Source organism: Maylandia zebra, linkage group LG20, assembly GCF_041146795.1.
Source record: "Maylandia zebra isolate NMK-2024a linkage group LG20, Mzebra_GT3a, whole genome shotgun sequence".
Lineage (NCBI taxonomy): Eukaryota > Metazoa > Chordata > Actinopteri > Cichliformes > Cichlidae > Maylandia > Maylandia zebra.
This window is the reverse complement of record NC_135186.1, coordinates 33277178-33328068: the sequence shown is the minus strand read 5'-3', so window position 1 is coordinate 33328068 and position 50891 is coordinate 33277178. Positions and strand designations below refer to the sequence as shown.

Sequence of the window (50891 nt, the reverse complement as noted above, 5' to 3'; positions counted from 1 at the left end):
GGGTGTATCCTTCGTGGCCCAACCTATCCCAGGATTCATAGCGCAGCGGTGGCTGTGGATAATTTTTTTTAATGGCAGATGGCTTAAGCGGGCTGGCTTAACAGTAAACTTTTAAAAGTACTGACTTTTATGTCACGTATTTATGCGGCGGTAGACGCCGTTCAATTGTTGACCTTAATCTTAAGCGAATGTGATGATTTTGTGGATAATTAACTCAGTAATAAATACACAAACCGAACAAGCTCATAGTCTGTGAAGGCTGCCGTGTTTAGTCCCAAATATCACGGCACAAGCAGGATTCACTGCACTGTTAATGTTGCTATTTTGCTGCCTCTGTTCAGTGGTTAAAGCCAAACAGACTTTGACGTTTGATTTAACAGTTCACTTGTTAAGCTAAACAAAATGTGCTTTATTCATAGGAGTCAAACATGTGGCCACTGTACCATCTGGGAACTCTTCTTATTTAGTACTCGTAATAACACAAACAGAAAATACTCCTTCTCTTTCGCTGTTTTGTGTAGTAGTGTGTACCAGCGGTCCCCAACCTTTTGATGTCCGGAGTGGTTTAATGTCAGACAATATTTTCACAGACCGGCCTTTAAGGTGTCGCGGATAAATACAACAAAATAAAATGATACGACCAAGACAAAAACCGGTATTTTGTAAGTATAATAATAAATGCAAATTCACAGTGTAATCGTGTAACTTTATTCGCAGCGTCCTCCTGAAATGCGGCAATAACATTGAGAGTAGCATCCTCTGCCCCTTAATGGTCTCTGGTCGCTATGGTAATGCATAAATATTTCTTTCAAAATAAGATACACAACTACAACACAGGAAAAGACCCAGGGAGACCGAGTTAACGATAAAATCCCTGAAAACCATAAATTGCACACCCAAGGCCATCTGAGACCATCACCTTTTTGTCTGTCCTGCACTCTCTCTCTTTTTCTTTCTCTCTGATTGTTAAATAAAAGTATAAACATGTATTTATAAGTTAAACTTGTGTTTGAATCCTGTAGGTTATCACACATTTGATCTCCATGTGTGAGAACTGCAAGTGTCCAGAGTGAGGACAGACTGAGGGACCCACTGCTGCACATCATCTGTGAGACTTTGCGTGTGTGGGGAAGAGGAGGAAGAGGAGGAGGAAGAGCCAGCACCAGCTGACAGATGGAGAAAATAGAACTTTGTGAACGACTGCTAGAAACGTTTAAAAGCAGCGATGTGGTTGGGGATGAGGAGTAGGTCTCTAGCCCTCCACCATCACCGGCCTCCTCCATCATCCCTGCTCCCTCTTCAAAGAGGAAGTGGCATCCACGCCGCGACGCTCCTCACCACAGCCGCTTTCCGGGACTTCTGAACAACCGGCTGTGGTGAGTAACACAGGTATTTTCTAGTCACCTACTAAAAAATTGACTGGTTGCTCTGGGACAGTGTATTGTGTGGGGAGCAACGAAGCCCGTTTTTCTTGTGCTTCTTCTGAGCCAAGGATTATTACCATGGGCACTGTCCATTTCGAGGACTTGCATATTAATCCTGTGAATAAGTAGATTTCCCCCTCTGTTTCTCTAGTCAGCCCTGAGTCTGTCAACTCAGTGACTGTTCATTCCGAGGAAATCTGCTCCGAATTAATGGATTTTAAGAAGTGTTCCCTCCGGAAGATTTAAAGACTGTTTCTCCTGAGAGCTCAACTGAGCTGCCATGTTTCTGTTCCACCAAAGGTTTTCGCACCATCTGGTTCAGTTTCTGTTCCCGCTGGGGGCTCAGGAGAGCCACTCCAGCCATCCACGGCTTCCACGCCACCCTCTGTTTCTGCTGGGGGCTCTGAGGAGTCTATCTGGAGAGTTCGTCCAGTTGTCCAATCCTTCCATGCTGCTCTGCCTGTTCTTGCTGGTGGCTCAGGAGAGTCCATCTAGCTGCCAGCACAACTGTCTGCGGCTGTCACGCCGTCACCTGTGCCTCCACCACGCATGGCGTCCATGCCACTGCCTACTCAACTGCTAGCTCAACCACCAGCTCAACCATCCACAGCTGCCACCAGCTGAACCACTTGCAACCGCCATGCTGCCATCTAGTCCAGATCCGTATCCGCCAGAGGTTAGTGCGCTGTCTGGTCCTGCCTCGCCTGGTCCTGCTACGTCTGATCCTGCCTCGTCCTGCCTGCCATGTGAATGGCCATCATTGAACAGAGAGGGTGATTGATGACACCACCTACTAAGCAGTTTTGAGATGCCTTGCTTCAGGTGACCTCAGTGGGTCATATGATATATCACAGTGTCTTCACCCTAAATGTTTTTTCACAGCTTGGCTCATGTGATGAGGCACATGATCAATAGTGGGCCAATGACCACTAGGATTCAAACACCTGGGATTTTCCACTTCTTGGTTTTTAGAACTGAAGAAGACTCCTGAATGAAGCATCTTCAAAACACTGCTGAGCTTCAAAAGAACTCCAGTTGCTTTCTTTTTCAGTATCCTTTGTTAGAAGAAGTTGAGTCGAAATACTTCCAGTGCAGAAGTTAAGGAAATGTGTGTATTTTAATATTTGTATATTTTTATTTATATTTTATAAAAAAAATAAAAACCATACACTGTTAAAACTGCCAATGTTCATGTTTATTTTCATTAAAAATGAGTAGATTACTGCATCTCTTCACTTTTTGTCTTCCTTATATCACATGTCCTTAAAAGATAGCAGTCTGTTTCCTGGTTTCAATGAATCTATCCTATAAAAACCATAATATCAACATTTTTTGTATCTGTTGAGCTAAATTATAAGCAGCTGTAATGAACTTTAACCTGAGGCCATATAACTGTGCAGTTAAGCTATAAATATGTCAAAAGTAAATAAAGATAAACTAACTTTAGTATCATTTATACTGAGCTGTTGCCCGCTGAGATAGTTGAGGTTTCAACTATTTTCTACACCCTGCCTGATGCCGAGGCTGGCTGGTGATCGGGGGACTGGTTGACTGCGTCCCGGGATCACTGCTGGCTATGGGAAGGCACCTGTCCATCCACACTTCAGAGTGTGGGGATGGCTGTGTGTGTCCGGGGCTAGCTTGGGCCTCTTCGTCATGCGGTGGGGGCTCCGCTGGGTGTTGGGCAGTTATTGAGTCTCGCCTTTGGCTTGTGCTGGGGTGGCCAGCGAGGTCAGTTGCCTGCTGGCTATAGGAACTCCGTCCGGGGCCTCTGTCTTCCCTCGGCTAGGATACAATGCATGGTTGTTGGGATTCAGATCTTCAGATCTCTTGGGAGCTATAGATAGCTGGGGTCTCCTGGGTCTTTCCCGGCCTTCACCCTCATTTTTCAAGTATTTTTAAGTACGTTTCATGACAAACAATCATGCACACTCCCATCTTCTCTCTCTCTCTCTCTCTCTCACACACACACGATGTGCTTTGTCTTTCAGGTGTTGCCTATTGTTTGTATACTTTGTCACAGCTGTAGCAGTTGGAGACCCAGCATGTCTGTTTGTTTCATCCTCAAAATTTCCCCCACCCCCATATTTTTCTCTTGTTTTTCTCTCATTTTTCTTCTTCTATTCCTCTAAATTTCTTCACCTATCTTTTGCCAATCCAACCTTCACACCCTGTCCGCTCCAACATAATATCCACACACAGAATAATATGAATAATAAAATTAAATAAATAGATAAAACAAAAACATAAAAAGAGGAGCCTACAGAGAGTCTACAGTGCCCCTCTTGGGAAAGCAAATATGTTTGGCACAACAAAGCATTCAGACCATTACGCTTGTTACAGCTGCTGGACAGGACAGGTTTAAAAATAGTACTAATATATTCATAGTGAGGAAACAGAGTACACAGGAGGTGAAGCATCTTTGGTGTGGATGGCAGTACTCAGGTCCACCTGAGGCATTGAGTAGACAACATCAGTTGCTTCACCACAGGGGGCGCTGTTGGTGGCAGGAATGTGGGGAAGATGCACTTCAGCGTAGCAGAGGTTATCTGCCTTAATGAGATAAAGAGGTGAGATCAAACATTAGACATAAGACTGTTAAAATTAAATAATGTTGAATATTTAAATTGAAAAACCCACATCTGAAAAAAACAAAAATCAAAAATACATTTTTGTCATAATCATCATAAAGCCTCTGAAGTCACCTTTCAAAATACCTTTGTAACAAAATCTGAACATGACAACGTTCACAAACGAAGGATTTACTAGACTGCTTTGTTTTTTCTTTACTGGACAGTGTTTTACAGTTGTGTTAAATACAGATTAATTAACCTTAACGTTTGATAGACTTGTTTTCCACCAGAAAGGTGTTTTTTTTTTAAATCCCACTGAGTATGAAGCTGATATTTATTCAAAAATACACATTTCAGTATAGAAAGGATTCTTTTGAATCTTTTTCTCAATTTAAAAGATTTTATCTGCTCCAAACATAGAGGAAGAACTTTTATTTCTTCAGTCTTCAGTGGAACATGGCTCTTTGTGTCTGAGAACAGATGAATTACTTCACTACACAAACAGTTACCTGGTTTATGACCTCAGCTTAGAATCAGACCACAGTTTTACTCACGTTGTTCTGAGGAGAGGTGACGAGGCTGTAGAGGTCTATATTTTCAACTCCATCTGAACTGGGGTCTTTGGCGGTGGCATAAACTGAAGACACTTCTACAGGAGGTGACCTGCTCGGTATGTCACACTTTCCAATATCTTCATACAACCTGTCGGCCTGCAGCAGGAGAACAAACCAGCTGACAGATACAAAGCAAACAATAATGAAGCTGATGTGTGTCACAGGTCCTAAAACCCACCTGCGTGTCAGCATACTCTGTTTCCACAGGAGGTCCTGAAAAACATGCAGGTCAGAAAATAAACGTCTGTCTTTAAGACACATAACAGGAAGAAGAACCTGAGGAACTAAACTCAGGAACGATATGAAGAACTTCATATGAACTACAGTTAGATAAGACACATGACTGATAAAGAATCAAAATCATATCAATCAAATCTGCTACAATTAGTTTCTGTTGTGAGTCATAAATGAACATCCGGTGCTCTTTTTACAAACAGACTGAACTTCAAAAGTGAAAACAGCGTGACAGAAACGTCACACCTGACTTAATTCATGCAAACTGGGACATTCTGAGCTGAGCATGTTTAGCCTTTTCTGTTTTCCTAGCCTCACCTCTGGGTTTAGTGGTCCTCCTCTTCATGCAGCAAATCAGCAGAGCTGCTGATAAGACGACGATCATAACGAGCAGAATCAGACCCACATAAATCAGCACATCTGCAGGAGTTTAACAGAGAAGATTTCTTTTACTCACAGTGTAAACATGTGGCCTGCAGGTCTGTTCATCTAGCAGTAAAGTTGTGCACATACAGAATAACGTATCTTTGGACTGAAAACAGTTCATCAAACACTATCTGACAAACTGTTTATCAAGAATGACAGAACAATTTATTGCTTCTAATTTATTCACTAAAATATCAGAGCGCTCCTTCCACAGCTTTTAATGTGTCATTCTTGTGTAGTTCTCTGATAACAACACATGAATGAACCCAAAGCCCTTTTCTACTCGAGCACTCGTACGACCTGCCTTATTCATCTTTTTAGACAAACACTTTTTTCCTACACCTTGTGCTTTCTATCCAACAGTTACACTCTGATAAACACACTGGAATATGGGATCAGACGAATGGCCTTCCAATTAGAAGATGACTTGCTCTACCTGCTAAGCGACAGCCACCCAATATACCTGATCTTGCATGTTTGGTTTCAGTGAAGGCTGATGAAGATGTGGAGCTTAAACTCTGTGTTGTTTCCATTTTTTGTGGCGTGGAGGCTGATGAAGGTGTGGAGCTTCCTGAAGTTGAGCTTAAACTCTGTGCTGTTGGTGGTGTGGAGGCTGATGAGAGAAACACTGAAGCTGAAAAAGGTCTCAGAGTCCCGTTTGGTGTTGAAGTGGTTGAAGCTGTGAACAATGAAAGCATCAGAGTCATAATAAGACCACTTGAAGCAGTTTATATATCTGCATGTGACTGACGTGGTTATGGGCTGTTTGACAGCAGAACTGATGAAACTTGATGTTTCAGATAAATATAACATCTGTAGGTGATTTGAAGGAAAAGTAGCTGCTTTTGAGACGTGAAGCTTCTGTCACACCTTCAAAGACAAACATGACTGTTAGCAGAAACTCACCTTCTGTGACAATCAGCTCAAAATCATCGTTTCCATCTGTCCACCAGCGTTTGTCCAAAGAGCACCTGTACCGTCCTGAGTCAGACTGTTTCAGCTGTGTGATGCTCACATACATAGTATATGACAGAGTGTCTGTTTTTACACATTTAATGCTGTATCTGCCGTTCTGAGCTGCATCATCAGATGTTTCAACAAGAATGTTTCCATCTTCACATTTTTCCTTACAGAAGAGTTTCCTGCTTCCAGACAAATAAAAGTTGCACGCAACTGTGATGTTTCCTCCTTCCTCTGCTCTGTGAGGGAGAGTTTGTGCTTTGACCAAACCAGTGTTTCCATCCTGAAGTGCTGCTGAAAGGATGAACAATCATTAGTTACAATCTTAATATAGATTAAATGTGACAGATGATTATTAATTTGAACTGATGACAGAAGTTCAGTTAACTTCATTTTTCTGGTTTTATTTGCAAACAGCAAACTTCCTGTTTTATACACGAACACAAAACATCTGATGTGGAAGATTCAGAGTTTAAGGTTGTGAAAAAGATAAATAAAAGTCAAAATTCATTTTTGTATCTTTGATGACATCATCATCATCATCATCATCATCATCATCATCATCGGCAGCAGCTAATTCTCTATTTGTATGTGAAATGAACATTTTAGACGCGCTGCTAAACATCCAGTTCTCACTTTGTCACCGCTGACTTTGTTGCTCTTCAGCTCATTAAGAGAAGAAATGAAACAGAGTGTTTGTTTCATCAGCTCTACTATTATAAGTTTGTCTCTCATAGAAGAGTAGACGGAAAGTATTTGATTACAGATTCAGTGTCCAATAAAAAGTCGAAGATTTCTGGGGATCAAACTGGTTTAAAACTAAAAATAATTTGCAAATTACAAAAAAGTTTGTGGAAACATTTAAATTCCACACAGATTTATATATTTCAAACTGGATATATTTCCCAGATTTTCTTATGCTTTTAATAACCTGCATGTTTAACCACAACAACCACTAACTGTGAGGGAGAACAAGGAAATGAAGAAGGAAGTTGAAAATTTAAAAATAAAATGGAGGCAAATAAAAGTTAGAACAGAGAAAGTGACAGAAATAAGAAGAGAATTTACTCACTGAGGAAGATGAAGCAGAGCAAAGTGTGTTTCATCTCAGAGCTCTGATGGTTTAATGCTGCTTCTCTTCTTTCTCGCTGCAACCCAGGAACTTCTTACTTCTCTTAATGAGGAGGTCACGCCTTCAGAACTCACACACACCCACACAAAGACTTTTTTTAAAACTGCAATAATGTTTCTTTATTTAAGTTTCCTGTTTCCTCACATAACTTAAATGTTTTTGATTTTCAGAGTATCATTCACGCTCTAAAGAAACCGACTGCGTGAGGTTTACTAAACTATAATTATAGGATATAAACTAGACTATTTTATAACTAGACTAGTTGACTAATGTTGGCTGTCCTCCATTTTCATCACACCAAACAGAATAATCTTTAGTATTTCATTTATCAGACGATGCAGAAATAAAATGTCTATTTATTTCCGACTTCTATTTTAAGTTTTGTGTCACAAACTGAATCTTTTAATGTTCAGAAGTTCATCCAGTCTCTATCCAAACTTAAACACAGCAATGCTTTTAAAGGAAATATTTACCAGGTGTTTATTTTTTTATTTATTCTTTTTAGATTATTTGAATTTAATTTATTTTTGATATTGTGTTGTTTCTGAAAAAACTCTGACCAAACAGAATAACCTTATATATGTTATATTTTTATTTTACACGTTTATAAGCAATTCTACCCCCAGGTCAAAAACATACAAAAGAAATAGACAAGTAGCCCCCAACCCCCGGGTCATGGAGCGGTACTGCGCCGTGAGAGTTGATGCTTGTTTTTATCCTTAACTTGGTTTCCCTGGGTCTTTTCCTGTGTGTTGTGAATAAATCTTCTTTGTTTTGGTACTGGTTTTATTTTGTTGTATTTATCCGCGACACCTTAAAGGCCGGTCCATGAAAATGCTGTCGGACATAAACCGGTATACATATATATATATACATATGTAAATGTACCTGTACACTGCCCAATTTACATAACCACGTGGAAGCAAGGACCTCACAGCACATGCATACTCCAAGTGTATTATAAGAGTTTGCTGCACACAAGATTGGCAAAAGTACAGACATCTGTACTTACTTAGAAGTACAAATACTGCTGTGAAAAATAAGTTGAAGTACTGATTCAACTTCTTTAGTCAGGTAAAAGTAAAAAAGAAGTACAGGCTCTGAAATGTAAAGCAAAAGTAATAAAGTAAAAAGTAGCTCTTTGGAGGATATTTCCATTTTGGTGCAAAGCAAACTGAACCTTGTGCTATAATAACATAATTATAAAATAATATCACTAGATGGGAATAAAAACTTTTGTTACGGCAGTGAGCACCGGTGTGTTTGTGGGTCAGACCCAAAAGCAGACACAGGAAAAATGAACTGATGATCAAACAAAAAGCAAGCCTTTATTACAGCTGATACAAAAACAAACAAACAAACAAACAAACAGAAAACAAGGACAGAAAGACAAGGCCAGGTGAAATACACAGGCCGGTAATGAGGGAAGAGAAACACCTGGGGAGGCACAGCTGACACAAATAATCATGACCCCACAAGTGGAAGTAAAACAAAACACAGTGAACATGGACAAGACAGACTACATGGAGGACAGGAAAAGACTCATAAATCAGGAGACATAGATGAAACAAAAACTAGAATAAAACTTCACCAAATCGTAGCTCATAATAACAACACAAGAACTTAACATATTTCCAATAAAACATACGGAATCCAAAAGTACAAAGTAAACTCAAAATGCTGCATCACAGACCAAGCCCCCGGCAACTTTAGTCTAACTTTTTAAAATTCTAATTATACTCAGCTTGGATCTGAAGAAAAAGAAGGAAAATATATATCCATTATATCCATTTTCTGTTGCCTTCATTGTAGAGGGTGACTTTGCCTCTAAACAGGAAAATGTGTAGCTGTCCCAGTAAGATGTGATTATATTGTTCAAAACTGGCCATTTAATGTCATTCCTATGTTGTATTGTTGCCACCTTCTGGTGGACCTGAGTATTGCGCTTTCAGGTGCGCATGGTTTGGACAGATGTTTAATTAAGGCACACATGTCGCCAGAGAGTGAAGACTCAAGCCAGAAAACAAGCTAGTCAAAGTCAAAGTCAGCTTTATTTTTAGCTTTATTGTCAGCTGTAGCTTGTGGATAAAGAGCAAAACTGGACAACAGGGACTGCAATTGCTCCTGAATGTGTGGTAGAAAGGCACACGCAGCATGTTTGTGTATTTTACTTTGTGTGTACGTTTTTATTTGGGTTGTAATTTAATTTTGCTCACACATTATTCTGTGTTTTCTGGTGAAGAGGAGATTAAATTACTGGTTAAACATCAGCTGAAGCTTGGCTCTTTATTCTACACCAAACATAAAAAATAACCTTTGGGGGCAGTTACATGTAGTCAGGGGTTAAAGTGGATTCAGCAGGTGGGGAACCCTAACATTGGTTGTAATGGTTCAGTGAGAGGAAAAGAATCATAACTCACAATCATTTCTACTGAAAGCTCCAGCGGATTTTCTTAGTGCACAGGCTGTGGTCAGCCGACCGGCTGCTCTTTGTGGATGTGAGCAGATGTTTCAGAGTTGTTCTGCCTGATTTGCATCCTCTACACTGTTTATGCTGTATTTTTTTTAGATGGTATAAAGTTTGTATGAAAGTGGAATTCAGTGGATGAATCTAAGCATCATGAGCTTAACTTCAATTCATCTCTGCTAAACTTGATACAACCTTACTCTGACCATGAAACCACAGCCACTGTGCACCAGTCAAACACTGTTCTCTAAGTCCATCACAGTACAGATCCTGCACTAACATACTGAGGATTTTCATGCAGCCTTTAAATAACACAGTTATACTACCTCAGTTTGTTTTGCACCATGATATATATACTGAAAAAACATAATGTCACATGTACAGACCCAACATTTAAAAACATGAGGACTTACACGTAAGCTTTATATGAGGAGTCCTTCCCTTTAAAACTAAGTTCTCTTCTTCCTCTCCTGTCTTTCTTATCTTTCTTCATCTCTGAGTGAAGTTAGCTTTAGTTTTTCTACATGTGAAATACAGCAGCTGGACCTTTAGCTAGCAACACACTGTGAGACAAACTCCACAAACAGTTTGTGTGTTTGCTGATGTTTGTTGAGCTGACTGAAACGCTGCATTTGAAATTACCTGACACTTAAAAAACAAGTCACTCACTTTATGCTTGCTCCTCTTTTGTAACGCTAGTCAGATGCTCAAATACCTTAACCGCAACCATGGAAACCTGCAGTCGTTCCATTGTTGAGACCAAATCAAAAACAGAACAATACAACAACAACAAAAACAACAAAATACCTACTTTTAACCCCTGACTTTGCACACGTCATTTCTTTTTATGCAACATCGAACAAGATTGCCTTTCATGTGCTTCTGTTCAGGCTCGAATTGATTTGATGTTTGAAAGCTGGCAGTAACAAAATAATACTTTGACCCAAATGTGTTAAACCAAAAGTGAAAAACCTGTTTTGAAAATGTAGGGAGTCAAAGTAATAAAAATAACTGAAAACTGTACTTTAGTACAGTAACAAAGTATTTGTGCTTTGTTACTTCCCACCTGTGGTTGCACATTATTATATATGATGTATTTTTATCTATCATGTCTACAAATGTCAAGAAGTCACAAACAAATGGAGAACATGCCACAGGTTTATTCATTAAATCATTTATTAAACATATAGACATAACGTTATTTTTTTACACCCCAAAAACACATGTTCAAAGCACCACAGAGATATTCCGATATCAGCTCAGGTAGAATGGACAGTCACAATGAAGCAGTTCATTTTAATTTGCTCTGCGCTTCATATTTTTGGCCACCAGATGTCACCAAAGAGCACTGTGTTGAAAACCTTGGAGTAATGAACCCTTTTTCAATATAAGCTTCAGAAAGCAGCCTGTGGCTATGTCAGCTTATATCGGTCATGTGATTTGGAGGTGCGACGTCCGTCAACCCCAGAGAGCTAATAACACTCACCTTAATTCAATTTTCAGAGTGGAACAATCAACCAACTGTGTTTAAATCTGAAATGTCCATGGTGTTGATTCATAATGTGCTCTGGCACAATCACAGGCATCCGTGAAGCCGCTCTGCGCTATGAGCTGCATCATTTTTAAATGGTGGAGGGTAGCACCAGGGGTGTCAGGAGATCATTTTAGTGATTTTTAAGTGAGTGGTAAAATGAAGAAGAAGATTTGGGTAAATGCTGTTTTTCTTTTCTAATGAATGCCACAATGTGATGAAAATCAAGTCTGTGTTTCCTGTTTGTAAGATCAGCTGTAGCTGATAAATGTTTTATTAACATATTTATCTCGCTGTGGTTGAAGAGTTCGAAATCAGAGCCAACAAGTTTTATCGCCTTGTGGTGGTCATTATTAAACCACCGACCTACAATATATAAAACAATGAACGGCGAACCTCTGTGGAGCACAGCGGATTCTTTCATGTATTACACACAGTGTTTTATATATTGAAGGCTCTATGAGAAAATTGTGGTGACCTAATTACAATAGTCACTCAGCAGACAGATGTTACATTTTTGCCGTTGGTTTCATCTGCATGTATCATATTAGCTGATCAGCTGTGACATAAAGAAACAGGAAGTCAAACACCACATTGTGGTAAAATTTGCCTCGACCGTCACATCATGTATCGTGCTTCAAACACATTTTCTGTATTTTGAATTCTCTGCCCTCATTTCATGCCGTTCAGAGAGAGCAGAGATCCTCTTACACAAAGCTGTGATGGGGGTTATTGTTAGTACAGCGATTCCTCTAAAACAGATGAGACAAACACTGATGTGATTGTCTCTGCTGCTGTGACATCCAGTTAAATTACTTTCCTTCTGCAGTTAGTTTGCTTCTTTAAGAAACATCAACACTGTGTCCCAAGACAATGTAATGGTCTGCAGTTAAATATCGTCTCACCCTGAGGAATGCAACCCTGTCTTACTGCAGTTGTTCTAATTACACACTCTTTCCCCTTTAGGGTCGACTCAGAAAAGAAGACAGTTTTTCTGTTTTTACGAAGGAAACTCTGCCTGTTCTTAGGCTGCAAACCACAGACCAGACTGACCTGGTTAATAACAGGAACAGAAATGAAGATCTAACACTGCAGTTTATAGAATGAATATGAATATTTGACTATTTGGTGTTAAACACAGGACTTTGATAGCTCCTGATACCTTATAGACTGCATTATTAAACCACAAAAATATTGTCTTTAGTTACAGTTCTTTAATTGTCATCGTTTCAACTTTTAACACTTAGCACACCCCGGTGATGACTCATTTCTGGGCACTAAACCACGACCTTCTCGTTTAGACAAAGCGCAAATGCATTTCCCACGTTAACAGAAGAAACTCGCTGTGGCTACGGACTTCCTCTTTTCTTTTTCTGCACTATTAACATCACAGCTCCTGAAAGTTTCAGCTTATGAACTACCTTAGAAACACATTTCACTCAATGTTTTTGTTTTCACGGTATCACAAAGTGACAGATATTTAACCAAACTGAGGCCTCAAAAGTCTGATGTCAGCACACCAGTGGAAGATTTGTAGCTGAGTACTTATTATTTTTATAGCCTTCAATGACAGGAACCTGCAGAAACACTTCATACTCACTGAGCTCAGCTATTTCTGCACTATATACAGGATGTAAACTCGTACTTGAGTAGTAATATATATATACTAAAGTCAGGGTCAAGTCATCATTTATTTTACATCATAAATTACTCTCAGTCTGGGGCACAGGTGTCGAACTCCAGGCCTCGAGGGCCGGTGTCCTGCAGGTTTTAGATGTGTCCTTAATCCAACACAGCTCATTTAAATGGCTAAATTACCTCTTCAACATGTCTTGAAGTTTTCCAGAGGCCTGGCAAGGAACTAATCATTTGATTCAGGTGTGTTGATCCAGGTTGAGATGTAAAACTTGCAGGACACCGGCCCTCGAGGCCTGGAGTTCGACACCCCCGGGGGCTATACCGACAACACCATGTACCACGTAAGCAGCAGAATCATATATTTAAACCGTATCTACATAAAAGGAAGTAAAGCTTTGCTGTAGACAGCAGAACTGAGGGAGTCAGAAATATATTCTAACACTTCAACAAAGTGAAAATAACACTCGGCTTGAGAGAAGAAATAACACATGAGCTTCCTAAATCATCTTCTGTGTGATATTGACTCTGTGCAGCATTTATGCTGTCGCCTGACCTTCATCCTTTCTCTGTTTACCTGCAGTGTCTAATTATTTCTTTCAACCTTTCACATGCTGTATTTAGGCTGTTATTTCTAATATTTACTAGGATGATAGTTACTGCATCTAGATGTAGAATTTTAAACCTGCCAATCTTCATGTTTTTTTTCACAAAACAACAACAACATGTCTCTGGGTCTGAGCTTTTTGGGTTAATCAGTTAGAGCCCAGGAAGATCGTCAGTGTCCAAAACGTTCTTCTCTAAACCAAATGTAGATCTGCAGGGTCACAGATTCAGTGTCCAAAAACTGTCCAGGTGCCAACTATTGACTTTTCAGGGTCTTGGGTTCAATGACCCAGCACCCAACTGTCGAGTATGGCACAAAAAACTCCTATACAGGTAGTCTGGTTGTGCTCTCTGATTATAAAGTCTTGACCTGGTAACCTGTAAGAGCTTTGTGAGCTAATAAAGAATACGACTCAGACTTTACTGTTTCACAAAAGGTTAGAAAGTGAATGCCCACAATTTAGACTTTAAATGCAAGAAATTTTATGCAAGAAATTTAGCAAAAGCAAAAAAGAAATCTAATAGTTTAAGTGATGATTTTTACTGTCTTACTACTCACTTATCTACCTGAGCTAATGCTGATTTTGCTCTTATCTTTGGTGAGGAGAGGTTGGAGAAAGGATGAGCACACCTGGATCTGAAGATGCACTTATCCTCATGTTCTGAGTTGATGATAATCACTCAGTAGGAAAGCCACTGGGCAGTGGAAGTATAAATGTAAATGAAAATCCATCTGAATTAACTAAAGAGGCAAAAATGAGCAGATGAAAAGCCAAAAAATACAAAATTTTCCACATTTACAGGTTGGACTGCAGTTTCCCCTCGAGCATCGCTGCTGGAATTTGAACTGTGAACCTCTTAGATCCAATTGTCTGAACCGCTCATCTCACAGAAGACAAAAGGGAAGAACTCAGAATCTCTTCTTCATCCCACTTTTATACCCACTCACCCTTTCTCCCCCTTCCTTCACTGGATGTCACATCTTCACATTTTAGCCATCCAATCAAGGTGCTGACATTTAATTATCCAAGGTCCACCCACACCTTATCCCCTCTGTCTATCTGACTGTGTTACTATCAGTAAAACCACAAATCATGGTTCTGTGTTTAACAATGACAATACTTAATAATTTTTCTCCCGGTGGCACCAGTGTCCGGCAGCCTCGCCTCTGTCAGTGCGCCCCAGGGTGGCTGTGGCTACAATGTAGCTGCCATCACCAGTGTGTGAATGTGTGTGTGAATGGGTGGATGACTGGATGTGTAAAGCGCTTTGGGGTCCTTAGTAAAGCGCTTTACAAATACAGGTCATAAAGAGTCGGTGACACAGTTCTCAGATATCATCATTTCTACTACTCAAACTACATTTCTCATTTACATATTGATCAAACTTATATTTTGATTTATCTTTGATTAAGAATAGAAATGCTTTATTAGCAGGAAACAGTTTCCTCTGATCATTTTTAATCACCTAATGCTGGATATTAAGACTGTTAAACCTCTTAGCTGTGATGTAGAGGCAGTAAACTTCAATCTCTGCTGACCTCAGATCACAAGACAAAGTTGATTTATTACAGTTCAGTTATTTAAACAGCATTATTGTTTTACAGTTTACTGCATCCTAAAAAAATACTGTAATGCTGAGCACAGTGAAACATAAATAACAGATATAAAACATATACATATATATGCAAATGCAATAGCTTAAATGAATATAATAATATTGTTTTTAATTTAACAAAATAAAATTTGTTAAATTAATACAGTAAATTCAGTACATTCATCATTTTCAGTGTAAAATGACATAAATAAGAAGTTTTACGGTGACACTGTTGGGACCTTATATTTGTGGCCAATATCTATTAAACAGTTTGTAGAATTTCATTCCAACCAGCTCTCATTTCATTTTGTATTAAAGGTCGGGAGGATACAAAGAGATCTTCTCAGAACTACTGCTGCTATTATAAGAGACATCCATCACTGACATTTATCCACACACGGGATACATGTGGAAAAAGACAACATAACATGACATTTAAATTCATCCCTCAAATTCTTGTGTGAACCTGCAATAAAATGTTCTGTGACTGAATAGATTAGAGGAAATGAGCTGGACTTATTGTCCACTTTCTCATTACTTTCATATATTGTTTTAGTAAGTATCCAAAACATACAAGTTTCATTTATAATTTTTCAAGGGATCTTATATCTGTTTTCACTCTTGTATGCTTTTCATACAAGTTTCACACAAGACAGATACAAACGTTATAAGATTTATATATATCTTTTCCATTTGGGATATCACACTGCATTCAGTAAAGTTGTTAGAATATCCTTCTCAATATAGACTGTTGGCAAACATTTCTGGATATAATCCAGGAATGGGCGATCGTGGCTCAAGAGTTGGGCGTTCACCTTGTAATCGGAAGGTTGCCGGTTCGAGCCCCGGCTCGGACTGTCTCGGTCATTGTGTCCCTGGGCAAAACACTTCACCCGTTGCCTACTGGTGGTGGTCAGAGGGCCCGGTCGCGCCAGTGGTCGGCAGCCTCGCCTCTGTCAGAGCGCCCCAGGGTGGCTGTGGCTACAATGTAGCTTGCCATCACCAGTGTGTGAATGTGTGTGTGGATGACTGGATATGTAAAGCGCTTTGGGGTCCTTAGGGACTAGTAAAGCGCTATATAAATACAGGCCATTTACCATTTATATCGAGTAACAGACAGAGACAACTTCACAGAGAGTATTTTTTTTTAATAAAAAGTTGGACCAGCTTTTTGAGGTCTTTAATGATGCATTATTCTCTTTTCTGTAAACACAAGTGGCCATATTTGAACAAAAAGGTGGCCGGAATTGTACTGGCTAACGCCAGCTAGCACTAATATTATGATTTTATGTAATTGTCTGTCAATTATGACAATAACATTATTGGGAAATACCATCCATCCATCCATCCATCCATTCGCTTCCGCTTATCCTTTTCAGGGTCGCGGGGGGCGCTGGAGCCTATCCCAGCTGTCATAGGGCGAGAGGCGGGGTACACCCTGGACAGGTCGCCAGTCTGTCGCAGGGCCAACACACAGAGACAGACAACCATTCACACTCACTTTCACTCACACATTCACACCTAGTGGCAATTTGGATTATCCAATTAACCTATCCCCACAAGTTGCATGTCTTTGGACGGTGGGAGGAAGCCGGAGTACCCGGAGGGAACCCACGCAAACACGGGGAGAACATGCAAACTCCACACAGAAAGACCCCGGCCTGATGGTGGAATTGAACTCAGGACCTTCTTGCTGTGCGGCAACAGTGCTAACCACCGTGCCACCGTGCTGCCCCCATAGTTTGAAAAATAAAGTGAATTAGTTATCTTTTAAGCTAAATAATGAGTAACTATCATAAAATATTGCATTTATCCAAGGCTAATTATGTTCACCTGCTGACTACTGAGGTGCCATCCACAGCATTAGATCTAATGTATTTCAACAGTAGAGTACAGAGGAGGTGAACCAACGTTGGGGTGATTGGCATAAATCGCAGGTGTACAGTAGACAGTGTCACATATATTACCACAGGGGGCGCTGTTGGAGGAAGGAATGTGGGAAAAATCCACTTCAGTGTAATCAGCATCATTTATGTCATCTGTAGCCTGAAATAAAAAGGTGGCATCAAGCTTCAGAATCTTAAAATGAATTTGTAATTACATGAACATTTAGAGATACTACCAGACAGAAGATAATTTTTGTACATGTAGGTTAAAAAATAGACTAAATTTGTGAACTCTTAAAAAAAGTTTACCTTCATCTTGTTGATAAAGTAAGAGTGATTTAAAATAGAAATCGATTTTACTTATGCTACAGAAACTGATACCAGCACAAGCCTGTGAGCTTCCACTCTGCTGTTTTAACAAAAGATCCATCACTGCACTGTTTAACTGTCATTGGTCATTTCTGCTGCTGATTTGTCACAAGGCTTCACCACAGCTGGCAGCTCTGCATGGTTTGATTTAGAGTTTTTTAGAGTTTTGATTTAGTTTTACATCTGCTGCTCTTCCTGAAGCAATTTCTGTTTCTGCCTGGAATCAAACAGCAACTTTTTGCATGTAGTAAATCACTATAATATAAGAGACAGTATAACAGATCGATCAAGACAGCTAGTGAATTACTTTACTGCCCAAAATGTTGCACCGATCATTGTTTCTGATGCCAGAGTTTAAAATCAAACCATGATTCTATTTACTGTGTTCTGAGGAGCGGTGACGAGGCTGTAGAGCTCTTGGTTTTCAACTCCATCTGGTTGCGAGCCTTCGGGGTAGTCATAAACTGAAGACACCCGCACAGGAGTTACACGGTTCTGAGCTTCATCCTCTGTGATGTTTCCATAAAGCCAGTTGGCCTGGAGAAAGAGAACAAACTGGCTGATTGATCCTAATCAAGTAGTAATGAAGCTCAGGTCACTCATAACTCCTAAAACCCACCTGTGAGATGTCAGCATGATCAGTTTTCATAGGTCCTGAAAAACATGCAAAAAATAAACATCTGTATTTATGTCACATTAAGTGACACAGTAACAGAACTCAAAGAACTGAACAGTATGAGGAAAAAGAACTGAAATCATTAAACAATGACTGATTTGAAGTAAACTGCAACCAATGACCGTGTCACAGGGCTTTCGATTCCTTTCAGATTTTCTTGTTACTTTTATTATTAAAGCATAAAGTTATTTACACTTTCACATTTTGCAATAAAAAGTCCCCATAATAAATATTACACAATATATTATAAAGGTTTGGCTTAACATTAAGTTTAGGGTTAATCTCCAGGAAATGAACCTGCATGCCGGTCATGTTGTGGAATGAAGAGATGAATTTGTTTACTACAGGCTCACCTTTTAGTTTAATCTTCCTGTTCTTGTAGAAAATCAGCAAAGCTGCTGATAAGATGGTGATCATAGCGACCAGAATCAGAGTCACATGAAGCAGCTTATCTGCAACGTAATAGAACAGATTTTATGCTGTTACACTCTAAATATGTGATATGTAATAAATGCATTTGTGAAACAAAGTCTCAGTCATTCAACCAACCACAGATAAAAAAAAATGCTAAATGGCCTGTATTTGTAAAGCGCTTTACTAGTCCCTAAGGACCCCAAAGCGCTTTACACATCCAGTCATCCACCCATTCACACACTGGTGATGGCAGCTACGTTGTAGCCACAGCCGTCCTGGGGCGCACTGACAGAGGCGAGGCTGCCGGACACTGGCGCCACCCCAGAGGTTAATTCTGTTCATCTGGACGTCGTGTTTTTAGTGGGAGAAACGTTTCGTCACTCATCCAAGTGACTTCTTCAGTCTCAGCTGACTGCAGGATTCCCCAATCTTATAAAAAGTACACTTGCACAATGACTGAAACTAGCACCACTGAATGCCCATTGATAAAATCCCATTGACCATTGATCAACAACCACTGATCAATGGCCATGAGTACCATTCACAGAGAGTTGGCAATGGCTGCAATCACAGCATTGTAAGATGGTGACAGATGTAGCCTTAGGCCCCCTCCTCAATTCAGAGTTGGTCTTTCCCTTTTTATGTAAATGGCCCCGTGTCTGATCTTTACTGCAGTACATTTATTTTATAACTTCACTTCTGTAGCTTAATATTACAAAACATACTCAAATAAAGAATTATATAAATTTCGTTCAAGCTATAATGAGGGTACAATAAGATGGAATAACAAGAAAAATGTTTAAATAAACAAAAATAATATACCTCATCCTGCAGCGAATCTGGAATTTTTACTTTTGATACTTTAAATCTATTTTAATTTAAATACTTTTATCTTTTACTTCTGAGTTGTGTATTTCTCCAATGTGTCTGTTTCTATTCATACTTATAGGAATAAATCAGACCCCTTCTTCCATGAGGTTTGTATTTTTTTGATAAACATAGTGACGGATCCACACTCACACCCACGTGCATATACGATGTACCTGAACCTGCAGCTGTTTGAGGCTGTCTGGAGACTTCAGAGGAGGCTGATGAAGCTGTGAAGCTTCCTGAACTGACGTTCACATGCTGTGTTGTTGTTGTTGTTGTGGAGGCCGACAGGAGAAACGTTGATGTTGATAAAGGCTCATGAGGTGTTGGAGTTTTTGAAGCTGTGAACAAGGAAAAATCAGAATAATCAGAATAATCACAATCCTGCTTGAAGCAGGTTTTCTGTCTGCATGTGAGTAACAGGGGTTAATGTGTGTTTACAGCACAACTCATTGAACTAAACTTGTAGTGTAAATATGACACATGTAGGTTATTGAAAGAAAAGTAACTGTGGTCAGTGAGAAGTTCACATCTTCAGAGACATGAATACATTTTTTTACTCACCTCCTGTGATGACAAGCTGAAAATCACATGGTTGTAAACTTCTGTCCAGTGTGCACCTGTACCATCCTGAATCAGACTTGTTCAGCTGTGTGATGCTCACGTACACAATATCCTTTAACAGTAAATTCTTTTTTACAAATGTAATGCTGTATCTGCCGCTCTGAGCTGTGTAATCAGCTGTTTCAATGAGAACGTTTGCTTTTTCACATTTGTCTTTGCAGAACAACATCGTACTTCCTGGGAAATAAAATTTACATTCGACTGTGATGTTTCCTCCTTCCACTCCTTCATAGACGGGAGTTTCAGCGTTGGCAAGTCCAGTGTTTCCATCCTGCAGGTCTGTAGAAAATATGAACAATCAGTTACCAACTTCCTGTAAACACTGCATTTGATTTTAAATATTTTATTAAATTAAACTGAAACAGATAATTATTCTCTCTAATTGAACAAAACAATTTAAAGTAGTTCATTTAAATTCACTCTCTTTGTATTTTTCATTTGAACAAAATCATCCTGGTTCTTCCTGACATCGGTACAAGCCATCTGCTGAAGAACCGCTCAGTTAAAAGCTTGAAAACTGACCTCTTATTTGTTTGTATTAAGATCTTGATCTGCTTTGAGGTTTTTGAAATAGTTACTTAATATTCAGAGTTTTCATTCCGTTAACATTAAAGCTGTGCTGTTCCTCCTGAACTCAATGATAAGGTTGTTTCCTTACAAGCTCTAAATGTGGTTTAGTGGTTTGGAAAAGAAGGAAGCAGCACTCTGAACACAAACGAGCTGCTGTCGGTCTGAAAGCAGCTGCTAACCAGGTGACGTGTCAAGGTAGATATCCCCGACAGAATTTGTTTCCCCTGCTTCGGGAGCGCGCACTGGGCTTTTAGATCACAAACACCTCTAATAATGAGTTATTACTTCTGAAATTTTGGACGTTTTAGCTCTTTGTACAGTACAGTTAGAGAAGGATACAAATAATTATCAGTCAAAATATCCTTGCTTTATTGAAATCATCCAACAAACTAAACGGTAATGTAATGGAGGCGGAGGCAATTGGATCCGCTCTCCGTCCACACCGAATGCTCCGACGTAAGGGAAACAAATTCTGACGGGGATACTTACCTTGGCACACCTGTCAACTCGAGGAGGCGGGGTATGTCTTAATCTCAACAAACTATGCTGTAATTCTGTCATTTCCATTGACTGTTAAACCTTTACCAGTATGAATGCAGGCTTTCATCTGCTCTGTGAGAACAGTGGTGGACATTGACTTACAGACAACCTTGGCTTCTGCTTTCAGCACTATTTCTGATGTAGCGCAAAACCTGCAAACATCTTTATAAATAAGAAATAAGAAGAATTTACTCACAGAGGAAGATGAAGCAGATCAAAATGTGACAGAGTTTCATCTCCAGGTTCTGACGGCTTAATGGTTAATGCTGCTTCTCTTTCTTCTCCGTTTGCAAACCAGGAACTTCTAACTTTCGTTTCTTGTTGTGGTCCCTCCCTCAAACCCACACTCCTCTACTTTCACAGGGTTTTTTTTGTCCATTTATTTATGGTTTCATTTTACATTTTCTTGAAACTTTTTTTATCTTCCAAAACAGTGTTTGGAGTTAACTAATCTTATTTAACTGGCTGCTGTTTCATTGTATAAAGCAGTGAGATCCATCTGCAACTCACCTACTAAAGGAGCAGTGACACTGACAGAAAGCTCATCACTGAGGGGCTTCCTGTCAAAATAAAAACTGTTTAATACAAAGCTGTGTTCACTCACCTGCCACATGATTAAGTACACCTGTCTAGTGACTTAATTGTTTGATTCTTTTCGTTCTCATCAGAAAATGTCCTGCAAGTCGTTTATCTTTTCAATATTGAGAAAGTTATCCAAGCTGTAAACAACAAGACATTTGGAAGTGTGTGCTGAGGGTGTAGGTGCAAACTCAAAAAGTAGCATCAGATACATGGAAATGAACAGAGCTAGATACTGACAATAAAAAAAAAATTAGCCTACACCTGTCATGGTCCCGAGTCTTTGATTCAATATTTCCAGTTTTATTCTGGACTTATTTACATCAGAATCAGAATGAGAATACTTTATTTGTACCTAAGGAAATTATGTAATTATGTATCTTTGAAAGTTACAAGTTAATTTAGCTTCTACTTCCTGAATATGTTACACTCTGTTGTCTATGAGTTTGTTATTTATATTTCTTGATTTCTTGTCCTTTTGTGTCCAGTCTGTTTCGTCCCTGTGTTGTGTCTCCAGTGTCTCTGTGTCGTTTTACCTCTGGTCTCCCCATTGTGTTCATGTCTGTGTGGTTTGTTTTTGTTTATTTTTTGTGCATATCTGTGTTCCCTGTCTTCTGTAGTTAACTCATTCACTGCCAGCCATTTTCAAACGTATGCTTTCAATTGACGTCTATAGACGTCAATGGCAGTGAATGAGTTAATATATCTCAAGACATTCATCTCTGTGTTTCATCCTTTTGTGTCCCCAGTCTGTCATGTCTCCATGTCTGTTTATCCCCAGTCCAAGTGTCATGTCTCAGTCTCAGTGTGTTCCTTCCTGTTTTATTTTGTTAGTCCCACGTCTCCTGCCCGTACATTCAGTTTTGCATCCTCTGTCTTATTTGTCAGATTTTGTTCACCTGTGTTCTTGTGAGTTCCATCTCCCTGATCACCTCTTGTGTATTTAAGCCTTTAGTTTCCTTCACTCCCTTGTTGTGATCTCCCCTCATGTTGTGTGTTCTCCCTTCTCCCTGTCAGTGTTAGTTTTCAGTCTGTTTGCTCCTGTTTTACTCATCTGTATGTGTTGTTAAGTTTGCCATTTGGTAGCTAATAACGCTGTGTTTTGAGTTCAAGTCTTTCTGCATTTGGAATCCACACTCTTCCTAAGACACAAATGTGTCCTGACAACATATTTTAAACAAAGAATGAGACGAGTGATTCCAGATAGTTTAGAAACTTTGAAATGACTTTTATTTTAATTAAAAAGTAGACCTTCTAATAGGTGACTTGGGCAGACTGTAGATCCATGTACGTCATTCATTGACACTGTGGCTAAAGGATCAAACTGATATCACGGCAAAACGTGTAACAGACACGTCGGTCGACAGTGTCCATCGCACGCTTTACCTCTTCAACAAATGAAATGGACATGAATGCAGAAGTTGCATTACCAGCAGGGGGAGTAATATATGTAAAGCCATGAAGTCGGTAGTGAGGACCAAGTACATTCGTCCTTAATCATCAGAAACAGTTAAGCTAGGTGGCTAATATGTATATGCATGTAAATGTGTTAATAACATTTATTTAAAGGCTTTCCGATGATTATTTTCATGTTGGCTTGAAATAAATCTCCCTCTGCTGTTACTGCAACTTCTGCATGTGTGTCCATTTCATGTTTTGTAAGGGGCAAAGTGTCAAATGTACACGGTGGACCAGCGTGTCTATTACATGTTTTGACAAGATACTGGGCTAAAAGATGGAAGCAATGGGAGAAAAATGACAGGTACGCTCATGCAGTCATTCAGCTTCACAGGAGTTCATGTCTGAAAACTGGTTATTGTGTCTGAGTGTAGAGTAGGTTTGGTCGTGATCTCTGCTCGAGGTCGAGTCTTCACATGAGGAGACTGGACGATCGATTTCACTGAGACCAATCTGGGAAAATAAAAATAACAAATTGACTGAATTGAGGAGAAAAGACAAAAACACAATGACAGCAACGACATATTAAAGCAGAAGATGATGATGCGCAGCAGGTTTTTAGTTTCAGGATGGAAACAGAAGCTGTGTGTTCTATTTATAGTACACAGAGAAGTGAAAAAGTAAGATTTAAATGAATCATATAATAGTGGATTTCATTTATATAGCGCTTTTCGGGCCCTCAAACCGCTTTACAATTCCACTATTCATTCACACACTGGTGAAGGTAAGCTACAGTTGTAGCCACAGCTGCCCTGGGGCAGACCAGGAGGCGGTAGGTGAAGTGTCTTGCCCAAGGACACAACGACCGAGACTGTCCGAGCCAGGGCTCGGACTGGCAACCTTCCGGTTACAAGACGAACTGCCAACTCTTGAGCCACGATCGCCTCGATATGATTGAAACTGGAATGAAATATTGTTTTAACATTTTCCTATTAGGTCAGCATTTACCAATTTAAATTGAAAATCATGAACTTTTTGTAAACCATGAAATCACTTTTTGTTTTTCTTTTCTGTCATGAATTGCTCTGTGGCAGGCAGGAGATTGGACCCAAAATGCAGGATTCGCAACACATGGGGGCGAACTCAAAATGCAGCTTCATTGCTGACTCGAGGGAAAACGATACAAAACTATAAAATATAAAAATATAAACTAAACTAGAGGGAGAGAGAACATGAGGAGCATGAGGGAGAGAGGCAGCCATGAGAGGCTGGGGAAAACAAGATGTCACAAGAACTCACACAACCATATAAATGCAGACACCCAGGGGGAGACACAGAAGGCAACAACACAGGGAGACTACTGAACAGAGTGACGTAGGAAACCCAACCTTAACGTAATGCAAAAAATGACAAAAAGCACAGGAAACTTAAACCGCTGGGCCAAAATGACCCAGGACCATGCCATTTCTTTCCAGTCTCGTACAGATTTTTAAAAGATGACATAGAGAAAAAACAAACTGAGATAAGTCACCTCAGTGTGGTCAAATGCTGAGTGTCTCCTGCTGTTCAAACCTGTAGAAAAGACAGGTAATAAGTTTCATTAGCTTGACTTACTTATTCTGAAAACGTAATACAATTTTAACAAAATGTTGTGTGTCCAGTGTGTGTGCCTGTCCTGTGAAACACTGAGTTTATCAGCAACCAATCAGTACCACAAGAAATATTTTGAATAAAGGTTATTACAGTTAAAATACATTAAAAACAAAAATGCAATTTATTTAAATTAAATCCACTTCTCCTTATTAAGGTTGTGGGGATGCTGAAGCCTTTCTCAGCTGTCACAGGGCAAGAGTCATGGTACACCCTGGACAGGTCTAACGCAGGTGTGTCGCTAATACAGTTTTTATTGTAATACCTGTACTACTTATCTTAAATCTTGCCTCTGACATATGCCCCCCTCAGGATAATAATTGAAACTAATAAAACTGAAATATGAAAATCCACTCTGGAAATTAACTGAAAATAGAAAATAAACTGAATTGAAAACAAACATCAAAATGCAAAAGTATAATAACTCTGTTGTCAATTAATGAATCTTAAAGGTTTTAAATAATGTTTGAAGGTAACTCACCGTTAGAGGCCTCGGCCGTGATTCTGTAGATGAGCAGCAGAACAACAGGCAGCAGAACCACCACCACAGATAAACGTATCACCAGCTCCAAGGACAAACCTGGATGACAGACACACAGATACAAAACTTCAAATACTGCTTTTCACGAGTTTCTCAGAAAAAGACGTGAAATGTTGTTGAGCTTCGCTCTTGTTGGAGAATTATAACTTGTTTCTCTTTGTGAGGGAATAGTTGTTGTTCTGGATATGGATCATTTGTCAAGTAAATAAACTGCTGCTCAGTGTCTTGAATCATTCTGTGCTGCTGGAATTTGGTCTTGGAAATGTGAAGAGTGGGTGAACATAAAGTATGATCTGTGTAGGTTAACAGTAGGGTCTTAGGAAACAGACGTGCACCACAGCAAATAATTTCTAGGGTTAGGGTTAGGGTTAGTTTTCTGTGCACACAAACAACTTTTTGTCAGTTTTTCATGTTTTGCCATGAGACTGAGCTTCAGCTCCAGCCTTTTAGCTCAGCAGCTTGAGTCAAATCTTGGTAATTATTTTAAATTCCCATCCATCTAAACAAACTGGGAGAGAACCATCACTTTCATTTCCATGGTCACTGGGACATTAAAAACTCAGTGAATAGAATCTGTGGTCTCATCCAGTTCATCATATTCAAATGTTCTGCAACTTTACCCCAAACTTTTAAAATAAGATAAGAAACCACTGAACTCAAATATTGACTGATCACATCTTTGTCTGCCATCAAGAGCTCATGTAGTGACACTGAAGAAGTCAGCCAAGTTCTCAACCAGCTTTTATCTGCAGTGGTGGTAAGTTTTTAAGTGCTTCATTTAGACGTTGTGCTCTTTACATTCCTAGATTTATCTCATAACCTCACTTCCTTCATAATTTTATATTCATTTTACAAAATGTAATATCTTAATCTTCTTCCACCTTTAAAGGGCGGGTCGCGGGCACAGCAACCTAAGCAGAGAAGCCCAGCCCTCCCTCTCCCCAGCCAGCTTTTCCAGGGGAACACAAAGGCATTCCCAGGCCAGACGAGAGATATTATCTCCCCAGCGTGTCCTGGGTCATCTCCCGGTGGGACAAGCCCGGAACACCTCACCCAGGAGGTTCCCAGGAGTCATCCTTGTCAGATGCCCAAACCACCTTAACTGGCTCCTTATGATGTGGAGGAGCAGCAGCTCTACTCTGCGCCCCTCCTGAATGGCCGAACTCCTCACCCCATCTCTAAGGGAAACACCAGCCACCCTTGGAGGGAGCTCATTTCCGCCATTCTTTCAGTCACTACCCACAGCTCACGACCATAGGTGTTGGGTGAGGACAGGGATGTAGATCGATTGGTAAATTCAGATATTCGCTTTTACACTCAGCTGTCTCTTACATCAAATACATAATTCAGTTTAAATTATGAAAAGGTTGCCATTGGGAGCAATTAACAGATAAAAATTCACAAACATAACCTCATCATAAAACAACTCTGGTAATTTTACTTTTGATACTTTGATAAAATTTTAATGTCAATACTTTTTTGTGTGTATTTCTACACTGTGGCTGTTTCTACTTATACTTCAAGAATTAATCAGACTGCTTCTTCCACACTGATGTGTCGTTAATGGACATGGATGAGGTTTTTATTTTTGTGATAAACAATGACAGATCCACACTCTTATCCACACTCATGCATATACGATGTACCTGAACCTGCAGCTGTTTGAGGCTGTCTGGAGACTTCAGAGCAGGCCAGAGGTACGAAACTTGCTGAAGTGAAGTTTGTTGTTGTTGTGGAGGCCGACAGGAGAAATGTTGATGTTGATAAAGGCTGATGAGGTGTTGGAGTTTTTGAAGCTGTGAACAAGGAAAAATCAGAATAATCACAATCCTGCTTGGAGCAGGTTTTCTGTCTGCATGTCAGTAATAGAGGTTAATATATTCTTACAGCACAACTCATTGAACTAACCTGAAGTGTAAATATGACACATGTAGGTTATTGAAAGAAAAGTAACTGTGGTCAGTGAGAAGTTCACATCTTCAGGGACATGAATACATTTCTTTACTCACCTCCTGTGATGACAAGCTGAAAATCACATGGTTGTAAAGTTCTGTCCAGTGTGCACCTGTACCATCCTGAATCCGACTTGTTCAGCTGTGTGATGCTCACGTACACAATATCCTTTAACAGTAAATTCTTTTTTACAAATGTAATGCTGTATCTGCCGCTCTGAGCTGTGTAATCAGCTGTTTCAATGAGAACGTTTGCTTTTTCACATTTGTCTTTGCAGAACAACATCGTACTTCCTGGGAAATAAAATTTACATTCGACTGTGATGTTTCCTCCTTCCACTCCTTCATAGACGGGAGTTTCAGCGTTGGCAAGTCCAGTGTTTCCATCCTGCAGGTCTGTAGAAAATATGAACAATCAGTTACTTCCTGTAAACACTGCATTTGATTTTAAATATTTTATTAAATTTAACTGAAACAAATTATTGTTATTATTATTATTATTATTATTATCTAATTGAACACAACAATTAAAGGTAGTTCATTTAAATTCACTCTCTTTGTAGTCTTCATTTAAACAAAATCATCCTGGTCCTTCCTGCCAACACAAGCCATCTACTGAAGAACCGCTCAGTTAAAAGTTTGAAAACTGACCTCTTCTTTGTCTGTGATAAGATCTTGATCTGCTTTGAGCTGTGCTGTTCCTCCTGAACTCAATGATAAGGTTGTTTCCTTACAAGCTCTAAATGTGGTTTAGTGGTTTGGAAAAGAAGGAAGCAGCACTCTGAACACAAACGAGCTGCTGTCGGTCTGAACGCAGCTGCTAACCAGGTGACGTGTCAAGGTCGGTATCCCCGACAGAATTTGCGTCGGGAGCGTGCACTGGGCTTTTAGATCACAAACACCTCTAACAATGACTTATTACTTCTGAAATTTTGGAGGTTTTAGCTCTTCATCTGCTCTGTGAGAACAGTGGTGGGCATTGACTCACAGACAACCTCAGCTTCTTCTTTCAGCACTATTTCTGATGTAGTGCAAAACCTGCAAACATTGTTATAAATCAGAAATAAGAAGAATTTACTCACAGAGGAAGATGAAGCAGATCAAAATGTGACAGAGTTTCATCTCGAGGTTCTGACGGCTTAATGCTGCTTCTCTTTCTTCTCTGTTTGCAAACCAGGAACTTCTAATTTTTGCATTTGTTGTGGTCCCTCCCTCAAACCCACACTCCTCTGCTTTCACAGGGTTTTTTTTGTCCATTTATTTATGGTTTAGTTTTACATTTTCTTAATTTTCAATTTCAACTTTGACATTTTCTTGTAACCTTTTTTTTTTGTCTTTCAAAACAGAGTGTTTGGAGTTTACTAATGTTATTTAACTGGCTGCAGTTTCATCGTGTGAATCCATCTGCAACTCACCTACTAAAGGAGCAGTGACACTGACAGAAAGCTCATCACTGAGGGGCTTCCTGTCAAAATAAAAACTGTTTAATACAAAACTGTGTTCACTCACCTGCCACATACAAAATTATGTAATTATGTGTCTTTGAAAGTTATAAGTTAATTTAGCTTCTACTTCCTGAATACAGTATGTTACACTCTATTGTCTATGAGTTTGTTATTTGTATTTCTTGATTTCTTGTGCTTTTGTGTCCAGTCTGTTAGTTTTGTCCCTGTGTCGTGGCTCAAGAGTTGGGAGTTCGTCTTGTAATCGGAAGGCTGCCGGTTCGAGCCCCGGCTTGGACAGTCTCGGTCGTTGTGTCCTTGGGCAAGACACTTCACCCGTTGCCTACTGGTGGTGGTCAGAGGGCCTGGTGGCACCAGTGTCCGGCAGCCTCGCCTCTGTCAGTGCGCCCCAGGGTGGCTGTGGCTACAATGTAGCTGCCATCACCAGTGTGTGAATGTGTGTGTGAATGGGTGGATGACTGGATATGTAAAGCGCTTTGGGGTCCTTAGGGACTAGTAAAAGCGCTATATAAATACAGGCCATTTACCATTTGTGTCTCCAGTGTCTCTGTGTTGTTTTACCTCTGGTCTCCCCAGTTGTATTCAGGTCTGTCTGGCTGTGGTTTTTCCCTGTTCCCATCTTCATTTCCATGTTTCATCCTTTTGTGTCCCCAGTCTGTCATGTCTCCATGTCTGTTTATCCCCAGTCCAAGTTTCATGTCTCAGTCTCAGTGTTCCTTCCTTTTTTATTTTGTTAGTCCCACATCTCCTGCCCGTACATTCAGTTTTGCATCCTCTGTCTTGTTTGTCAGATTTAGTTCACTTGTGTTCTTGTGAGTTCCATCTCCCTGATCACCTCCTGTGTATTTAAGCCTTTAGTTTCCTTCACTCCCTTGTTGTGATCTCCCCTCATGTTGTGTGTTCTCCCTTCTCCCTGTCAGTGTTAGTTTTCAGTCTGTTTGCTCCTGTTTTACTCATCTGTATGTGTTGTTAAGTTTGCCATTTGTTAGCTAATAATGCTGTGTTTTGAGTTCAAGTCTTTCTGCTGAGTCCTGTGTTTGGAATCCACACTCTTCCTAACACACAAATGTGTCCTGACAACATCTTTTAAACAAAGAATGAGACGAGTGATTCCAGATAGTTTAGAAACTTTGAAATGACTTTTATTTTAATTAAAAAGTAGACCTTCTAATAGGTGACTTGGGCAGACTGCACATCCATTTACATCATTCATTTACACTGTGGCTAAAACTTTTTTTGCTAGGCCCCTCTTTGTTCTACAATCAACGCTGCTGTCAATACATTCTTCAAAACATGCCTCTCTGTGCAAAATGGGTTTAAAAACATAAACAACTGTGGGACACTGTTTTTCCGTGATTTGAACCGGGGGAACAAATTGTGGCAGGGTCAGTGTTGTGCCAAGGTAGGTATCACCGACAAAATACATTCCCCCTGTGTCGCGAACATTCGCTCGGCACGGAGTGCGGATCCAGTTTACTCCGCCTCCATTACAGACTATTAGACGTGGAAGTAGTGATGTTTTAGTTTTATGAAAAAGTAAAAAATGAGTGTCGTTACATTACCATTCAGTTTGAGGGTTACAGCAGAAAATGATATATTTATTGTTCTCATGTGGGATTAACAGACGAAGGACATTTTGCCTGATAATTATTTATATCCTCCTGTAACTTTACTGTATAAAGAGCTAAAACCTCCAAAGTTTCAGGAGTAGTTAGTCGTTATAGTGTTTGTGAACTAAAAATCAAGAATGTGGGATACTGTTTGTCTGTGATTTGGAGAGCCCAGCGTGTGCTCCCGACACAGGGGAAACTAATTCTGTCGGGGAGACCTACCCTTGGTTTGACAGCTGTTGTGCAGGTGAAGCCAAAGGCAAGATATGCTTCATCATATGTTTGTGTTTGGCTTGGAAGGAAGTTGGTTTGGAAGCATATTTGGTGATGCTTCATCTTCTGCTTTGCATTTGTGTGGGAGCCCCGTCAAAAAACCTGCCTATTATACTAACAGTGTCCACTCTTCTTTTTCACAAAAATTCATACCACACCCCCCATGCAATGTGGCACGTTCACCACTTTGGGAACCACTGAGCTAAAAGATCGAACTGATATATATAATAGACACACCGGTCCACTGTGTCCATTTCACGCTTTGCCTCTAAAAAAACATGAAATGGACGCGTCCATACAGAAGTTGCATTACCAGCAGGGCGAGGACAAACGTATGAAGTACATTAGTCCTTAATCATCAGAAACAGTTAAACTAGGTAGGTAATATAATATGTGTGTGTGTAAATGTGTTAATAACTTCTGTTTAATGGCTTTTCTGTAATTGTTTTAATGTCAGTGCGCCCCAGGGTGGCTGTGGCTACAATGTAGCTGCCATCACCAGTGTGTGAATGTGTGTGTGAATGGGTGGATGACTGGTTGTGTAAAGCGCTTTGGGGTCCCTAGGGGGGACTAGTAAAAGCGCTATACAAATACAGGCCATTTACCATTTGGCTTGAAGTAAAATCTTCCTCTGCTGTTACTGCAACTTACTGCAACTTCTGCATGAGTGTGCATTTCAGTTTTGAAAGGGGCAAAGTGTGACATGTACATGGTGGAGCAACGCGTCTATTACCTGTTTGGTTGAAAAGGAGGAAGCAATGGGAGAAGGTGACATGGATGAGATTGACTTGTGGATTCTAAGAGGTCCATAATCTCATTCCTGCTTTTACAGAAGTTTGATGATCAAATCTTTATCACTGACCCTGGTAACTTGATTTAAAAAGTCATTTTTCCTTCAGAAGGAAAAATGACTGTTCATGCAGTCATTCAGCTTCACAGGAGTTCATGTCTGAAAACTGGTTATTGTGTCTGAGTGTAGACTAGGTTTGGTCGTGATCTCTGCTCGCTGTATTGGGACTTTGGTAGGTCAAGCCTTCACATGAGGAGACTGGACGATCGATTTCACTGAGACCAATCTGGGAAAATAAAAATAACAAACTGACTGAATTGAGGAGCAAAGACAAAAACACAATGACAGCAACGACATATTAAAGCAGAAGACGATGATGCGCAGCAGGTTTTTAGTTTCAGGATGGAAACAGAAGCTGTGTGTTCTATTTATAGTACACAGAGAAGTGAAAAAGTAGATTTTGAACTTTATTTTGGTTCATTTTAGTACCGCTTGCATCTTTTAATATAAAACAGAGACTAGTGCAGATTTAAATGAAAATTAATCATATGATTGAAACTGAAAAGAAATAATGTTTTAACATTTTAGGCATTTACCAATTTAAATTCAGAATCCTGAACTTTTTTTTAACCATGAAATCTCAGTTTGTTTGTTTTTCTTTCCAGCCTGGTACAGATTTTGAAACCATGACATAGAGAGAAAACAAACAGAGATAAGTCACCTCAGTGTGGTCATATGCTGAGCGTCTCTTGCAGTTCAAACCTGTAGAACAGACAGGTAATACGTTTCATTAGCTTTACTATGCCCTCCTCAGGATAATAATTGAGACAAATAAAACTTCAACTAAAACTAAACATGTTCTTACAATAAACCTTAAACTGAAATATGAAAATCAACTCTGGAAATTAACTGAAAATAATCTGAATTGAAAACAAGACATCAAAATACAAAAGTAAAATAACTCTGTTGTCAATTAATGAATCTTAAAGGTTTTAAATAATGTTTGAAGGTAACTCACCGTTAGAGGCCTCGGCCGTGATTCTGTAGATGAGCAGCAGAACAACAGGCAGCAGAACCACCACCACAGATAAACGTATCACCAGCTCCAAGGACAAACCTGGATGACAGACACACAGACACAAAACTTCAAATGCTGCTTTTCACGAGTTTTTAGAAAACGACAGATGAAGAGTGGTGAATGGTAAATTCAATGGGGTTGGTGTTTTTGGACTGACTACTTTAGTCAGTTTGGCAACTTGATGAAAGATTTTTAGTTTTGTGATTATGTTTAGTTGTAGCTTCATTTAAAGGAAGAAGAGCTTGTGAATTGGGACCACCACAGGAAAAGAGAGTGAAGCCATATGTGCAGAAGAATGCATGATACTACCTCCTGTGTTAACAGAGAAGCTATCGGTCTCTCTCTCTCTCTCCTTTTTTGGGAATGTCTGAATTTCTATACATACCAAGCTATCTCCCATTTCAGCAGACAAGTGAACAGTTTTCTCCTTTTATGGAAATGTTTTTGTATTCTGAACATGCCACTCCTACTTCCTTGAAACCTGTTTTGAGCATAAATAAAGAAAGCTCTGAAAGCCCTGCGCGGTTTTCCTCTGGTCACATCTGTTCTGCACAGATACCGCAGGGCAGATCGGACCAGGGACGGGAAATCGTCCATGTATGCATGAAAAAGATATCTTCAGTCTAAGTTTCTTTGCCTTCAAATAATTTCTCTTCACACAACTTTACCCCAAACTTTTGAAAATAAGACTTTAAATGTGTTTTTCCTATAAGCTACACTCCTACTAAGCATGCACACAGATTCTGAACATTATGACAGAGTGAGTCCAGAAGATTTGGATTTAATGAGCCTCATCTCCATGATGAAAATCAGAAAAACTGATTAACAGAACAGATTTAACTGTTACAATCAAAATATGTAATAAATACATTATATCAATAAAGTTGTACACATACATATTCAAAGTTTAATTTATTTTTGTTTTTTTAAGTAAGTCATGGAGATTCACCAAAAAACGACATAGCATGAACTGATAACATCTGAAGTAGGGGCTTTCAAAAAAAAAAAAACTAGTTTAAAAAAATGTTTGTCATGTGTATCATGTCATGTTGTAATGCTTGCTGGTAAGACTTGAACACCTCCTCATTCTGCTTAAAATATTCAATAAAAACTAACCTACACGCAACATTCCTGTGTGACTGTTACACTGATGCTTATATAAATTCATAGGAAGAAATCTGAGAACCACTGAAGTCAAATATTGACTGATCACATCTTTATCCGCCATCAAGACCTCATGCAGTGACACTCTGACGCCCTTCACAGCACTACATTTATTCTTCACTTTTTTATAAGTTCAGATTAATTTTCTGTTATACTTTAACTCTAGTTTAATGTCAATACCACTTTGGGGTTTTTTTTTCCGGGGGGGGGGGTTGTTTTTTTTACTTATATGAAAATTGTGTATTTCTACACTGTGGCTGTTTCTTCTTATAGTGCAGGAATAAATCAGACTGCTTCTCGGGTGGAGGCCGACAGAAGAAATGTTTTTTTTTTTTTTTTTTGTCCCGTTTGGATCTATAGCCATCAGAATTGTTGTCTTGAGGCCAAGAAAGATGCCAAGCGGATTTATTTTACCAAGTGGATCATCATGGCCTTGCCATATTGGTCCATTTGGTTGACCTTTATTATAATTATGAATTTATTTTATTTTCAGTTGCAAACGGGACAGACATGACTGTGGGATAGGACAGGGGGAAAGAATGAAAGAAAGAGGGGGAGAGAAAGAAAGAAAACCAAAGGGGGGAAGAGACGGTGAGAAGGGGGGGAAGAGAGAAAAAAAAACAAACAACAACAAAAAAAAAACTCCTGGGTCACCTGTATGGAGAAAAAAAAACAGAGGAGACAGAAAACAACAAAGAGCAACATAATGAGAGAAAAAAAAAAGCACCATCATAATAAACTAGCTAGCAGTAGATATCAATAGTTACTAAATAATAAACGATATTGTGCAGCACGCAGGATAGACAACGCACAGTGTGCTTTGAGGCAGCAGCCAAGACAGCTGTAGTCCGCGTCTGTGAATACCCATGTGTACACCTGTGTGCATACCTGTGTGGATCAGCATGCTTGCATTCCAAAGGTTTCTCCATGTAATGATCTGCTAGGGAGTGTGGGGAGCCACAGCCCTGTCCTTTATGGTATCAAGCAGGTATGGAGGAGATCAAAACTCCAGACATCCAGAGGCCCCCAGAACACAAGAGACCAAGGAAGACCCACAGAGGGGCAGCTGCGCCACTGTCCCAGTAAGAGCTAAGGAGAGTCCCAGATGAGGGCTCACTCAGCAGCCGCGGAGCAGAAGCCAGGGGGAGTTGCAGTGACGCGCCCGTGAGCTCCGCCGGCAGCCAGCTGTGCCTGAGTGACCGAGCCCCAGGCCGAGAGGCCGGGGGCACCCCACCTCCGAAATGGCCCGAGCGAGCCCCAATAAGCGGCCGCCAAGGAGTGAGCCGGTGTGTACCCGGACGCCCACCCCCAGATACAAAGAACCACCAACACACCGACACCTGAGGGAGTCCGCCACCGGCAGGGGAAGTGGTGGTGGGTGGAGATAGGCCTCCAAACCTTGGAAGGCCAGAGATGTCCCCAGAGAGGTGGCGTCTGATACCCAACCTGACATATAGACACAGACATACAGGCACACACAGACACAAACATCCATTCCCACCCTCATGCTCTCATGTGCACTTCACACTCAACCGACGTGGAGACAGACATAAAGAGACGCTGTATACACAATCACACTCCCCAAGCGTACTCTACAAACCGGGTCTAGGTACCCTTGCCCCTGGAGGGGGGAACCGCACCCAGACCCAGGTGGTGTTACCCTTTTCCCTGCGGTGGGGAGAGGCAGACCGCCCCGACTCCGCAGCAGCAGGGAGGCCCCACACCCCAGACCGCAGCCGGACGGCCAACTCCTCCTAGCCCCCCCCCGCTCCAGCAGGCCGCAGAGAACGGGGGTGAGAGAAGACTCCAAACCTCGCTCCACCCGCTCATTGTAGTGTTGATGCATGTGTGTTCTAAGGTGCATTTAAAACCCAGGAGGGCATGGAGCTACCTGCCAGAGAGCAGCAGGTAAGCGCATAGTCCCTCCTGCTAGCCCTCAATGTCTACGTGCATTTAAAATTGAGAGGTGGGCAACGATGCCAGGGGTGAGGTGTACACCCTGATGGTAACTTGGACTCCGTGTATTGTGCCCACCCCCAAGATCCTATATGTATGTGTAATGAGAGTGTGAGTAATGTGAATGTCTAAGTTGTGGGATAAAATTGAGGCAGAGGCAGCCAGAAGGGGACAGAGGGGGGGGGGGGGGTAGCCTCCTCTGCACCCTGGTGACATACCCCTACTCCAAGGCCCTGCATGTGTGGGTGGTTGTGGTGGAGCGGGAGGAGGGAGGCAGCTGGAGATGGGGAGGGAAGGAAGGGAGGGGCAGGTGTTGTTTTTTTTACTTATATGAAAATTGTGTATTTCTACACTGTGGCTGTTTCTTCTTATAGTGCAGGAATAAATCAGACTGCTTCTCGGGTGGAGGCCGACAGAAGAAATGTTGATACTGAAAAAGGCTGATGAGGTGTGTTGAGGAAGTGTTTGAAGCTGAGAATGAGGAAACAATCAGAATAATAATAATAATCATTTTTCTGTAGGTTTTCTGTTCGCTTGTGAGTAATAGGGGTTAATGTGTGTTTACAGCACAAGTCATTGAACTAAATTTGTTGCGTGAATATGACACATGTACGTTATTTAAAAGATATGTAACTGTGGTCAGTGAGAAGTTCACATCTTCAGGGACATACTTTTTTTTCTTTTACTTCTAACAGAGTTGTGTATTTCATCACCGCGACTGTTTCTAATTATACTTCAGGAATAAATCAAAGTGCTTCTTCCACTCCTGCTGATGTGTCATTAATGGACATGGATGGAGGTTGTTTGATAAACACGAGACTGATTCACACTCACACATTCACACGTGCATATATGATACCTGAGCCTGATGACAGTGTTTCAGGAGAGGTTGATGAAGGTGTGAAGCTTCCTGAACTGAAGTGTGTTGTTGTTGTTGTGGAAGCTGATAAGAGAAATGTTGATGTTGATAAAGGCTCATGAGGTGTTGGAGTGTCTGAAGCTGTGAACAAAGAAACAATCAGAATAATAATAATCCTGCTTGAAGCAGCTTTTCTGTCTGCATGTGAGTAATAGGTGTTAATGTGTATTTACAGCACAACTCATGAAACTAAACGTGTAGTGTAAATATGACACATGTAGGTTACTTGAAAGATATGTAACTGTGATCATAAAACAGTAAATGAGAGCAGCTAAACAGATTCCACCCACAGAAATAAACACAAAGCGGACCTGACACATCACACGGATCTGTGAGATGTCGGCTTCTCACCCAACGCCACGTACACAGACACGCCATTGGGGCTGAAAGCCGACATCTCACAGCTTCTGAAGCTGCCGGTTTTGTCACTCTCTGACCAAAAGACACTGAACCAGCAGCAAAAGAAGATCAGAACTGCACTTCATGTTTGATAAATATTGTCATTAATTCCTTCTTACTTTGGCTGTTTTGCTTCCACCACAATATAATCACACTTCCTGCTCCCCCCCCCCCCCCCCCCCCCCCCCCCCCCCCCCCCTCTCTCAGTGTATTTCAAGAACAGTTTCCAGTCTAAAAATCTCTGGTTTTTGCATTATTTATTCTCTTATTATGCACAAGTCATGTACAGCACTGTCGGCCACTATTTCCCCCCCAAAAATGATCTCTGACAAGAAAGCCTCATTTCTGCTGTTCAGTACGCAGAAATTTAAACTTTTTTAAAATTATGCCAAATTGCAAAACGCTTATCTGTGTCTCTAATAAAACCTCTCTAACTTTGCTCTGCTTCACTCAGCATCAGGTAATGTTCATGTGTTATAATGACCAACTACTACTGTAATTTTGGAGATGTTATATCCTTATACAGTATAGTTACAGTAGAGTTATAGTGGGATGCAAATAATATCAGGCAGATCCTCTCGCAATTTGTTCCCCCGGACAAACAGTATCCGACGGTTGTTTATGTTTTCAAGCCCATTTTGCACAGAGAGGTTTTTTTTGAAAAATGATAGCAATGTTGAATATTATTACACAGTAAAAAAAACCAAAACAATTACACATTGAATAATTACACCATAAAGATGGTTTGTTTTTGTTATTCAAAAGAGATAAAAGTTTATTGTATTGTAACCTGTAATTTATTGCAGTTTACTTTTATTTGTTTAATTGTTTACAAAAAGTTTGAGGTGTAAAATAAACAGCAATGGAGTTTGAAAACAAAAAATGGGTGTGTGTGGTTGGAGGATATGTTTGTTCAGGAGGGCACGAATATTTTCTTATAAAACAAAGGGGGACCTAGCAAAGAAAGTTTGGGAACCACTGCTGTCAGACTTCACAACAAAGACTTTTGCAGCTGATCAAACACACATAAACCCACACAGGTGCAATAAGACTAAGTGCAATACTCTTTTTCTGACAAAGTTTACAAAGTCTTTACTCAGTTGCATATAGCATTTGTATTCTATTTTATCCTACTGTATATTTTATTTTATTCTATTCTGTACAGTTATGTACAGTATATTATTCTTATTGTATTCACAGTGTTCTCTAATTTTTGCTATATAACTTTGCACTGTCCGCTTTCAGCTGTGACAAAACAAATTTCCCACGTGTGGGACTAATAAAGGCAATCTTATCTTATCTTATCTTATCTTATCTTATCTTATCTTATCTTATCTTATCTTATCTTATCTTATCTTATAACAACAGAGTAGTAAGTGGTGCTGTTGTGGAACAATCCTAAATGTACAGAGAAGTTTTAATTGGTCAGATATGATTTAAATCATGTCAGAACCACGCCTTTGATTCTGACTTCATGTTCCAGATGAGATAAAAGGATCTTTTGGTGAAGTGTCAAGCAGCAGGTCTAGAAGCTGTAAAACTGCAGGGACTACAAAAATCAGCAGTGATGATTTTCAGCATGATGCAACAATATTTCTTTATCAACCTTTATCAACAAAAGGAAAACTGACAATGAAAACTGTCAGTTTAACCCTGCCTGGGCTGGCCTGACCTGAGAACCATTGAAGTCAAATATTGACTGATCACATCTTTATCTGCCATCAAGACCTCATGCAGTGACACTCTGACGCCCTTCACAGCACTACATTTATTTGAGGACTTCACTTTTTTATAAGTTCAGATTAATTTTCTGTTATACTTTAACTCTAATTTAATGTCAATACCATTTTGGTTTTTTTGAGGTTTTTTTTTTTTTTGGGAGGGGGGGGGGTTGTTGTTTTTTTTACTTATATGAAAATTGTGTATTTCTACACTGTGGCTGTTTCTTCTTATAGTGCAGGAATAAATCAGACTGCTTCTCGGGTGGAGGCCGACAGAAGAAATGTTGATACTGAAAAAGGCTGATGAGGTGTGTTGAGGAAGTGTTTGAAGCTGAGAATGAGGAAACAATCAGAATAATAATAATAATCATTTTTCTGTAGGTTTTCTGTTCACTTGTGAGTAATAGGGGTTAATATGTGTTTACAGCACAAGTCATTGAACTAAATTTGTTGCGTGAATATGACACATGTACGTTATTTAAAAGATATGTAACTGTGGTCAGTGAGAAGTTCACATCTTCAGGGACATACTTTTTTTTCTTTTACTTCTAACAGAGTTGTGTATTTCATCACCGCGACTGTTTCTAATTATACTTCAGGAATAAATCAAAGTGCTTCTTCCACTCCTGCTGATGTGTCATTAATGGACATGGATGAAGGTTCTTTGATAAACACGAGACTGATTCACACTCACACATTCACACGTGCATATATGATACCTGAGCCTGATGACAGTGTTTCAGGAGAGGTTGATGAAAGTGTGAAGCTTCCTGAACTGAAGTGTGTTGTTGTTGTTGTGGAAGCTGATAAGAGAAATGTTGATGTTGATAAAGGCTCATGAGGTGTTGGAGTGTCTGAAGCTGTGAACAAAGAAACAATCAGAATAATAAAAATCCTGCTTGAAGCAGCTTTTCTGTCTGCATGTGAGTAATAGGTGTTAATGTGTATTTACAGCACAACTCATGAAACTAAACGTGTAGTGTAAATATGACACATGTAGGTTATTTGAAAGATATGTAACAGTGATCATTGAGACTTTCACATCTTCAGGGACATTAAGAAGATTTTTTTTCTCACCTCCTGTGATGAGAAGCTGAAAATCACATGGTTGAAAACTCGTGTCCAGTGTGCAGCTGTACCGTCCTGAATCCGACTTGTTCAGCTGTGTGATGCTCACATGCACAATAGGAGTTAAGAATTTTTCTTTTTCATATTCAATGCTGTATCTGCCGCTCTGAGCTGTGTAATCAGGTGTTTCAATGAGAATGTTTCCTTTTTCACATTTTTCTTTGCAGAACAATGTTTTTCTTCCAGGGATATAAAATTTGCATGTAACTGTGATGTTTCCTCCTTCCACTCCTTCATAGATGGGAGTTTCAGCATTGGCAAGTCCAGTGTTTCCATCCTGCAGGTCTGTAGAAAATATGAACAATCAATTATTACCAACTTCCTGTAAACACTGCAGTTTGATGATATTTTATTAAAATAAGACAGATGATTTTTCACTGTAATTCAGAACAACATTTTAAAGTAGTTCATTTAAATTCACTCTCTTTATATTTTTCATTTGAACAAAATCACCCTGCTTCTTCCTGACATCGACACAAGCCATCTGCTGAAGAACAGCTCAGCTCAGAGTTAAAAGTTTAAAAATTGACCTTTTAGTTGTTTGAGATAAGAAATTGATCTGCTTTCAGGCTTTTGAAATAGATGCGTAATATTCAGTTTTCAGTCTGTTAACATTTAAGCTGTGCTGTTCCTCTTGAACTTAGTAAAAAGGCACAAATAACGTTGTTGTCTTTTGCCAGTTATTGCCCACAGTTAGATTGCTGCAGTTTAGCTTTCACAGAAACGTGACTTACTGGCCAAGACCAGGACCTTTTATTCTTTACTGAAAGCCACAAGTTACCTGGAAAACTCGAAGTGGTGGGTATGTCCTCATTCAAACAAAGTATACTGTAATTCTGTTACTGCTGCATCAAATTCAACAGTATTATCCCACTGACTTGTGTGTAGTAAGGTATTTGAAAATCCACAGATAAAGAAATTAGATGATATTTTGTAGAATTTGCTGATGAAAAATTGAACTTGTTTTGACATAAAAAAAAAATTCAAAAGCTTCCTTATAGTCATGATGTTAGCCTGAATTATATAAAACACTGCATCAAATAGAACAACAAAGTAATTACAGATGTTTATCCCAAGAAAGCAAAATTAAACTGAACCAGCCTTTTAAACATTCTGATGTGTTCGGGAGTATAGATTGCTGAATTAACGAGGTGCACCTAAAGCCACCATGAATATCGAACCCATATTGTAGCGTACAAAACGCTGAAGGCGCACAAATTTTTTTTTTAAGTGTGGATGTTGTGACCGCGGTTCAGTATCAAAGCATCCAGCTGTGGACATTCACTCACAGACAGCCTCTGCTTCTGCTTTCAGCACTCTTTCTGATGTAGTGCAAAACCTGCAAACATTTTTATAAATCAGAAATAATAAGAATTTACTTACAGAGGAAGATGGAGCAGAAGAAAATGTGACAGAGTTTCATCTCGAGGTTCTGACGGCTTAATGTTTAATGCTGCTTCTCTTACTTCTCTGTTTGGAAACAAGGAACTTCTAACTTCTCTTATCCTCGCAGTCCCTCCTTCAAATTCACACTCCTGCGCTTTGATGGGGTTTTTTCTACTGCAGAGTCAAAGATTAAGTGTCCATTTATTTATGGGTTGCAGAAGTTGATTCTTTTGGTTTCTGGAAGTCTGTCCTGCGTCTCACAAAGCAGACTTTTCAGACTTGATCAAATTCACTTTAATTTAGCTGTCTGGCTGTACTCCAGTTTCGTGTGAAACCAAAAACACTGCATCATCTAAAAGCAACTCGACTACTAAAAAAGTTTTGACACTGACAGAGAGGAAGTTTTGAGCCATCAAAATAGAAAATTTCAAACAAAAATGTATTCACTCACCTTATTACTCAATTGTACTGAGATTGGGTGATCGTGAAGATCATCTAAGTACAGTTAACTCACTTTCATCTTCAGTAAACAAGTTTGAAGTCATTTGAGTTTCGTGACACAGCACTTTATTTACTTGAAGGAACCATCAGATGGTAGGTACATTATGATCATAAAGCTGGACATGGTCAGCAAAAATAATCAGGTAGGTTCTCAGTTGGCCATATTGAATGTGAGTATTATAAGAATGTGCGTCTGACAGAAAATAAGAAAAAGCAGAACAGGTAAAAAAAATGTGGTGTTTCATCTTCTTATATGTGAGGGAATGAATTACAGAATACTTTGCGGCCATGACCTGTTGTAAAGTTTGAGTTTCAGGGTAGAAGCAGAAGTTGTATTTAAGATATAGAAAGTGAACGTGCATTAAGGAGAAGTGGGCTATGTAGCCTGTGCTTTTTAAAGTTCAAACGCACATTTTTGTTCATCTTTTCTGTAAGAAAATTGTCACTTGTTTGAGACATAACGCCCTTATTTATAAATGGCTCGTACAACCCAGTTGATTTTAAAGTGTGCTGAGGAAACACATTGTAACTGATGTTGCTGGATGTTCACTGTCTGGATTCCTCCATCAGAGGTCAGAGATACAGAGGTCATACATACAAATAAGATAAGATAAGATAAGATAAGATAAGATAAGATAAGATAAGATAAGATAAGATAAGATAACCTTTATTAGTCCCACACGTGGGAAATTTGTTTTGTCACAGCAGGAAGTGGACAGTGCAAAAGTTATGAGGCAAAAATTAGAATACAATAAGAATAAATACAGTACACAACTGTACAGAATAGAATAAAATACTATATACAGTAGAATAAAATAAAATAAATATACAATAAGATAAAAATAGAATACAAATACAAATACTATATACAACTGAGTAAAAATACAACGATGACAGAAAGGATTATTGCACTTAGTATTATTGCATATGTATGGATGTGTGTGCTTGATCAGTTAAAGTCTTTATTATGGAGTCTGACAGCAGTGGGGAGGAAAGACCTGCGAAATCTCTCCGTCCCACACCGTGAAATGATGGCAGCTCATTAAAGGCTCTGTTAGAATGTTTCAGTGAAATCAAAGCCTGGATGGCGTTAATTTTAAACTTCAGTGACAGCAAAACTAATTCCACTTATCTGGGTCATGGGGGCAGTAGCCTAAGCAAGGAAGCCCAGACCTCCCCAGTTACCTCCAATACGGGGGAACACCAAGGCGTTCAGGCTGACAGATATAATCTCTCCAGCATGTCCTGGGTCTGCCCTGGGACCTCCTCCTGGTGGGATATGCCCAGAACACCTCACCCAGGAGGTTGTATATGTCTGAAATAAAGTTATAATATTAATAATAATAATAATAATAATCCTTGTCAGATGTCTGAATCACCTTAACTGGCTCCTTTTGATGTGGAGCAGTAGCGGCTCTACTCTGAGCCCCTCCCGATAGCCAAGCTCCTCACCCTATCTCTAAGGGGGAGGCCAGCCACTTTTCTGAGAAAGCTGATTTCTGCTGCTTGTATCTGCCATCTCTTTTTTTCAAACACTACCCAGAGCTCGTGACCATAGGTGAGGGTAGGGATGTAGATCAAGAACTTTGTATTTACACTCAGGTTTCTCTTCACCATGATGGACCAGTATGGCTGGCATCACTGCAGCCACAACACCAATCTGTCAGTGGATGTCCTGCTATCCTCTGTCTTCACTTGTGAACCAGACCTCAAGAACTCCTCCACTTGGGCCAATAACTTGTTTCTGACCCGGGGTGGACACTCCACCTACTTCTGACTGAGGTGTCCTAAGACTTGGAGGTGCTGATTCTCATTCACGCTGCTTCACACTCAGCCCCTCTCTTCACTAGAGTCCAGAACATACAGCTGCAGATCTGCTGATACAATTGTAAAATCACTGACCTTCTGGCCGAGGGTGGACACCCTTATGATCAAACATGGTCTTTGTTATTGATAAACTGTGGTTTGCACAGAAATTCAGTAACAGAACACACTGTTCCTCTCAATTGTGCCCCTCCAGGTTACATTGTTATTGCCTACATGAGCACTGAAGTCTCCCAAAACGATGGGAGTCACCAGGTGGAGCACCCCACCCTGGGACTCCAAGAAGCCCGGCCATTACCTGACCAGAGGTTTCAGGGAACCCTCTTGTCTACAGGGAGAAACACCAACGTATTGGTAGCAAGCCAAGGGGATACTGGGATATAGTCCAACCTCTTTCCAGGAGACTGGACTTATCCAAGGTTTTGAAACTCATCTACCTTCACTATCTCTGCTGTGATTAGATGGAAATTGTGTTGTTTAAACTAATTTTAATTTCCATTTATTATAAGAGAATTTGAAGCAACATGTGTTGGCTTACCGTCTGCTGCTAAATTGTTTTGCTACATTGTGCAACATCAGCTACAAGCGATAATCAAACACTTTTATAGAGATTGACAGACCACGTGACTTTCGCGCACTGCATGCCGGTAACTCGTGGCAAAACGATCCAAGCGCCGCATCAAATGCACGCATTTGCAGCACCGCAAGAAGTTCATTGTCGGTTCCAATACACTTTTGTGACTTTGTTGTGTGGACAACAGAAGCTTGTGTTATTACACGTGTGATGCCAGATGTAGACTTGTGGGCTAAAATGCTGCCTGTCGCTCAGGATTTCTTCTACAAAGTTGTGATGCCTGAGCTCTTGGCCAATCACTACACTGGTCCAGAACCCAGTGTTTCACAAGGGCCACATTCCATGGATGTTACCGTGACAAAAAAAAAAACGAAAGAAAAAAGCTTGCATAGAAAACTAACCAGACAGTATTTCAATTACACCCGTTCAGAGACAGCTCTCTTATATTGAAGGACTTTATTGTGATTTCATGTTTAGTGTCACTTTAAGGTGGACCCATCTTCCTGTACTCTGCACTCTATGGTTTGTGTTACCTGGTGTTCTGTCACTCACAGTGAATTATAAGATGTTTACATTGCTATAAATGTCTGTCACAACAGTCATACTTTGTTGTAAATATTTGCCGATTTGCACCACTGCACTTTACAGCTGTGCTGTAAATTATCTCTTTATGTCCAGAATGGGCCGACGCAATCTCTTTCTTTTCAGTTTGTACTAATATACAGTGTCAGAACCAATACAAATAAAGTAAGTGTTGCACAAGTCTTTCATCAGGACTGTCTTTATTTATAACTGACAACAGTGTTACATGTTACTATTGAAGCTGTCACGGACCCAGTTCCAGGGATTCGGGGTCCGTGAGCAGTGTGGACTATTATTATTATCGTGGTTATTGTGATTATTGTTATTATGGTTGTGTCCGCTGTCCTGCTTTCCGTGTTGGTGTACTGTCAGGTGTTTATGTGCATGTGTGTGTGTGTGTGTGTGTGTGTGTGTGAGGGTGCGGTCGTGGCAGGCACTTTTAGGCCTGGTGGGTGTGGCCCTGCCAGCTGACCGGTCCCACCCAGGAATCCACACACCTGGCGCCGATCAAGCCTCGTCAGAGGAGCCTCAAAACAGTGTGGCTGAGAGCTCCTCGACGCTGGATCGTTGAGTGACTTCCCGAGGAATTGTGGCGACCAGGAGGCAGCACACGGAGAGTACACAGGGAACGGAGACAGAGCACGGAGCACGAGATAAAGGAGAAGACACGGAACGGGAGTTGGGATCGCACGGGGGATTTATTGTTGTTTGGATTGTCACCACTGTAAATAAACACTGTTGCACTGTAGAGTCCTGCATTTTGGATCCTCCTTTCCCCACATCCCCACGGTCTGCCAGCGAGACCGTGACAGAACGATCCAGCCATTATGGGCCCAGCGGACTCAAGGACCGTCTCACAGGAGGAATTGCTCGCCCAGCTCTGGAAATACTGTCGGAGCATTATCCAGGCGGCAGATCCACATCAGAGACACTTACAGGTCGTATTTTTTGATTCCTTCTTATCATCAATCACCTCATCTGTGAGCTTTTTGGACATTAAGAGACTAATTTCGATTATAACCACGCTGAGGGAAAGTTCCTGTTTTGAGCTGTTTGGTTTGGGCTGTCCGGGCGAGGAGGATGTGGCAAACTCCCTGGGAGCCCTTGCTGCCTATTTCTTTTTTCATAGGCTGATAGCCTCCCCGCCGTCGCTTGCAGCTCGCTTGTTGGACCCTCCATTGCGGGGGAAACGTTTCACTCGCCCTCTGCACCTCACCCCATCTCCACTCACCTCTGCGGCACCTGCTGAGTCGGCGGACCAAGGACCGACGGCTCAAAATCACACAGCTGCTCTCCTGTCCGGCCAGCTGGTGGACCCTCAGCCTGATACGCCGGCCCCGGCATCGTTAAAGAAGCGACGCTTGCGCCGCCGGCGTGCTGCACCGCAGCCAGACTCTAAAGCTTTCCTACAGCCAGCTGTGTTGGAGGCTGGTATGCCTGCTGGAACTACTCTGCCACCACATCCACCGCCTGCTGCTGCCATGTCGCCATCGTCACCGCCAGGTGACCGGTTCAGTGTGCAGGGGGATCCCGCGCCGCGGCCGGAGGAGCACAGTGAGCCGGAGGAGCTCAGCATGCCCGAGCGGGAGCTCAGCGAGCGGGAGGAGCCCGCGTCGCCAGCTGTGGAGCTCAGCGTGCCCGAGCGGGAGCTCAGCGAGCCGGAGGAGCTCAGCGTGCCCGAGCGGGAGCTCGGCGAGCCGGAGGAGCTCAGCGTGCCCGAGCGGGAGCTCGGCGAGCCGGAGGAGCTCGGCGAGCTAATACTGGAGGAGCTCAGCGAGCTAACGCCGGAGGAGCACTGTGAGCCGGAGCAGCCCAGCGAGCCACCCACTGAGAAGCCCGCACTGCTGCTGACGGACCTCAACGAGCCGGAGGAACCGGCGTTGCCAGCAGAGGAGCTCAGCGAGCCTGGTGAGCCCGCGCTGCCACCGGAGGAGCTTGGAGGTCCGGAGGGATCCGCTGAGCCAGAGCTGGCGGTCTGCGTGCCGGAGGGGCCGCCACGTCCTGCAGCCCGGCCGCCACGTCCTGAAGCCCGGCCACCACGTCCTGAAGCCCGGCCGCCACGTCCTGCAGACCGGCCGGTACATCGGGTATCGTGCGTTGTGTGGAGGCGGAAGCAGCAACGCCGCCGCCACCGGACCCGTGGCAGGCCGCCGGAGCAGTCACACTGCCGCCACCGGACCCGTGGCAGGCCGCCGGAGCAGTCACACTGCCGCCACCGGACCCATGGCCACCCGCCGGAGCTGCAACGCCGTTGCCACCGGATCCGTGGCAGGCCGCCTGAAGCGTTCTGCTTCCATCACGGGGTTGGAGGTAGGCCGCCAGAACTGTTTTCCCACCATGGCAGTGATTGGACTGTTGAACTGGGGTTTTCCGGCCCTCCGTCCTGTTTTCCCCCCGCCGCCCGCCCTGGGTTGGTTTTCCTGTTTTTTGTTTGTTTTGTTTTGGGGTCGCCAGGAGTCGACCCTTAGAGGGGGGGTACTGTCACGGACCCAGTTCCAGGGATTCGGGGTCCGTGAGCAGTGTGGACTATTATTATTATCGTGGTTATTGTGATTATTGTTATTATGGTTGTGTCCGCTGTCCTGCTTTCCGTGTTGGTGTACTGTCAGGTGTTTATGTGCATGTGTGTGCATGTGTGTGTGTGTGTGTGTGTGTGAGGGTGCGGTCGTGGCAGGCACTTTTAGGCCTGGTGGGTGTGGCCCTGCCAGCTGACCGGTCCCACCCAGGAATCCACACACCTGGCGCCGATCAAGCCTCGTCAGAGGAGCTTCAAAACAGTGTGGCTGAGAGCTCCTCGACGCTGGATCGTTGAGTGACTTCCCGAGTAATTGTGGCGACCAGGAGGCAGCACACGGAGAGTACACAGGGAACGGAGACAGAGCACGGAGCACGGGCTAAAGGAGAAGACACGGAACGGGAGTTGGGATCGCACGGGGGATTTATTGTTGTTTGGATTGTCACCACTGTAAATAAACACTGTTGCGCTGTAGAGTCCTGCATTTTGGGTCCTCCTTTCCCCACATCCCCACGGTCTGCCAGCGAGACCGTGACAGAAGCTTACAGGACAAAGGCAAAATAGTATACCGTTGTGCATTATTTGCTGATTTGTATAAAAAAACAGCTGCACAACAAAACAATAACAACCACAACAAACAATTGATACAACAAATTGGAAAACAGTTATTCATCACTTGCATGCTTCACAACAACACTTGGGCACATATTTGTGAGCGCACATGACACAGCGACTATCTTATCCAGCAAAGTCATGTTCTCACCTTCACATGGCACCACAAAACCTAAACGGATGGTGTCATTTAGGATAGTGTACTTGGACCGTAGACAGCCTATAACGCGTTCAACATGGATCCTGACATGTGCCAGTTTTCGTGTGTCCTCCACATCTTTTGCTTGTAGCTGACTACGACCCCGTGTAAATGCTGGGATTTTTAAAGTGGCACCCATTAAGGCAACACTTTCCTTGATATCAAAACCCCGGTCAGCGAGCACTGTGTCCCCAGGTGACAGCTTCTGTAGAAAGCCAGATGTTTCAGCTATTCGTTTATCGCTGGTACGCCCTCCCCATCCTTTAGAAATGAAAGAGATGGTCCCTTGTGGTGTGATGCCAATGAGATATTTCATTGTGTGTCTACTTTTGTATGTGGAATACGTCTCCACCATGGCGCATAAATTTTGTGCTCTCTCTATGAACAGTTCAAAACAGTCAATAATAACTGTCACCCGGTCACCAAACATCTCAACATACTGGTGTGGCATACTGGCCTGTATGCAATGTCTTCCCGGCCAGTGCACCAGTGGACTGAGGTGAGCGTATAGCACATTTACAGTAATGTTAAATACAGTGGATGTGGTTGTCCGGCTAATATCAAAGAGGTGTGCAATATGTACAATTGGAAGGTTGAGTCTTAAACGCATGAGAGTCAACAAGAGCATCTGAAACTGGGAAATTTTCCTGTCAGTGTCTGGCAAGCTCGGGCTGATTTGTTGTAGCACCCCCATTAGTAAAGCAAAAGAAGGCAGCCCTGTGTAGAATTTAACTTTAGAGTTGTTATCTTTCAAGAATTCCATGTCTAATTTCCTTTTGGACAGTTCTTTTTGTAATATTAGGTTTTCTTCCTGCAGGTGTGCTATTTCTTGTAACCTTAGAGAACACATTTTACAGTCCTGCAGATCTTCATCCTCGTGCTGTGGAGTTATCTGCTGTGGTTGGATCTCAGCTGTAGTTTCCGTAGTGACAGGTGCTGAAAAACACACATGCATACAGACAAAGACAAGATCATTTTATGATCAAAGGAGCATAGCGCGATGATTTCTGTTCAGCGCCAAATAAGACGTATTAACTACTACAAAACACTTACCTTTGTGGAAATGCTTGGAGCAGACTAACATGTGAGGTGGAGTGTTTTCGAACGTTATATTAGGTCTTCGGATAGCGGCAATCCAGGCCATCCGTCGCCTCTTCTTGACTTCGGAGACATGGCTTGGAATATTTCTGCTCCACGCCGGAATCCGATAAAAACCAATCGCTTTACCCGTCGGCTTCACGCGGCTGTTGCTCGCCCGGCTTGTGCAGTTAATAATACAACAGCTTCTTGCCATTTTTGGTTTCTTTTTATCGCTGTGTAACTGATTTCAATTGAAAGCCTGTGTGCGCTAGTAGCTCTTGCCACGAGTTACCACAATCCTTTGCGGTTTTCCCCTTGAATGACGTCACATTTTCAATCTCTATTCTATGCCACTTCTGCATGAGAACTTATCTGACTCAACAGCACAACCTTGTGGGGTAAATTGTGCAGTGCACACCTTAAACTTTGCAGGTCAGGCCAGCGCAGGCAGGGTTAAACCGACAGTTTTCATTGTCAGTTTTTACATTTATGTTAGGCTACTTTTAATTAACTGCTTTAGCCCACTTACAATGAAAATTTAAAAAAATCTTGTTCATGACCTGTGTAGTATGTAGAACTTAAAATTTTAAATAACCTGGCACCTAGTTATCTGATTGACCTTCTTAATTTATATATCCCCACAAGGGCACTCAGATCCTCTAATCAGGGGCTCCTAATGCAACCAATGTCTCGACTAAAGACGAAAGGGGATCGTGCCTTTGCTTTTGCTGCACCAAAACTTTGGAACAGCTTGCCAGTTGATGTCCGTGCGTCGGAAACTATTCAATCTTTCAAGTCACGGTTAAAAACCCATTTGTTTAAGCTCGCCTTTCAAACTACTTAGTATAATTTCCTCCCGGTTCGTGCTTGTAATAATATTACCATCCTATAACTGTATTTCTTTGTTGTTGACTGTTCTCTTTTGTTGTAAATCTGCAAATATGGCTCGTCTGTGAAGCACTTTGTTGTACCTGTGACTCTTAAATGTGCTATAGAAATAAAATTGAAATTGAAATTGAAACTCCAATTTCGAAAACACAACTTTCTTTTCTTTCTTTTTTTTTTATAAAGCTCTGACTTGTATTATGAGTCTGTGGTCTGGGAGAGAGTCCTGTAACTCTGTCTGCAAAATACAGTATATAATGACCAATGCTGGGCAGTTAATTATATAGTTATTTCTTCAAAAAAGTTACTGAGTTTGGCAAACAACAAAGTTTTTTTGCAGCTATTTTTTTTTAAATGCAGCCAAGGCATTTTTAAATAAACATTTCAAACTATTTACAGAACAATCAGCTGTTCTGCATCAAATCTGATGCCACACAAATTATTTGTGCCACTCCAAAAATAATTTCTGTCCACTATGAGATAAAGAAGAACAACAGCCTGATACCTGCAGGCCTGACAACAGGAGATGTGTCACTCCTGTCACTCCTGTAACATTCAGCAGTCGCCTCATTGTTCTGACACACACAATAAAACTATTGACTACACTACACACTAACTACACAAGATTTGCGCTAAACGTCTCAAATCTCTCACATCTCAAAGCACCGCCGTCACTCCTAAAACTTCCCCCCGTTTCTTAACAACTAGATGCCATGTTGCCATATCATTTTTCGATTGGTCGACATGGTACTTTTTTGGACGAATAGGAAAGGGACAGGGGGGTGGGGTTTGTTTTTGCTCACAGGTGGAGAGTGCTTTCAAGCCTTTTTTTTTTTTTTTAATGCCGTTTTTACCGTTTCTTCCTGCAGTAAATATAAACAACGACAGTATTCAGGAAGAAAACCAAACATTGCATATTTTTTTATCATAACTCTGGTTTTACGTGGCCGATCAACAGAATTTAA

General features: G+C 41.1%; 5 protein-coding genes across 5 annotated transcripts; all 5 read right to left on the bottom strand.

Moving 5' to 3' along the window:
- Positions 1–2656: 2656 nt before the first annotated feature.
- Positions 2657–7369, bottom strand: LOC106674604 (uncharacterized). Its single transcript, XM_023152266.3, has 7 exons — positions 7304–7369; positions 6178–6525; positions 5735–5950; positions 5164–5265; positions 4790–4824; positions 4552–4707; positions 2657–3977 (listed from the first exon to the last, which is right to left on the bottom strand). The coding sequence occupies exons 1-7, from the start codon at positions 7335–7337 to the stop codon at positions 3807–3809; spliced, it is 1062 nt and encodes a 353-aa protein (XP_023008034.3). The 5' UTR covers positions 7338–7369; the 3' UTR covers positions 2657–3806.
- A 7827-nt stretch (positions 7370–15196) lies between these two features.
- Positions 15197–21426, bottom strand: LOC143414269 (uncharacterized). The gene is made up of 7 exons (XM_076878373.1): positions 21344–21426; positions 19978–20316; positions 19587–19754; positions 18483–18581; positions 18073–18107; positions 17835–17990; positions 15197–17244 (listed from the first exon to the last, which is right to left on the bottom strand). Exons 1-7 carry the CDS (start codon positions 21381–21383, stop codon positions 17068–17070), a joined length of 1014 nt encoding a protein of 337 aa, XP_076734488.1. The 5' UTR covers positions 21384–21426; the 3' UTR covers positions 15197–17067.
- Positions 21427–22997: 1571 nt separating this feature from the next.
- LOC143414405 (uncharacterized) lies at positions 22998–28410 on the bottom strand. The gene is made up of 6 exons (XM_076878698.1): positions 28350–28410; positions 27325–27663; positions 26962–27111; positions 25256–25354; positions 24656–24696; positions 22998–23637 (listed from the first exon to the last, which is right to left on the bottom strand). The coding sequence occupies exons 1-6, from the start codon at positions 28387–28389 to the stop codon at positions 23503–23505; spliced, it is 804 nt and encodes a 267-aa protein (XP_076734813.1). The 5' UTR covers positions 28390–28410; the 3' UTR covers positions 22998–23502.
- Positions 28411–29870: 1460 nt separating this feature from the next.
- On the bottom strand, positions 29871–41231 carry LOC106674599 (uncharacterized). The gene is made up of 7 exons (XM_024806392.2): positions 41152–41231; positions 39718–40053; positions 39360–39500; positions 36461–36601; positions 32422–32520; positions 32125–32165; positions 29871–31689 (listed from the first exon to the last, which is right to left on the bottom strand). The coding sequence occupies exons 1-7, from the start codon at positions 41189–41191 to the stop codon at positions 31594–31596; spliced, it is 894 nt and encodes a 297-aa protein (XP_024662160.2). The 5' UTR covers positions 41192–41231; the 3' UTR covers positions 29871–31593.
- A 6331-nt stretch (positions 41232–47562) lies between these two features.
- Positions 47563–49329, bottom strand: LOC143414373 (uncharacterized). The gene is made up of 2 exons (XM_076878625.1): positions 49015–49329; positions 47563–48897 (listed from the first exon to the last, which is right to left on the bottom strand). Exons 1-2 carry the CDS (start codon positions 49253–49255, stop codon positions 47816–47818), a joined length of 1323 nt encoding a protein of 440 aa, XP_076734740.1. The 5' UTR covers positions 49256–49329; the 3' UTR covers positions 47563–47815.
- Between the last annotated feature and the right edge of the window lie 1562 nt (positions 49330–50891).

Bases quoted from the DNA above. Each gene is read 5' to 3' on its own strand.
- LOC106674604 (XM_023152266.3), bottom strand. From the start codon at position 7,337: ATGAAACACACTTTGCTCTGCTTCATCTTCCTCA. The intron at 5,266-5,734 runs GTATATTGGGTG...AAACTCCTGCAG, and splicing joins AACCAAACATGCAAGATCAG to ATGTGCTGATTTATGTGGGT. The intron at 4,825-5,163 runs GTGAGGCTAGGA...CATGTTTTTCAG, and splicing joins GAGGACCACTAAACCCAGAG to GACCTCCTGTGGAAACAGAG.
- LOC143414269 (XM_076878373.1), bottom strand. From the start codon at position 21,383: ATGAAACTCTGTCACATTTTGATCTGCTTCATCTTCCTCT. The intron at 20,317-21,343 runs GTGAGTAAATTC...TATTTTCTACAG, and splicing joins GATCTGCTTCATCTTCCTCT to ACCTGCAGGATGGAAACACT. The intron at 18,108-18,482 runs GTGAGCCTGTAG...CATGTTTTTCAG, and splicing joins CAGGAAGATTAAACTAAAAG to GACCTATGAAAACTGATCAT.
- LOC143414405 (XM_076878698.1), bottom strand. From the start codon at position 28,389: ATGAAACTCTGTCACATTTTGATCTGCTTCATCTTCCTCT. The intron at 27,112-27,324 runs GTGAGTAAAGAA...CCTTGTTCACAG, and splicing joins TCAGCTTGTCATCACAGGAG to CTTCAAAAACTCCAACACCT. The intron at 25,355-26,961 runs GTACATCGTATA...TCTGTCATCCAG, and splicing joins TCAAACAGCTGCAGGTTCAG to GTTTGTCCTTGGAGCTGGTG.
- LOC106674599 (XM_024806392.2), bottom strand. From the start codon at position 41,191: ATGAAACTCTGTCACATTTTCTTCTGCTCCATCTTCCTCT. The intron at 39,501-39,717 runs GTGAGAAAAAAA...CTTTGTTCACAG, and splicing joins TCAGCTTCTCATCACAGGAG to CTTCAGACACTCCAACACCT. The intron at 32,166-32,421 runs GTGAGTTACCTT...TCTGTTCTACAG, and splicing joins CACGGCCGAGGCCTCTAACG to GTTTGAACTGCAAGAGACGC.
- LOC143414373 (XM_076878625.1), bottom strand. From the start codon at position 49,255: ATGGCAAGAAGCTGTTGTATTATTAACTGCACAAGCCGGGCGAGCAAC. The intron at 48,898-49,014 runs GTAAGTGTTTTG...TGTGTTTTTCAG, and splicing joins CTCCAAGCATTTCCACAAAG to CACCTGTCACTACGGAAACT.